The sequence below is a fragment of the Triticum aestivum genome, unplaced genomic scaffold (assembly GCF_018294505.1).
Source record: "Triticum aestivum cultivar Chinese Spring unplaced genomic scaffold, IWGSC CS RefSeq v2.1 scaffold4B_scf_1981, whole genome shotgun sequence".
Taxonomy (NCBI): domain Eukaryota; kingdom Viridiplantae; phylum Streptophyta; class Magnoliopsida; order Poales; family Poaceae; genus Triticum; species Triticum aestivum.
In genome coordinates this window covers 1,077,751-1,149,839 of record NW_025225098.1, presented here as the reverse complement: position 1 = coordinate 1,149,839, position 72,089 = coordinate 1,077,751, and the positions used below count along the sequence as shown (strand labels likewise).

At 52.6% G+C, this 72,089-nt stretch overlaps 1 pseudogene; it reads left to right on the top strand.

Moving 5' to 3' along the window:
* Positions 1-13,809: 13,809 nt before the first annotated feature.
* Positions 13,810-51,343, top strand: LOC123172054 (uncharacterized; annotated as a pseudogene).
* The last annotated feature ends 20,746 nt before the right edge of the window (positions 51,344-72,089 follow it).

Here is a 72,089-nt window from a genome sequence, read left to right as displayed (position 1 = left end):
GATGCGGGGCCTGAAACAGGGAGGACCCAACTCGTCGTCTTCTTTCAGCGCCAGGGATCAGTGGAGTCAGTCGATCCGGTGGCGGGCGTCATTTTCTCCGACTCCCTCTCGGCGGCCAAGGCAGTCGCCGAGAGTCGGATGTTCTACGGGTGGCAGGGAGACTCGCCTTTCTCTGCGAGGAGGGGGAGGCAGATAGTCGTCCCGCCGTTCCACCGCTTTGGGGCGGCCATCTTGGTCGCGCTCGATGGTGATGCGAGTCCGACTGTGGCTGACAGCCGGATCCTTGTCTTTTCTTCCGTGGACACCGCCTGTTGGTGTCCGAGACGTCGCGCCTTGATCTCAGCGGGGAGGCAAGTCATCGTTTTGTTGCTGCGGCACCTCCGTGCGGCAGCCGACTTCGTTCTGCGTGGCAGCCGCGTCAAGGAGCTGCTGAACTCGCTCCGTCATCAGGCGGCGCTCTTCACCTTCGAAGTTGTCCAGCTCATCCGCCGCCGCCTGGGCAGCGCGGATGTTCTCCGCAGGCGTGGCGTACACAGGGTGACTGGCCCCGAACAGGCTGGCGATTGCCGCGCCATGCTGCCGGACCGCGCCTAGGCGGCTAGGCCCAGTCGGAGCCGACGGGCCGCCCACAGCGCGATCCATCTCACGCTGGTAGGCTTCTGACAAGTGTCTCATGCTTGCCAGCTTCTTCGCTCCCTCGACGAGCTGGAGGCGGCGTGCCTCCAGCGTCTCGGCATCCGCATCTCCCGGAATGGGCGCTATCAGTGTCAAAACCGGTGGATCTCGGGTAGGGGGTCCCGAACTGTGCGTCTAGGCGGATGGTAACAGGAGACAAGGGACACGATGTTTTTACCCAGGTTCGGGCCCTCTCGATGGAGGTAAAACCCTACTCCTGCTTGATTAATATTGATGATATGGGTGGTACAAGAGTATATCTACCACGAGATCGGAGTGGCTAAACCCTAGAATCTAGCCTATGGTATGATTGTTTTTCGTCCTACGGACTAAAACTCTCCAGTTTATATAGACACCGGAGAGGGCTAGGGTTACACAGAGTCGGTTACAATGGGAGGAGATCTTCATATCATATCGCCAAGCTTGCCTTCCATGCCAAGGAAAGTCCCATCCGGACACGGGATGGAGTCTTCAATCTTGTATCTTCATAGTCCGGGAGTCTGGCCAAAGGTCTTAGTCCGGCCATTGGGACACCCCCTAATCCAGGACTCCCTTAGTAGCCCCTGAACCAGGCTTCAATGACGACGAGTCCAGCACGCAAGTTATCTTCGGCATTGCAAGGCGGGTTCCTCATCCGAATATTTCATAGAAGATGTTGAACACCAGGGTAGAGTCCGGCTCTGCAAAACATGTTCCACATTCCTTCGTAGAGAGAATAATATTTGTATCAATCGGATCTGCTGACGTATTCCATGGCGTGACATCATGCCACAACCAGGCTCTTTATTCATTTTATTGTTCCACCTCAGCGCGTTTAGCGAGGCAGTTTCCTTGGCACGTCTTGTCAAAGCAGAGATCGTGTCCCCTTATTCCGGGATTCTCATCAACACGGGTGTGGGTAACCCAACCATGAATCAGGTATGACTACCTAATTGAAAGCGAGTCTCAAACGGTTACGGGGAGGGCTCCTGGTATTCACCTCCTTTATAAAGGAACCAAGGCTCGGCCACCTTGTTCTTAAACCAATCAAATCCGCCCCTTGCTTCGAGTTGCAACACCCAAAGCTCTAGTTTTAGGCGCTGCGAACCTTCGAAGATGTCCGGCTCCGACCCTCAAGGCCGGTGGATGCCTTCCTCCATTATGGAAGAAGATGTGCGAAAGTTAAGAGATGTCGGGTATCTAACCGGCGAAATCTCGCATAGACTGCCTACTCAAGGGCAAGCTGTTCCCGCCCCCCAGCCGAGTGAAAGCGTGGTGTTCGCATCTTATTTCCTTCGGGGACTAGGCTTCCCGATCGATATCTTTGTGAGGGGGCTTATGTTTTACTACAGGATGGAGTTCCACGACCTAGCTCCGGAGTCCATCCTCCAGATCTCATCATTCATTGTCATGTCCGAGGCTTTCCTCCATATCACCCCCCACTTCGGATTGTGGCTAAAAACCTTCAAAGTGGAACCGAAAGTGATCGAGGGGCAGCACGCTGAGTGCGGAGGGGCTATAATAAGCAAGATGGACGACGCTCCATGGCCCGATGGCTCTTTTCAAGAGGAGCTCGGCTTATGGCAACGGGACTGGTTTTACATCACTGCCCCTAGGGGCACACATGGGTGGCACCGCCTACTTTTCGCTCGGGTCCCCCACCACGGCTGGCATCATGGGTTAATGAAGGACTTATCTAGGGGCCGCCAAAAGACATTCCCTTGCTGCAGGGCCGTATTCGAGATCTCCTAGAAAGAGATAACAATCTGACCATGGTGGTGCAAGTCATGGTGATTCGCCGCAGACTTCCCTGCAAATGTCGACCTCTCCACCGGTGGGAGTTCAATCCTGAGGGACCACGGGTCCTACAACACTTGGAATGACACCCATGGAGATGTACAAATTGTTCTTCAGATCACAAGCAAGGTGTCCGGATTTGTCCGAGGACACTGGTCTGAGCTGCAACCGCCCGGATGCTAAAGTAAGTAGCCCCGTATTTGCACACACACTCCATATTTTTATCAAATCTACCCTTTAGCAGAGTTGCCCTTTGAATAGGAGTGGATAGCAAAGGCAAAGCTTATCAGGTGTCCAGCCCCCCTGCCCGAGACCGTGTCGAATCCCATGCTGACCAGGATGCTGGAGGTCGCGCCATTGGCGGAAGGCGGAGGGGGGAACCAAGGAGCTACCGCCTCCACGAAGGAGGCCATTAGGAAGGGAAGAATCGAACATTCTCCCGACCAGGGAAAGAAAAGGACTGCCTCTGAAGACCCGGAGGTGATAACCTCAAAACGGGGAAAGAAATCTTCGTCAGAGGGTTCGGCACCGGAGAACGCTTCAGCCGAATCACCCCCTAAAGGGGACCCGCACTCCCCCGAGGCGTAAGTGAAGGGAGGGGTCACATAATGAATCACATTCATGTTTTATTCCTGAGGAAAATAACCGAAACATTATCTTGCAGTTCGGATCTTAACCCTTTTCAGCAGAGCTCATCTTCAGGGGATCTTCATCCAGAGATGATAGAGAGCGAAACGCCTCCCCTTGTTCCACCGTCTTATGAGGCTGGCGACCCCGAGGTATCGTCCCGGAGGGCTCTTTCAAGTCCGGACCCTGGGAAAGGTCATCAGACTAGTCCGACACCCTCTTGCGCGCCGGCGGAGGGGCTGAAGGATCTGTTTAGTGGTGCGTCCATCTCAGAAGAACACCGTATGTTGATGGATACGGTGATTGGAAGGATTTCATCCGCGGAAAGCAGATTGTACGAGGCTGCCAGGAGTTTACTAGCAGGCTTTGAGGTATGTAAAAAGGTGTATCTTTTGGCAGAGCCGCATATTAAATGTGCCCTGTATGAGTAGTAGCCCCTGAGATTCTGCGTGTCGTCACGAGTGACGGTGCACAGAGGATCATAACCCTAGGTATAATGTGCCGCCTATTCCATGAAGGTGGCGAGGTGTTCGGTGGCTAGCCGGACTGATGAATCTGCCGAATTGAAGCGGCAACCTGACGTAGCAGATGCCGACATCGCCCTTGTACATAAGCGGCTAGACGAGGCTCAAGGTAAGTTCAAAAGACACCCAGCAATAGGGGCTTGATGCTCAGGCCTTATATATGTTTTATGTAGATGATGCTGCTACTGTGGAGAACTTTGGACGGAAGTTGCCCGAGCAAAGGAGCAAACAAGGAAGAGTGATGCGGCTGCCGTTAAAGTGGCTGAAGAGCTAAAAGCCGAACAGGCTGCTCACTTCCAGAGCTAGAAGGAAATGGCCGAGATGGCCATAAAATTGAGGGATGCTACCGACCGCTGTACATTACTTGAACAAGAAGATAGGGCGGCTCAGAAGGATCTTGAAGAGATCACTGCCGAAGCCAAGGATACTCGCTCTGCCATGAGAGCAATGAAGGAGGAGCTGCGTCAGGCCACAGATATCACGGCTGGAAAGCCTTATATGCTGCGGATGAAGTTCGGAGACCCCAAGTATGCTCCATTAGACCGGCATTGGAGTTCGAACAAGGCTTATCTGGATTTGGCCGCAAGTGCGGCAGACGCGACCGAACACTTCCGCAGCCGAGGTGACCATGAATTGGAAGAGCTTTTTTGGTCGCAGTACCACAATCCAGAGCACCCACTGTCAGTCTCCGACCGTTTAGCCGCCTGGGCGGAGCTGTACAGATTATGTGGACTCGCCATGAAATATGTTGCGAGTCGTCTATGGCCGGAGAAGCCGGAGCCGAAGAGTTATTTTGGCTTGGTGCAGCAATTTCTTGGCTCGGTGCCGCATGCTGATGCAATGAAGAGGTCGGCGTGCATAGAGGGCGCACAGATGGCTCTTGCCCGTGTCAAGACATACTGGGCAGATATGAAGGCCAGTATTGTTGCGTCCCAAGATTCGGACAAAAGCCGAGTACCTGCCAAGCACAATTTTGAGGAAGTTCTTCCTGGCGCTCGTATAATAGTCACAGTGCTCGAAGGATGTTGTGTTCGAATAGCTTATACTATTTGTAAGACGAATTGCATTTTTATGAAAGAAGCTTTTTTTATACTTGTGCTTGCAAGAATCATGATGCCTCCTATGCGGCCGTTTAATGTATATATTTGTATATAACCTGAAAGATGGCAGTCGTTGGCTTCAGACCCCACGCATAGAATGCGGGGGTGTTCGCAAAAAGGCGCCTGTTCACACTTAATCCAATGTCTTGGTCCTATAAAGGAGGTGGTGGTGCGGCGAACTAGGCAACCGGACTATAATGCTTTATCACTTTCAATTAGCCATAGGAGTTTGACACTGGGACTACTGAATAGCCCCTAGGGGCACCGCGCTCGCCCGAATTCGGGGCGCGAGTGTGCCTGACCGGGAAGCGGCCCTTCGTTAACGCGGGGGAATCCTAAAGATTCCGAAAGTCATCGAGTGGTTGACCAGTCTCTCGTTATATCATGACAGTCAGTTTTTGGCTTTCTCTACTGAGGTGCTCACCCGGCCGAACCGGGGCACAATCGCAGTAGTTCTCCTGGTGCCGCGTTAGCCGATATAACGGTACGTAAGGCAGCAAAACACAGGAGCCAGGCAAACCCAACATTTGACCAAAGACATGATTCGGAGCTGATGCATATAGGGTCAAACTCGCGACGCCGAACACTCCCTAAGGTGTTCGGTCTTTATGAAGACGGGCCGAAATAGAGCCCTTGGTAAAAAAGCCCCTAGTGTCCAGGTATGTGCAAAAATTCTGGCATGGCCACATGCCAAGATGCCAGCCTCCTCCTCGGCTATAGAGAAAACCGGGGGATGTTATCAACAAGAGACAGTAAAAAGGTTTACGCAGGGTCTTAATCTGAAAAGTATCCTTGGAACGGGTCCCTACTGCACGTCTGCGCCTGTGTCTCCGTCGTGCCGTATCCTGGACAGGCGTAGCACAATGCTCGTCTGCGAAAGAGAGGAACTTAGTAAAAAATAAGCGTGCGAGAAATCTATATCAAAATAAACAAAATATAGCTGGACCAAGAGTTGGGCCGTATTGTCTCCGAGTGTGAGCACACGGAGCCCCTTGCACGAGGGTATGCGGTAATTCAAGCATATTGACGCCGGACTTGTCGAGGCGTGTCCGGGATAGTAGGGGTTGGATTTGTGGGCGGCTGTCTAGGCAACCGCACCCTTGCCCGTACTTTGGGGGTCAATTTATGTTCCCTTGTAATGAGATGATGCCCTTTGGACCGGGCATTTTGAGTGTAAGGGATGTGTAGTGCGGTATTGCGTTAAAGCGGGCGAAAGCTTCACGTCCTAGTAGCGCTTGATAGCGACTTACGAATGGGGCGATGTGGAATGTTAGCTTTTCGCTTCGGAAGTTGTCGGGTGATCCGAACGTGACTTCTAACGTAAGGGAACCCATACTTGGGGTATCCGAACCTGGCGTTACTCGTTGAAAGGAAGTGTTGCCGAGGTGGATTGCGACTGGGTTTACCCCGAGTTTGCGGACTGTGTCCTGATATAACAGGTTCAAGTCGCTGCCGCCTTCCATAAGGGCGTTTGCAAATTGGAGTCCGTTAATGATTGGATTTAAGACCAAGGCAGTCCAGCCTGCGTTTTGGTCTCCTCTAGAGTAATCCAGATGATCGAAGGTGATTGGTTGTAACAACCAGTGGGGTTGCTCCTCCGGGGCTGGCTATACGGCGCGTGTCATTCTATTCTTCCCATTCGTCACATGAACTAGATTTACTGTCTTGACTTCTTGTGGGAACTTCTTTTGTTCTCCAGTGATCTGCTCGTGGGGTGCATCGTCATCTTCGCTTGGTGTGTTGAGCCCCTTGTGTTCGGGGTTGAGCTTGCCGGACTGCTTAAAGACCCAACAATCTCTGTGGGTATGGTTTGCAGGTCTCCTCGGAGTGCTGTGGATTTGACATATTTTGTCCAAAATTTTGTTGAGGTTGGATAGCTCATCCCTATCGTCTTTGGGGGGCATCTTTTTCTGGTTTTGTAGAGAGCTTTTGAATCCGGCGTTTACTACCATGCTCATCAGGCTGTTGTCCTTTATCCGGCGCGATTCTTTGTTACACCGCGGCTTCCCGTTCCCATCTCTTAGTTCGGACGTATTTGGGTCGCTGGTGCTACTTCTTGCCAACCAGCTATCCTCTCCTGCACAGAAGCGGGTCATGAGGCTTGTTAACGCGGCCATTGTTCGTGGCTTTTCTTGGCCGAGGTGTCTGGTGAGCCATTCGTCTTGGATGCTATGTTTGAAAGCTGCTAGGGCCTCTATGTCCGGACAGTCGACTATCTGATTCTTTTTGATAAGGAATCTGTTCCAGAGCATCTGCGCTGACTCTCCGGGCTGCTGAGTTATATGACTCACATCATCTGCCCAGAAAGCATCCTCAAGCACTGCCCAACTTCCCATGGTGTTTTCGGGAAGGCTTTTAAGCCAATGCCGGGCTGGCCCTTTGAGCTTAAGGGGTAAGTATTTTATGGCGTGGAGTTCGTCTCCTCTGGCCATGTGTATGTGGAGGATGTAGTCCTCGATCCAGACTCCAGGGTCTGTTGTTCCGTTGTACGGTTCTATGTTCACTGGCTCGAATCCGGCTGGGAATTCATGATCTAGCACCTCATCAGTAAAACATAGTGGGTGTGCGGCGCCCCTGTATTTAGGCGTGCCGCGATTTTCGGGTATTTTTTGTGTTGCATCACTCATTGGAGCTTGCTTTCTTGGCCTATAGATGGATCTGGTAGGGCCAATTTTCTGATGCGAATTCTTGGATGGATCGCGCGCTATATTGAGTGCGGCGTCCTTTGACGCATGAGATTGATCGTAGGGTCGTCTATCCGACCTTGTGGCTTCCTTATTTTTGACTGTGGGGGCTTTATGGCCTCTTCGTCAAATTCTGGTAGTAGTTTCTGCTTCGGATAGCTCTTTGTGTGGCGACTACTGCCGTACTTGTGTGCGGTATTGAGTACTTTGCCCCATCTGATCCTGAGTGCATCCTCCACTGTCTTGAGCCTCTGCTTCTGCTTTTTCAGGCTACATGCAGTGGCGACGAGCCTTTGGTGGAGGTTCTGATGTTCCAGCAATTTGTCTGGTGTGAGGTCGTCCGGGCTATTATCCTTCCCGGGGATTGGTTGTTAGGATTGTCCGCCCTGCTTGGACGGATGCTCGACGGCATGTTCATCGTCTGTTGAGTCACCCTGCTCTATGCCTGGGTTTTTGTCGAGGTGGGGCTTGGCCTTGCGCTTACGCCGCCGCTTTGATTGTTTTTCGGGGGAGCGATCCTTGGCCGCATCCTTTTGGTCCTCGTTGTCGTTTCTGTTGTGTGTGTCCACCATGCATACATCGTATGATGAGGTGGTTTTCCGGAGCCCTATAGGTGCTGGTTCTTGATCGTCTCCTTTATCGGTGTTCATATCGTCGATATCTTCGGAGTCGAAATCGAGCATGTCGGTTATATCTCCGACAGTGGCTATCAAGTGGGTGGTGGGTGGGGTTCGAACTTCATCGTCTGCATCCCAACCACCCGACCGTAGTCCGGCCGGGGTTCTTTCGACAAAGAGAGGGACTTTAGCGAATTTAGGATATCGCCAAAGGGAGAGTGCTGAAAGATGTTCGCGGCGGTGAACTTCATGACCGGAGCCCGATCGGGTTCGATCGAAAGGGGTGCAGAATATTCAGAGTCCGAAACGGAATCTGGCACCTTGGAGTTACCGGCCTTGCAAAGGACTTGGCAGGTATTAGGCTCTATAGCCGCAGAGATTGCGGCTCCTAGGGCGGCGTCCAACCGTCCGTCCCTAGCTAGTGCAGTCGACTCCGAACTAATAGTCAGAGTGAACACCTGAGCGGCGCTATGCTCACTGTCCGGTGGCAGAGCTAGATCATGCCCATCGAGACAGTGCGGCGCGCCCGGTCGTGGCCCGAATCCGTCGAAGATCAAGTCCCCGCGGATGTCGGCCGTGTAGTTTAAGCTTTCAAACCTGACCTGATGGCCAGGGGCGTAGCATTCAATCTGCTCAAGATGGCCGAATGAGTCGGCCCACAGTGCGAAGCCGCCGAATACGAAGATCTATCCGGGGAGAAAGATCTCATCCCGGACCGCGTCGTGATTGACGAGCGAAGAAGCCATCGGGCCTAAAGGTGACGACACAAAGGAACTCTCAATGAAAGCACCAATGTCAGTGTCAAAACCGGCGGATCTCGGGTAGGGGGTCCCGAACTGTGCATCTAGGCGGATGGTAACAGGAGACAAGGGACATGATGTTTTACCCAGGTTCGGGCCCTCTCGATCGAGATAAAACCCTACTCCTGCTTGATTAATATTGATGATATGGGTAGTACAAGACTAGATCTACCATGAGATCAGAGTGGCAAAACCCTAGAATCTAGCCTATGGTATGAGTGTTTTTCGTCCTACGGACTAAAACTCTCCGGTTTATATAGACACCGGAGAGGGCTAGGGTTACACAGAGTCGGTTACAATGGGAGGTGATCTGCATATCGTATCGCCAAGCTTGCCTTCCACGCCAAGGAAAGTCCCATTCGGACACGGGACGGAGTCTTCAATCTTGTATCTTCATAGTCCGGGAGTCCGGCCAAAGGTCTTAGTCCGGCCATCCGGACACCCCCTAATCCTGGACTCCCTCAGGCGCGGTCAGGTCTTGCAGAGTCGCGTCGAGCGGGTCATGAGCTCCCTCGCCGGAATGCTCACCGTGATCGAGGACAAGGACCTCCGTGACGGTGCTTCCGCCGCTCTCCGCGCAAGGGAGTGGCTCGTCGTAGACCATTACGTTGGTGGGGAACGCGTCGAGCGACGCGGTGCCGGAGTCGACCAGCATCGGGTCGGTGGATCCTATGGACTCCAGGTCCACGGCAGGCTCGCTGGCGACGTGGAGTTGGTCGAGGAGACCTGCGAGGAGGCTCTCGGGGATGCTCGTGCGTGCGTCGGATGCAGGCTCATCGGAGAGGCGAACCTCGCCGATAAGCTCGGTGAGGCACCAGGCCGCGCATGTGATCTCAGCGCCGTGCAACGCGTCAGCGCATACTCCATCTGGCGTGCCGGGCTGGCTGTGCTCGCCAGGGAGGAAAAGGGTTCCCGTCCACAGCAGGTCTCGAGACGATGGTGCACCTCGCCCCATGGTGGGCCCCAAATGTCGGGGGTTGGGTACGACATATGCCAAAGGATGGCTTATCATGGTGGGAGCGAGTAGAATGTCGCCGGTGCCCGGAAGTGGGATGAGGCGAAGACATGCACGCCGGCGGATCTTACCCAGCTTCAGGGCTCTCCGAGGAGATAACACCCCTACTGCTACTCTGCGGGGTCTTTGCTTGGTCACTATGGCAAAGTGAATACAAGGTTGCTCCTAGAGCTGTTTCTGGAGGTAGGAGAGTGCAAGGCTAGCTCCCTCCTTCCTATATGATCGGGTCTAACACTAGAGAGGCTATCCCCCTTTGCATGGGTGCCCCGGGGGGCTTATATAGGCCTGCCCCCCCAGGGATACAATGGTAATCCGGCTGGGTGTGGGTCCCAGCCGTCTGTCTCTCAGGCCGCCGTCTTCTCCGCCGACTACCGGGGCCCACTGACTGGAGGGCCCCGCGGACACGCCTGGTATTGTAGCGGTGCTCCTGATGACGCTGGCTTGGTCATGAGGTCATGGAAACAGTGCCGCCGTCTGGCGGGCGATCACTGTCTCCATTCCCCGTCTTGTCTGATTAATGGCGTGCGGGGCCCGTGGGAGGGGCGGTCGACTCAAGGGGGCCGACTCCCACAGGTTCGGCTTCAGGGTGCTCTTGTCGTCTTCTGTTCCCCCGTTGATAGGCGGTCCCGCCGTCCTCGGGCCGTACAGGTAGGCGTCGTGGGCACAGTGCGCCGCCCACTAAGGCTGAGGTCAGGGCCGGCATGGCAACAGTGTCGTGCCGCGATGGAGATCTCCAGCGATACGGTGCACTGTAGCCATGCCAGCCCCTCGTAGGCGGGGTAGAGACGGCCACGCAATGACCGTCCCCCGCCCCGCCATCGTGGCGAAGGCAGGAGAGGGTTGGAGTCGCGGGCCGACTCCCATAGTCGTCTTATCTTGAAGTCGCCAGCCAAGAGTCGGCTTGTCTTGAAGTCACCAGCCAAGAGTCGGCTTAACTCAAAGCCGTCTCTGGGACTCGGTTGTGAGGGACAGTCGCCGCCGCCTCCCAGGAGGCGGCTCTTCATTGTGGGGTCTTGAGGGGTGCAGTCGGCCCCGATGTTTCGAAAGGCTCTGGGCTTGGGTTAGCCTACCCGTGGCCCATTACTCCGACAGCATGCATGATAGGAAAGTTATTGGTATCCACAAAGGGATGAGGAGCGTGTGTGTGTGTGTGTGTGCGTGTAAAACACTCACAGCGACGATAATCAATATAAAAGTGGATTCAAATATTTGAATAAGAGCTCATGATGTTTGTAACTCATGCATGCATGAATATAATGCAGATATGCCTCGTGTGTTATTGAATCAAATGTGCTATATACTATATTCACATCGAACAAAGGACAAATAAATTTGAATTTGCAATACCAACGGCAGGCATCATCTGACCACATTACATCCGCGCATGGACATAATTATTCAAATTTGAGATAATGTGGATGTTGTGTGTGGGTGTGAGGGGATGCATTGTTGTGTCTGTTAATCACATTTTACATATGAAAACATGGTTTAGATTATACCGAACATCTCGCTACCTAGACTATGTAATGTGATACAAATTCAACATAAAATGTATACAAATATTTGAATTGGAGATCGTATGGTACATTTAGTTTGTATTAAATATGATTACCAATATATTCATGTTTTCTGTTATCAAGATCATATTTAAATGATGGTATAACTTGACAACAATCGTTATCAAATAGGGAAAATTGATTCAAATTTAGTCCATATGGTAGACAACAATATATATGTTCATAGGGTGTAGTAAAATATTCATATAAGATGGAAGTTCAAAATCTAGGACTACATCCATTATAAACCGCAAGATCATCTAACGATATATTCGAATTCAACATAACATGGATTCAAAAATTGAAATTTGAGATCCTGGCATTTGTAATCATATAAAAAGGGACATGACTCTTTCTTGTGGTGGGAATTGATTTCTCTTTTATAGTTGTTGAGGGTACTGCAAATTGATTTGGTATTGTACATGCCAATCTTGTTCTCCCCATTTTTTAGACATTTTTCTTCTAGCTTTTCCATGGCATTTATGGCAATATAGAGAAAGGGCACATGACTCTATTGTGTCTTGTATGAATTATCTTTTTTTACACGTCAAGTTTGTTCTGCCAAACATGGAATCCGCGCCTTGTTATCCCGAAATTTTCAAGCTAGAGTATCTCTTGTCTCCTCTACTGCAAAACTCCCGCCTCTTCAACCCACGCCGTGCCTTGTTATCCCAAAATGTTAATGTGCGCGAAAACACCCTCCTCATCTGAAATCGGTCCCGCAGCCCAGACACGTGAAATCACCCTTCTACCCCTCAGCTGGAAATGCCGCCTCGACATCGCGTGGTCAAAACCGGTGGGGATACATTCATAACTTACCCCACATTTAGGACAAGTGCGTCCCTAAGCCATGGCTCCCCATACCTTCCCCGTCGTTACCCCATTGGTACACCGAAGCCGCCAAAACCCATGAAACCCCATGCTCCTCCGTCGGCATCTCGTTTGCCGCCTAGCCAGAGCTTCTTCCCCGATGACGTCGTCCACAGCAATAGCTCGACGTCCATCATCCACTGCACCGGATAAGGATCCCTTGTCGATATCATTGCCCCACCGGAACCGCATCACCGTCACCAATTCCTATGATGAAGCCGAGGCCCACTCGGTGCCACCAAGGAGGTTCTGCACTCGCTGTTGTATTTTATATTTAATTCGATCTCACGATGTCAGTATAAAAAACCCCGGGTCTATTGCCCAGAGCATGCACATGCCAAAAGGAGTAAGGTTGAACATCGAAGATAAGGCCAAGCTAAAGAGATCAACTCTTTGAGAAATCAGAGGCCACATCTAGAAGATCAAGTCAAGTCAAAGGAGCAAGACACCACTAAAGGAAAGCCTCCCTTGCCGGGCAGGCGAACCTGATGCAGTCGAGGTGACTCCAAGAGTAAGCATCAAGACCGTCCTGGTAGGCCCGCTGTCGGTGTCAAAACCGGCGGATCTCGGGTAGGGGGTCCCGAACTGTGCATCTAGGCGGATGGTAACAGGAGACAAGGGACACGGTGTTTTTACCCAGGTTCGGGCCCTCTCGATGGAGGTAAAACCCTACTCCTGCTTGATTAATATTGATGATATGGGTAGTACAAGAGTTGATCTACCACGAGATAAGAGAGGCTAAACCCTAGAAGCTAGCCTATGGTATGATTGTTGTTCGTCCTACGGACTAAAACTCTCCGGTTTATATAGACACCGGAGAGGGCTAGGGTTACATAGAGTCGGTTACAATGGGAGGAGATCTTCATATCGAATCGCCAAGCTTGCCTTCCACGCCAAGGAAAGTCCTATCCGGACACGGGATGAAGTCTTTAATCTTGTATCTTCATAGTCCGGGAGTCCGGCCAAAGGTCATAGTCCGGCCATCCGGACACCCCCTAATCCAGGACTCACTCAGTAGCCCCTGAACCAGGCTTCAATGACGACGAGTCCGGCACGCAAATTGTCTTCAGCATTGCAAGGCGGGTTCCTCCTCCGAATACTTCATAGAAGGTGTTGAACACAAGGATAGTGTCCGGCTCTGCAAAATAAGTTCCACATACCACTGTAGAGAGAATAATATCTGCACAAATCTAATCTGCTGAAGTATTTCGCAGCATGACATCACGCCACGGCCAAGCCTTTATTCGAATCGTTTTTATGTCCAACCTCAGCGTGTTTAGCGAGGCAGTTTCTTTGGTACGTCTTGTCAAAGCAGAGTTCGTGTCCCCTTATTCCGGGATCCTTATCAATACGGACGTGGGTAATCCAACCGTGCCATTGATTACGGCGCTTGGGAGATAAGCGAGTTTTATCAGGCTGGTGGGGACACATAGTTTCATCCGTCCATATAAGGGGATAAGGATCCACCTTTTTACCTACACCTTCTTCCTCCTTTGCTTATCCATTTCCACGTACTCGAACTCCAGCGCCCATGTCCACACATCCCTCCTAAACCTTCTCCAGCCATGTCCGGAGCGGGAGGCAAGTGGATGGTCTCCTCCGTAACGGAGGAACAAGTCAAAAAGCTGTGGAAGGCCGGATACTTGTCCAGCGACATCGCGCATCGGCTCCCCGACAAGGGGCAGCTTCTCCCCACCCCCAGGCCCCATGAGAGGGTGGTGTTCCTCACCCACTTCCTCCGTGGACTAGGTTTTCCACTTCACCCATTTGTCCGGGGGCTCATGTTCTACTATGGCCTAGATTTCCATGATCTGGCCCCGAACTTCATCCTCAACATCTCGGCGTTCATCATCGTGTGCGAGGCCTTCCTCTGCATCCAGCCCCACTTCGGCTTATGGTTGAAGACTTTTAATGTCAAGCCGAAGGTAGTGGCCGGACGCCAAGCAGAGTGCGGAGGTGCCATGGTGGGCCGTATGGCCAACGTCCTATGGCTCGAGGGCTCCTTTGTGGAAACAATAAAGGGGTGGCAGTCGGGGTGGTTCTACATCACTGAGCCGCGTGACCCCAAATGGGCGGCGGCCCCTGAATTCTGATCTGGTTTCCCCACACGGCTCACCTCCTGGAAAGAGACATGCCTAACATGGGGAGATTCGGAAGAGCTGACCGGACTTCAAGCCTGCGTCGAAAAGCTGGTGAACAAGAATCTCAAGCTCGTCAACATAGTCCAGGTCATGCTCATCCGCCGGATCGTCCCATGCCAACAACGGGCCTTCAAATTGTGGGAGTTTGATCCGGCACAGCACCAAACCTTCAGAAAGTTCTTCGACACTATGTACGAAGATGCCTGGAAGGTGCTGTTCAAGGGCGCCGAGGCCCCCGCATCCGCTACTGAAGACCGCGGATTCAGCTCGCGGCGTCAGGCCAGCGAGGTAAGCTTTTCTACCCTTTACGGGACTCTTGTTTTTCATAGTATGACTCTATGTGGGATCTAAACTCCCTTACCTTTGACAGGACTAGCTGAAGAAGTCCGAGCAGGTTAACTGTCCGGCTCCCTTACCAGAAGACCCAGCGGGCGCCCGATTGACGGGGCTGCTGGTTCCGGCACCTCACGTGGTGCCGGATAAGAAGGCCAAGAAGAAGGCCACGGGAACTCAAAAGAGTTCCCGGCGCCTGGTGGTGTCGGATTCCTCGCCTGACAACCCCGAAGCACCCTCCGCCTCTGAGGACGAGGAGGAAGAAGAAGCCTCTCCCCCTCCATCGGGGGGAGGAAAGAAAAGGAAGGCCGCCCCAACTGGGGAGGCCGGAGGATCCAAGAAGGGAAAGACCCTTCTACCAGACTACGCCTCCGATGCCAAAGATGGCGGGGAGGAATGGCCATCCAGGGTCAAGCCCCTAGCAAAATCATAAGTATCCGGATACCCGAATAACTTATGGCGCTCCTCTATTATTCGGTATTTTTTGACGCCAAGTTCAATCATGCAGTCCGCCCAAGGCTCACCTCGGTGATTCGTCGAGCGGCTCCCTGGATTCATCGGATGTTAATAGTGCTTCACTTCGGACGGCCTCCACCCTGCTCCCTGCGGATGACGCCGAGGTGGAGTCCCAAAAGGGACTAAACCAGGAGGAGGTGGTCCTGGAGGCGCCGCAAGGCGATCTCCCGGATTCCAGGCTCAAAGGGGGTAAAGCCCCAGAGGTGGCTAAGTCCGGCCCTGGGCCGGACACTGCTCCGGAACCTTCAGTGGTTTCCGAGTCCGGCGGGCGGCGCCTTCGTAAGAAAGGCAAGCCTACGATGCCGGCGACCTCCGTCCAACCGGAGGCACCGGACAATTTGCTGGAGGTGCTTAACGGCGCCTCCATCGACGAGGAACACCGCACTGTTATGAGTGAGGTGATTCAGAAGGTTCAGTCCGCCAAGAGCGGACTGACAGAAGCTTGTACGAGCATGTTAACAGGCTTTGAGGTATGTATTCAAAACATATAAAAATGTTACCACATAGACAGTAGCCCCTGATGCTCAGTGTGGTGTTCGGAAAGAAAAGCCGGACTAAGGATCTAAAAAAAAGATATACATAGGAGTCTAACATAAATATGTAAATATGCGAATGCAGGCTGCGCTGCTAAGCTCTGCCGCACTGACTGCAGAGGTCGACGTATTGAAGCAGAACCTCGAGCGGTCCGAGAACAAGCTCGGCCGTGCCAAGAAGCAGCTCGAGGAAAAGGAAGGTAAGTAATACCTTATTAAAGTAAGACCTTATACAAAGGATTTGGTTGCAAAAAATGACAGGAATAACGTGGGTATTGCAGGGGCCACGACCGAGCTGGCGACCCTGAAGGAAGCGGTGTCCAAGGCCGAAAACAGTGCGGCCTTGGAGCGCACCGAGCGAGAGAAGCAGGAGGCGCGGGTGGCGGAGGTGCGGCAAGAGCTCCAGGCTCTCGCGGAGAAACATGACAGTTTGGAGCGTGACTCGGAGGCTCGAGAGTCCGAGCTCGCCGTGGCTCTTGAGAGTGCCAAAACCGCTAAGGCCGAAGCCCAGAAGGCCCTCCAGGAGATCGAGGTGATAAAGAAGATAGCGGCGGGTAAGGCATTCTTTATGCAAAGCAAGCATATAAAAGTGAATTATCTGTTACTTACCCGAATCCGGAGCTCTCGAAGAGCGTTCACCGATCTGCCCCGTAGTGTGTCTGAATGCTGCCGCATTCTACCGACCTGAGGAGGGGAGCTCGATGGAACAGGTGTTCTGGTCTCAATATGCCGAGGCCGGTCATCCGGTGCCCCTGAGCGACCAGCTGAAGCAGTTGGTCGAGCTCCACAAGGCGGCAGAACAGGCCATGAAGGGCCTCATAGTTCGGCTGTGGCCTAGAGAAGCCATGCCTGGGAGCTACTTTGGTCTGGTGCGGCGGCTGGTGGACGCCTGTCCATGGATTGAACTCATCAAGCGCTCCGTCTGTATTGAAGGTGCCCGTCGGGCCCTTGCCCGTGCTAAAGTGCACTGGGGCAGGATGGACGCCGAGAAGCTTGTGACGGACGCGCCACCGCCGGGCAAGGAGTATCGCAAGCCCGAGATGTATTATGAGGGTGTCCTGAAGGGTGCCCGCCTTATAGCGGGTGAATGCTCCAAAGATGTAATTTTTGAGTAGACTCGCATCTGTTATCCTGTACGCTGAAAATGTTGTTCATATGCGCTAAGCAACGCTTTGTTAATTTAAAATATTACTTTCTGTGTGGCCGTTTATCAAATCTGAGAGATGCAAGTCGTCGGCTTCTACCCCCATGCCACGAGTGCTGGGGTGTTCGGGATAAACCTGAGCGCTCTTGTTCCCATTCTTGGGTACATCTAGGGAGGCGCTCAGCACAACGAACAAGGCCATCAGACTTATAATTCTTTATCACTCTCACTTAGCCATAGAATTCTATAATTTTAAATTTTGGCGAAGCCCCTAGTATTCGGAAGACCGAGTTCGGGGCGCTATCCACGCCTAGGCCAGATAAATCCGGCTCCTCGCTCTAAGCGGCATTAGTCTTTAGGGACTCGAAAAACCTCGTGAACAGCGACCGATCTCTCGCACTATCATGACAGTCAGTTTTAGCTTTCTCTACTGAGGTGTTAACCCAGCTCAACTGGGGCACAACCGCAGTAGTTCTCCCAGCGCTACCTTAGCCAAAATTGCGGAAAGTAAGGTACCAAAACATGGTAGCCGGGCAAACCCAACTATTGACCCAAGACATGATTCGGAGCCGATGCATATAGTGCTATAAGTTCGGGGTGCCATACTCATGAAATTGTTCGGTCTTCTCACACCGTGTTATGGGGTGCTTAAGCCCCTGGTGTATTGGCCGTACCAATGTGTACGGTTGCATAATGTCATGACTGAACATATTTGTATAAAAATAGATGAATACAATAATAGATAAGAGCTATGTATTGCTTATTAAAAAGGGCTGCTATGAAAGCAGAACGATACAAATAGTGCGATAAGCAAGGGATGGGATTATTTGACATGTCCCCCTCCAGGGGCAAGCTGCGAAACTTTAAGTAAAACAGGTATTTAGCTCGTTATGGAGACCACCTGGACATTTGACGTGGCTTGTTCTCTCCCTGGCTGTTGCGTTGTGTGTTCGGCGAGTGTATTGCAAGGCCCGTGACTCCAAGGTGCCGGACTCCGTTCTGGACTCCGAATCTTCCGCACCCCTTCCGATCGAACCCGATTGGGCTCCCATCATGGAATTCACCACCGCGGACGTCTTTCAGCACTCGCCCTTTGGTGATATCCTGAATTCACTGAAGTCTCTCTCTTTGTCAGGAGAGCCCTGGCCGGATTACTGTCAGCATGGTTGGGATGTGGACGACGAAGAAATTCGAGGCCCACCCACCACCCACCTCGTAGCCACTGTCGATGATTTAACCGACATGCTCGACTTTGACTTCGAAGACATCGACTGTATGGACGCCGATGAAGGAGATGACCAAGAACCAGCACCTATAGGGAACTGGAAAGCCACCTCGTCATATGCCATATACATGGTGGACACCCCCAAAGCAAGGGATGGCAAGGGAAAAACGGAGGATCACCCCTCCAAGAAGCAACCCAAGCGCCGATGTCAGCGGCGCCGCTCTAAGTCCCGCCAAAGCAAAAATGGCGATTCCGACACCGGAGATAACAACACGCCGGACAGTGCCGAAGATAACCCCCTCCAGCAGGATTCAGTGCAGGAGGACGAAGGAGCCAGCCCTCATGAGAGAGCGGCCGACAGAGAGGTTCAGGACGACAACTATATGCCTCCCTCCGAAGACGAGGCAAGCCTCGACGACGACGAATTCGTCGTGCTAGAGGATCCCGTCGAACAAGAGCGTTTCAAACGCAGGCTTATGGCCACGGCAAGCAGCCTCAAGAAAAAATAGCAGCATCTTAGAGCTGACCAAGACTTGCTAGCCGACAGATGGACCGAAGTCCTGGCGGCCGAAGAGTATAAACTCGAACGCCCCTCCAAGAGCTACCCAAAGCGCAGGCTGCTACCCCAACTTGAGGAGGAAGCAACTAAACCTACATCACCAGCGTACGATGCGCCCGATCAGCCACCCCGTGGCCGCGATAGAGAGGCCTTCTGGCCCTCGACCCAAGCCGCACCCCGGCACCGCTCAAAACATACCAGAGTACGGGGAGACACAATAGACCTGCGAGACATATTGGAGAATAAGGCAAGGCAAACAAGATCGATCTACGGTTCGCATGGGCGCCCCGCTTCACGTGACGCTAGCCGTCACGCTGGACATGATAAGTACAGCCAGGCCTAATACAGCAGACCAAGCTCATCCGAGCTGCGTCGTGATATAGCCCAGTACAGGGGCACCGCACACCTACTATGCTTCATAGACGAAGTAATGGATCATCAAATCCTCGAGGGATTTAAACCCGTAAACATCGAATCATACGATGGCACAACAGATCCTGCGGTATGGATCGAGGATTACCTCCTTCATATCCACATGGCCCGTGGTGATGATCTACATGCCATCAAATACCTCCCGCTCAAGCTGAAAGGACTGGCTCGACATTGGCTTAACAGCCTGCCAGTAGAGTCAATTAGTTGTTGGGAGGACCTGGAATCCGTATTCCTTGAAAACTTCCAGGGCACTTATGTGCGACCACCAAACGCCGATGACCTAAGACACATAATCCAGCAGCCAGAGGAATCGGCGAGACAATTCTGGACACGGTTCCTAACCAAGAAAAATCAAATAGTCGACTGTCCGGACGCCGAGGCCCTTGCAGCCTTCAGGCACAACATCTGAGACGAATGGCTTGGCCGGCACCTAGGACAGGAAAAGCCGAAATCTATGGCATCCCTCACGACACTCATGACCCGCTTTTGTGCGGGAGAAGACAGCTGGCTAGCTCGTAGCAATAACATAACCAAGAGCCCTGGCAATTCGGATACCAAGGACAACAACGACAGGTCATGTCGCAACAAGCATAAGCGCCACATTAACGGCGACAATACTGAAGATACAACAGTCAATGCCGGATTCAGAGGATCTAAACCCGGTCAGCGGAAGAAGCCATTCAAAAGAAACCCTCCGGGCCCATCCAGCTTAGACCGGATACTCGATCGCTCGTGCCAGATACACGGCACCCCCGAACAGCCAGCCAACCACACCAACAGGGATTGTTGGATGTTCAAGCAGGCAGGCAAGGTAAGTGCCGAAACCAGAGACAAGGGGCTGCATAGCGATGATGAGGAGGATCCCCGACCGCCGAACAACAGAGGACAGAAGGGATTCCCCCCGCAAGTTCAGACGGTGAACATGATATACGCAACCCACATCCCCAAAAGGGAGCGGAAGCGTGCTCTCAAGGACGTCTATGCGTTGGAGCCAGTCGCCCCAAAGTTCAACCCATGGTCCTCCTGCCCGATCACTTTTGATCGAAGGGACCACCACACTAGCATCTGTCATGGCGGATTCGCCACATTGGTCCTAGACCCAATTATCGATGGATTTCACCACACCAGAGTCCTAATGGAAGGCAGCAGCAGCCTAAACCTGCTTTATCAGGATACAGTACAAAAAATGGGCATCGATCCTTCAGGGATTAAACCCACAAAGACAACCTTCAAAGGCGTCATACCAGGTGTAGAAGCCATCTGTACAGGCTCGGTTACACTTGAAGTCGTCTTCGGATCCCCGGATAATTTCCGAAGCAAAGAGTTAATCTTCGACATAGTCCCATTCTGCAGTGGCTATCACGCCCTGTTCGGACGAACCGCATTTGCAAAATTCAATGCGGTGCCGCACTACGCATCTCTCAAGCTCAAGATGCCATTACCTCGCGGAGTCATCACGGTAAATGGAAACACCGAACGCTCTCTCCGAACGGAGGACCACACGGCAGCCCTGGCGGCAGAAGTACAGAGTAGCCTCTCAAGGCAATTCTCCAATCCAGGTGTCAAACGTCTGGACAACATCAAGCAAGCTCGAAGTAACCTACAAGAAATCGGGCTGGCACGTTCCGAGCAAGCATAGCAGTGCGGCCCCAACCCTAGCCCTCGTCAAATGGTGATATCGGTACCACGCGTACATAATTACGCCTTAGAGATACCATGGTCATAAGGTGAGGGGCCCAACTACGGCACGCCCAGAATGCGGCTCAACCGCACTAAGGGGCTCCCTATTCCGTCGTCTCCTTATTACACACTTTCAGGACCCAACTATTCGGAAGGCCTGTCCGGCAATACACTCGCCGAACACACGATGCAACAGCCAGGGAGAGAACTAGCCGCGTCAAATGTCCAGGTGGTCTCTATAATGAGCTTAATACCTGTTTTACTTAAAATCCCGCAGCTTGCCCCTGGAGGGGAACATGTCAAATAATCCCATCTCTTGCTTATCGCACTACTTGTATCGTTCTGCTTTCGTAGCAGCCCTTTTTTAATAAACAATACATAGCTCTTATCTATTATTGTACTCATTTATTTTTTATATATAAAAATATGTTCAGTCATGACATTCTGCAACCATACACTTTGGTACAGCCAATACACCAGGGGCTTAAGCACCCATAACATGGTGTGAGAAGACAGAATACTCTCATGAGTGCGGCACCCCGAACTTATAGCACTATATGCATCGGCTGCGAATCATATCTTTGGTCAATAGTTGGGTTTGCCCAGCTCCCATGTTTTGGTATCTTACGTTCCGCAATGTTGGCTAAGGTAGCGCTGGGAGAACTATTGCGATTGTGCCCCAGTTGAGCCGGGTTAACACCTCAGTAGAGAAAGCTAAAACTGACCGTCATGATAGTGCGAGTGACCGATCGCTGTTCGCGAGGTTTTTCGAGTACTTAAAGACTTATGCCATTTAGAGCGAGGAACCGGACTTATCCGACCTAGGTGTGGAGAGCGCCCCGAACTCGGTCGTCCGAATACTAGGGGCTTCCCCGAAATTTAAAATTATAGAATTGTATGGCTAAGTGAGAGTGATAAAGCATTATAAGTCCGATGGCCTAGTTCGTTGTGCTGAGCGCCTCCCTAGATGGACCCAAGAATGGAACAAGAGCGCTCAGGTTTATCCCGAACACCCCAGCACTCGTGGCATGGGGGCGAAGCCGACGACTTGCATCTCTCAGATTTGATAAACGGCTGCACAGAAGGAAATATTTTAAATTAACAAGCGTTGCTTAACGCACATGAACAAAGTTTTCAGCGTACAGGATAACAAATGCGAGTCTACTCAAAAATTACAACTTTGGAGCATTCGTTCGCTATACGGCGAGCACCCTTCAGGACGCCCTTATAATACATCTCGGGCTTGCGATACTCCTTGCCCGGCGGTGGCGCGTCCGTCAAAAGCTTCTCAGCGTCCAACTTGCCCTAGTGCACTTTAGCACGGGCAAGGGCCCGACGGGCACCTTCGGTACAGACAGAGCGCTTGACGACCTCAATCCACGGACACGCATCCACCAGCCGCTGCACCAGACCGAAGTAGCTCCCAGGCATGGCTTCTCCAGGCCACAGCCGAGCTATGAGGCCCTTCATGGCCTGTTCGGCCACCTTGTGGAGCTCGACCAGCTGCTTCAGCTGGTCGCTCAGGGGCACCGGATGTTCGGCCTCAGCATACTGAGACCAAAACACCTTTTCTGTCGAGCTCCCCTCTTCGGCTCGGTAGTATGCGGCGGCATCAGACACACTACGGGGCAGATCGGCAAACGCTCCTGGAGAGCTCCGGATTCGGGTAAGTAGCAGATAATTAACTTTTATATTCCTGCTTTGCATAAAGAATGCCTTACCTGCTGCTATATTCTTCATTGCCTCGATCTCCTGGAGGGCCTTCTGGGCTTTGGCCTTAGCGGTCTTGGCACTCTGAAGAGCCAAGGCGAGCTCGGACTCTCGAGTTTTCGATTCATGCTCCAAACCCTCGTGTTTTTCCACGAGAGCCTGGAGCTCTTGCCGCACCTCCGCCACCTGCGCCTCCTGCTTCTCTCGCTCGGTTCTCTCCAAGGCCACACTATTTTCAGCCTTGGAGACCGCCTCCTTCAGGGTCGCCACCTCGGCTGTGGCCCCTGTAGCATCTACATTGGTCCTGTCATTATTTGCAACCAAGTATTTCTATATACATTTACATGTGGTATTACCTACCCTCCTTGTCCTCGAGCTGCTTCTTGGCACGGCCGAGCTCATTCTCAGACCGCTCGAGGTTCTCCTTCAAGGCATTGACCTCCGCAGTCAGTGCGGCAGAGGTCAGCAGCACAGTCTGCATTCCCATATTGACATATTTTTATTAGACTCCTGCGTATATATTTTTAGATCCTCAGCTCGGCTTTTCTTTCCGAACACCGAACTGAGCATCAGGGGCTACTGTCTATGCGGTAATTTTTTTTGTATGTTTTTAACACATACCTCAAAACCTGTTAACAGGCTTGTACAGGCTTCTGTCAGCCCGCTCTTGGCAGACTGAACCTTCTGAATCACAACACTCATAACAGTGTGGTGTCCCTCGTCGATGGAGGTGCCGTTAAGCACCTCCAGCAAATTGTCTGGCGCCTCCGGATGGACGGAGGTCGCCGACGTCGTAGGATTGCCCTTCTTATGAAGGCACCGCATGTCGGACTCTGGAACCATTGATGGTTCCGGAGAAGTGTCCGACCCGGGGCCGGACTTGGATCCCTCCAGGGCTTTACCCCCTTTGGGCCTGGAGTCCGGGAGGTCACCTGGCGGCGCCTCCAGGACCACCTCCTCCTGGTTTACTCCCTTTCAGGACTCCACCTCGGCGTCGTTCGTAGGGAGAGGGGAGGAGGCCGTCAGAAGTGAAGCGCTATTCACATCTGACGAATCCAAGGAGGCGCTCGTCAAATCGTCAAGCTGAGCCTTGGGCGGACTGCATGATCAAATACGGCGTCAGAAAATGCCAAATAATGGAGGGCCGTCATAAGTTATTCAGATAGCTGGACACTTACGATCTTGCCAGGGGCTTGACCCTGGACGGCCATTCCTCCCCACCGCCTTCGGCACCGGAGGCGTAGTCCGGCAGAAGGGTTTTCCCGTTCTTGGACCCTCCGGCCTCCCCAATTGGGGCGGCCTTTCTTTTCTTTCCTCCCCCCGTCAGAAGGGGAGAGGCTTATTCTTCTTCCTCCTCCTCATCTTCAGAGGCGGAGGGTGCTTCGGGGTTGTTGCGCGATGAACCCGACACCCCCAGGCGCCGGGAGCTCTTGCGAGTCTCCTTGGCCTTCTTCTTGGCCTTCTTCTCCGGCACCACGTGAGGTGTCGGAACCAGCAGCCCTGTCAAATGGGCGTCCGCTGGGTATTCTGGCAAGGGATCCGAACAGATCATCTGCCCGGACGTCTTCAGCCAGTCCTGTTAAAGGAAAGGGAGGTTAGACCCCACATAGAATCAGACTATGAAAGATAAAGGTCCCGTAAAGGGTAGAGTAGCTTACCTTGCTGGCCTGGCACCGCAAGCTGAATCCGCGATCTTCAGTAGCGGATGCGGGTGCCTCAGCGCCCTTAAACAGCACCTTCCAGGCATCTTCGTACAAAGTGTCGAAAAGCTTGCTCAAGGTTTGGTGCTGTGCCGGATCAAACTCCCACAAGTTGAAGGCCCGTTGTTGGCATGGGAGGATCCGGCGGATGAGCATGACCTGGACTACGTTGACAAGCTTGAGATTCTTGTTCACCAGCTTTTTGACGCAGGTTTGAAGTCCGGTCAGCTCCTCCGAATCCCCCCACGTTAAGCCCGTATCTTTCTAGGAAGTGAGCCGTGTGGGGAAGCCAGATCGAAATTCGGGGGCCTCCGCCCATTTGGGATCGCACGGCTCGGTGATGTAGAACCACCCCGATTTCCATCCCTTTATTGTCTCCACGAAGGAGCTCTCGAGCCATAGGATGTTGGCCATCCGGCCCACCATGGCACCTCCGCACTCCACTTGGTGCCCACCCACTACCTTCGGCTTGACATTAAAAGTCTTCAGCCATAAGCCGAAGTGGGGCTGGATACAGAGGAAGGCCTCGCACACGATGATAAATGCCGAGATGTTGAGGATGAAGTTCGGGGCCAGATCATGGAAGTCCAGGCCGCAGTAGAACATGAGCCCCCGGACGAATGGGTGAAGAGGAAAACCCAGTCCGCGGAGGAAATGTGGGAGAAATACAACCCTCTCATGGGTCCTAGGGGTGGGGATGAGTTGCCCCTCATCTCGAAGCCGGTGCGCGATGTCGTCAGACAAGTATCCGGCCTTCCTCAGCTTTTTGATTTGACCCTCCGTAATGGAGGAAGCCATCCATCTACCTCCCGCTCCGGACATGATTGGAGAAGGTTGAGGTGGGAAGTGCGGGCTTGGGCATTGGAGCTCGAGCGCGCAGGGACGAATAAGCAAAGGAGGGAGAAGGCGTGAATGGAAAGGGCGGATTCTTATCCCCTTATATGGGCGGCCGAAAACTACGAGCCCCCACCAGCCTAATAAAACTCGCTTATCTCCCAAGCGCCGCGGTTAATGGCGTGGTTGGGTTACCCACGCCCGTATTGATGAGAATCCCAGAATAAGGGGACACGATCTCCACTTTGACAAGACGTGTCAAGGAAACCGCCTTGCTAAACGCGCTGAGGTGGAACGATATAATGAATAATAGCCTAGCTGTGGCGTGATGTCACGTTGCGTAATACGTCAGCAGATCTGATTGGTGCAAATATTATTCTCTCTACGGTGGAATGTGGAACTTATTTTGCAGAGCCAGACACTATCCTGGTGTTCAACATCTTCTATGAAGTATTCATCGGAGGAACCCGCCTTGCAATGCCGAAGACAACTTGCGCGCCGGACTCATCGTCATTGAAGCCTGGTTCAGGGGCTAGTGAGGGAGTCCTGGATTAGGGGGTATCCGGATGGCCGGACTATGACCTTCGGCCGGACTCCCGGACTATGAAGATACAAGATTGAAGACTCTGTCCCGTGTCCGGATGGTTCTTTCCTTGGCGTGGAAGGCAATCTTGACGATACGATATGAAGATCTCCTCCCATTGTAACCGACTCTATGTAACCCTAGCCCTCTCCGGTGTCTATATAAACCGGAGAGTTTTAGTCCGTAGGACGAACAACAATCATACCATAGGCTAGCTTCTAGGGTTTAGCCTCTCTGATCTCGTGGTAGATCCACTCTTATACTACCCATATCATCAATATTAATCAAGCAGGAGTAGGGTTTTACCTCCATCGAGAGGGCCCGAACCTGGGTAAAAACAATGTGTCCCTTGTCTCCTGTTACCATCCGCCTAGACGCACAGTTCGGGACCCCCTACCTGAGATCCACTGGTTTTGACACCGACAGCCACCCTCAGAAGGAGGTGACCAAGGCGTCCCGGCAGGACCTGCCGGGACTCTCGGAGACCAAATTACTTCACCAACTACACCAGTTCGACCCACGTCGGTGATCAGTGCGGTGTCAAACCGCAGAGTGATTGAGTGGAAACCATTCGCCATATGGCGGCCACTTCCTACCAAGGAAACCCACAAATGACACCCGTCAAATGACGTGTCAAGCAAGCATGTGTGGAACTGGTGAATTAGCCCAGCAAGCCTTGCCGGGCAACCAACAAAGTGACACTAAGCGGTGATTAAATGCCCACTATCAGCCTACAGAGTTAGGTATGATAGCAGTGTCTAATGACTAAATTGCAACTGTGGTGACCCCTTAACCTATAAAAGGAGGCCCATGGCAACCATAGAAGGGGTTGGCGAGGTTGGAAAGCTAGACCACTCGCTCCCCCGTACGCGCGTAGTCGCCATTGCCCCGTGGCGACACTTGCCGGGCAAGTGTACTACGCACCACCACCACCTTTCCACCATCAATCCACCAAAGCAGGATTAGGGTTTTATACCTCACGGTGGCCCAAACCTGGGTAAAACTGCCCGTGCGATCTCTGCCGCCCTGCCCCGCGTTGGTATGCTCTTTGTGCAACGCAACCCCCCCCCCCATGCTGAACCAGCAAGGGGCCGTCCAGGTCCGATAGGTAGCCATGTTTTCCCGCAACATCTTTGGCGCGTCAGGTAGGGGGATCGCTTGCGCGAACCTGAAGATGTAAGCAGCGTGTCATCTTCATCGCCATCCGCATCTTCGATGGCGCCATCGACCATGGCGCCCAAGAAGAAATCAGCTTCTTCGTCTCATCCATCAACCTTGAAGGCTCCGCTACTCGCGGTCCCCAATGCTGCGGGGAGCACGGAGACGCGCGAGGCCGCGGACACTGTTGTATGTGGTCGGAGAAGGTGGTACCACCACCATTCTCCCTGCGGCCAAAGCAAGAGCAGGAGATACCAAATGAGGACAACATCAACAACACCTTGATGGTCGCACTCCGCCCGCCGACAGGCACATCCACAACGATAGCGCTTAGTCTGGGATGAGCCACCGCCTCTGACCCTCCCTGCCGCGGGCGTGACCACTGTGCATGCGCTTTCCCCAGGGTGGGTTGTACAAGCTAATGCACCCAACAGAGCTGATGGCCCTCGAGCGCCTCCGCCTCCCTACCCAGCTACCCAGGTGGTTGCACCTCAACGGAGGGGGCGCAGTGCTAACGCCGCTGTCTCCATCAGGTGCCGAGCGACGGCGCGATTGACTTCATCATCATCTATGCCGAGCATGGCCTCGGAGGCCATGGCGCGGGCTCAGCTACTGCTGACGTTTCCACTAGCAACCGAGTAGATGGACGAATAGCGTGCCACCATCCAAAGTATGCTCGGTTTCGCCAAAGCTGAGGGCTCATGACGAGCCACCCCGCTGCAGCCTTCCCAAGCAATGGCAACGGCCCATGCTACTGCCGACACGGGTACGACGAAATCAAGACCCAATGACGTTTGGATGGCCTCTTCTAACCCTCGAGCGCGTCCAGGCCGACGGCAAACCCCGGAAGATAGGTGATGGGAAGATTTGTGCGTCATCGAGCAACGCCACGACAACCTCCTCCGAACCGATGAGCGCGACGGCCCTCACATCGACGAGCCCACTCTCAGTGTTGTCGGGCCCCTGCCCTTCAAGGTTGGCTGCCCTGCCTTCACCCATGAGCTGCGGCAAGTCTATTGGTCGTCCGTTCGCACAACCAGAGATACCTGAGAAGTACGATGGGAGGCTGAACCCGGCAGAGTTCCTGAGCATCTACACCATCGCTGTTCAGGCTGCCAGGGGAAGAGATGATAAGGTGTTCGCTAACTACTTCCCGTTGTCCCTCAAGTCCAATGTGAGGTATTGGCTAATGCACCTGCTGGCGAACTCTATTTTGTCATAGGCAGACATGTGCCACGAGTTCATCAGCGGTTTCACCGGTGGCCACCAGGAGCTGGGCCATCCAAGTGATCTGTAGCTTCTACAACAGAAGGAAGGAGAAACCCTCCGTAAGAATTTACAGAGAATCAGCAAAGTTCATAGAAATATTCCAAATATCCATCCGGCAGCCGTGATAGCTGCCCTCCAGTCCTATGTGTGCAACCGCCAGATCCGTTCTAAGATGAACGTGCGGTTGCACAAGACTATGAAGCAGCTGTACACCCTAGTGTATAAGTGTTCTTGGATGGAGGAAGGGAGGAAGATTGCATTGAAGTTGATTCGGAGGATGACGATGAATCCACCAGTCAGAAGAATGCTAAGAAGCATAGTAAGAAGCGGAGGGATAATGCAGTGTTGACTGTTGAAGGGTCACGCACCCAAAGTAGATGCAAGATCGCCAAGATGAGGCCCCTCTCAAAGAGGTCGTCATGTGTGCTGATTGCCGGGAAGCTGCAGCTGCAGAGAAGGCTGGGAAGGGCGATGGGCCATACTGAAAGATCCATTGGACCAAAGGCCATGACCTCCAGGAGTGCTATCAGGTTGAGCAGTTGGTCAAGACACAGAGAGCAGAATATGAGAAGCGTGATAAAGAGAAGGGTCAGAATGTCGCTGGTGGTAAGGGCCTAGGTGAAGGAGCAAATCGCCCCATCAAGCCCTTTCAAAATAAAGGAAACCTGCCAGAGACCAGGAGAAGGAAGTTTGTGGTGATTAGAGTGATAAGGGGATGAAGAAGCAACTAGTGAGCAGGAGTTTCAGAAGCCCACGGACGCCCTGTGTGTTGATGGGGGTGCATCTTTTCACGCCTGCCATTGCGAACTCAAGCGGTGGGAATGAGAAGTCAATGCCGTGGAGCCAGCGCCAGAGGCCCGGAAGCCACTCAAATGGTTCCGTACACCCATCATCTTTGACGAAGAGGACTATCCTAGCCGTACCACTGTGGTAGGTTGCTTGCCTTTGTTGGTTTCTCCAACAATTCGCAACCTCAAGGTCACAAAGATGTTGGTGGATGGTGGGGCCGGACTGAATCTGATTTCTCCAGCAGTAATTAGTAAGCTTCAGATAGCAGAGGAAGAACTAGAGGTTACATGCATGTTTCAAGGAGTCAACCCTAGCAGGGGTCATCCTAAAGGGAAGATTACGTTGCCAGTAACATTTGGGGGAGAGCTTAATTACCGGACTGAGAAGATTATGTTTGACGTAGTTGATCTCCCCCTACCGTACAAAGGGATCCTTGGACGCCTAGCCTTGGCTATATTCATGGCGGCATCCCACTATGCCTACAACACCCTGAAGATGCCTGGACCACTGGGAGTCCACACCATCCCATCAGATGAGAAAGATGCTATCATTTGTGTGGACAAGATGTACCGGGACACGGTCGCATCAGAGGTAGCGATGACTGCAGTTCCCTCCCATGAAAACAAAGGAAAGAAACATGATTGTAGGACCTCCAGCAAAGAGTCCGGGAAGAGTGCCCCCTCCGAGTGCACGACATCCGTTGATGACGTGCCGGAGTGTTCCAACAGTAAGAGATCCAAGGTTGCTGCTCCACAAGTGAAAAAGGTCTCAGCAGGGCTGGCTGGCGTTGATGGTACTTTCACCATCAGTGCCACCCTGGATGAAAAATAGGAATGCACGCTTGTTTTCTTCCTGCGAGCAAATATCGATGTGTTTGCTTGGAAACCATCTGATATCCCCGGTGTTCCCAGTGAGGTAATAGAGCACCACCTTTATGTTTGCCCACATGCCAGACCTGTTAAGCAAAAAGTTCGGAAGCAGGCCTTGGAGGGGTAGCAGTTTATTGCAGAAGAGATCAAGAAGCTTGAGGCAACTGGTTTGGTTAGGGGAGTGCTACATCCCACTTGGCTGGCAAACCCAGTGGTGGTCCGTAAGGCAAATGGGAAGTGGAGGTTGTGCATTGACTTCACAGATCTCAACAAGGATTGCCCGAAGGACCCGTTTCCCTTGTCACGTATTGATTAGATAGTGGATTCCATTTCAGGTTGTGATTTGCTCTCATTTCTGGATGCCTATTCTAGATACCACAAGATCTTCATGTCCAAAGAAGACAAAGAGAAGATGTCATTCATCTCACCATGTGGTACGTACTGCTTTGTCATCGTGCCATTCAGATGAAAGAGTGTCGGATCCACCTTTGCAAGGGCAGTACATATTGGTTTTGAACCTCAGGTGCACAGAAACATTGAGGCTTATATGGATGACATTTTGGTCAAAACTAATACAGAGCAACTCTCATTCAGGATTTGGAGGAGACGTTTGCAAATCTACTCAAGATCAACTTGAAGCTAAACCCAGAGAAGTGTGTGTTTGGCGTCCCCTCTAGAAAGTTGCATGGATACTTTCTATCCCATAGGGGGATCGAAGCAAATAACGACAAGATCAAGGCCATTGACCAGATCCAAGTGCCAAGGACAGTCAAAGATGTGAGTCGCCTGACGTGATGTGTTTTTGCGCTCAACAGATTCATCTCCAAGTCTATCGAGCGTGCCCTGCCATTCTTCATGATTTTGAAGAAGGCAAGTCCCATGAAGTGGACCCCTGAAGCAGACGCAGCTTTGCAAGAATTGAAAACCTACATGTCCTCTGTGCCTACCTTGGTTGCACCCAAACCCAAGGAGTCATTGTTGCTATACTTTGCGGCAACCAACCAAGTGGTTAGTGCAGCCTTGGTAGCGTAGCGAGAAGTGCATGAAAAAGAGAGTGAGCAAGGGCCGGCAGGGCCAGATAAGGATCAGAATAGCTTCAAGCACAACAATGATGACAACCCCAAGGACGTGTCAAGGAAGAAAGTGGTGCAATGCCCACTGTACTTCGTCAGCTCCCTGTTACAGGGGGCTAGGTCGAGAAACTCAGGCGTGCAAAAGGTGATCTTTGACCTCATCATGGCCTCAAGGAAACTGCGCCACTACTTCCAAGCCCATGAGATCATGGTTGTTACTCGTTTCCCGTTGCAACGGATACTCCGAAACCTAGAGGCTACCGGCAGAACAGTGGAGTGGACTTTGGAGCTATCCAGCTTTTGTCTGAGGTTTGAGAGCACATCAACTGTCCAGAGAAAGATGTTGGCAGAGTTTATTGCAGAATGGATGCCAACCCCTGATGACGAAATGACGGAGACAATTATCCCCGGCAAGGAATCCCCCCAGGAATGGATTATGTATTTTGATGGTGCCTTTTCCCTGCAAGGTGCAGGGGCTGGCGTGCTTCTCGTTGCCACCTCCGGGGAGCACTTGAAGTACATCGTCCAGATGCATTTTGCACGGGAAGAAGCAACCAACAATACAGCAGAATACGAAGGGCTCCTTGTCAGACTCAGAATTGCAGCAGAATTGGGAATTAAGAAGCTGATCATTCGAGGAGATTCACAACTGGTGGTGAGGCAAGTTAACAAGGATTGTCAAAGTCCATTGATGGAAGCATATGTCGAGGAAGTGAGAAGATTGGAGGAGCACTTTGACAGATAACAAACAGAGCACGTACCCCCGTGCGAAAAACAGCATAGTTGATCATATGTTAAAGTGTGCTGCACAGAAGCTTCTTGTGGAACCATGGACTTTTGTTCTCCGTCTTACTCAGCCCTCCGTATCCCCAGCGACAATGGCCAGGAAGAGGAGAAAGTTGGACACCGGAAAGCCTCTCCTGGTAGAGCCGTCCGCTCTCGGCAGAGACCTGCCGGAAACAACTCCTCGCAGCCTGTCGGACTGCCCCCTCTAGCCGGGTCCATGAACCCCCCTGTATGAGGCTGGTGCTCCCGCAGCAGAGGAGGTTCTGTGAGTCCTTGTTGCCGAGCCACAGGATCCAACTTGGGAAAGGCCCATTATCCACTTTCTCCAAACCAAAGAGCTTCCTGGCGATCAAGACGAAGCTGAAAGAGTAGCCCGGAGGGCCAGTATGTATCAGTTTGTCGATGACACTCTATACAGAAGGAGTCCCAATGGTGTGAAATTGAAGTGTGTTTGTCGGGAAGAAGGAAAGGAACTGCTGGCTGAGATACACAAAGCATTAGTTGGGAAAGCATTCTGGCAAGGATTCTATTGGCCCACAGACCTCCAAGATGTGGTCGAGATAGTCACTATGTGTGAAGTCTGTTAGTTCCATTCCAAGAAAACCCACCTTCCTGCCCAAGCGCTTCAGACAATCCCTCTATCATAGCCATTTTCAGTTTGGGGGCTCGATATCCTCGGCCCTTCCCCCAAGAAATCGGGGTCTTTGAATTCTGGTTCGTTGCCATTGACATGTTTACAAAGTGGCCGGAAGTGAGTGCCGTGAGAAAGGTGATTGCTCAGTCAGCTATCAAGTTCTTGAAAGATCTGGTTTGTTGTTTTGGAGTTCCGACAAGGATCATCACCAACAACGGCACCCAATTCATGAGCCGCGCCTTCATGCAATATGTTCATGCCCTCGGATGCAAGATCTCATTCGCCTCTGTGGCACATCCCCGGAGCAATGCACAAGTTGAGAGCGTGAATGCTGAAGTGCTACATGGACTCAAGACAAGAACCTTTGATACGAAGCCCGGCAGGCAGTGGATCGAGGAGCTGCCGGTGGTTCTCTGGTCCCTCAAAACGACACAAAACCGAGCTAACGGGCATACTCCCTTCTCCCTGGTCTATGGGGCAGAAGCAGTTGTCCCCACATAACTCATTTATGGGTCGCCTTGAGTACTTGCTTACGATGAAATCATGCAAGATCACCACCGACGTGACGACGTTGTGCTACTCGAGGAGAACCGTCTTCGGGCTTCTACGCGTGCTGCACGCTATCAGCAAGCCCTGTGTCGCTATCATAGCCGCATGGTTCATTTCCGGTGTTTTGGGGTAGGTGACCTTGTCCTTAGGTGTGTCCAGTCCGCCAAGGGTACACACAAGTTGTCACCGAAGTGGGAAGGCCCTTACCGGGTAGTACGAGTCATCAGACCCAGCGCAGTCCATTTGGAGATCAGAGATGGAACTCTGTTGCAAAACTCATGGAATATTGAGCATCTCTGCAAAATTCTACTCGTAAGGCACGAGGCTACCGGGCCCTGCCCAGTAACCACCCATTTGTACAGGCCTTGCCTCAGTTGCATGTAACCCCTTGTATAAAGCTGGGGCGATGACTCCGTGCAAGAGAAAATAAAGAAGCGCTGTATGAGGGCCCCCAACCTAGATTGCATGCATGCATGAGCATTCCAGATCACTGCGTAAGCATTTTTCATGAGCATATGCATATAGATATGATCACATCCTACATTCATTCTCATCTGCATGAAGCTATAGGTTCTTGCTATGGACTTGGCTTCGATAAGGAGTTGAGAAGATTGCACGACAATGCGATCCCGACAAGCCAAATAGATAGGTTCTACCTCTTGTCCATTCATGTTCTATAAGTTGTAACTTGTGCATTTAGGAAACATCGCCAATCCTTCTATACTTAGGTGCTCCCGTTCCTAACATGAACGCTGCTTCGGTCAGGGTGGTCATAGTTGCCTTTGATAAAAGGAAGTTAGCGGGGCGCTGGCTCCTCAGTCTCTAACCCGGTAGATGAGGTTCTCCGGCAGACAAAAAGGGGACCGGCAGGATATCCTGCCGGGACAAACTTGTTTATTTACACTAAAGAGGTACCTCACCTCTACATGGACATATACATGCGCGAGTCCTCGGCAAGGTTCATCTTTTTCATTAACATGCTGATACAAGTACTAGAATTGTAGAACACAAGCATGGACATGAGAGATTACATTATTTGAATTAAAATTTAGCAAGTGCCTACAAGTTTAAGATTGAAAAAAGATAAGTGCTCTGTAAACCCCTCTTCCTGTCTCTCTTGTCCCAGGTAGTGCGGCGGGAAGAGAAGAATACGGGCGACGCACCGGCGCAACGCCTCCCCATCCTCGTCAGGAGATGAGGGGCACAGCTTGACAAGACCGGGAGTGGCAAGGTTGCGAAGAAGGAAGGTTTGCGGAGCACCTCGATGGCCCCTGGTCACTGCTCCTGGGATCCGAAAGGGGAGCTCTAGCATAGGCACCGACAGAGGAAGACACCGGGGCCCAGCCAGAAGCCCCCTGGGGGAAATCGAAGCGCCAAGAGGACAAGCCCTTTCCTAGCAACCGCAAGAAACGGTGATGACGGCACCGGGAAAAGGGGAAAAGCCAGACAGACGGGCAGCAGGTTGCAAGTATCAGACAAACGCGTCGATGCGGACGTGCTCCTACTAGATGGCCTGCCTCCCGTCTTCTCCTTCTCCCCTGGCTTCGCTTTCGTCAACGCCATTCCAAGGGAGGACCAAGGCTCCGATCTGGCACCCCCTCCGGAGAGACAAAGAACAGCCAAGGGGCGAGAGGCACGCCGCTCCCCTCCTTGGCGGGCAGGAAGGCGCGCTCCTCTTCAACATCACCTCCAGCTCCAAGGAGAGGGGTTGTACTGGGATTTCCAATGATCCCGAGCCCCTACTTTGGACTTGGACCAAGCTCAGTCTCCGAGCGCTAACACCTTTGCTCGGCATCATCAACCCAAAGCTAGATCCTGGAGGCCAGCCCCAAGCTCCACCTTCCGGCATATTCAAGATGGAGCAAGACAGAAGAGGAGGAGGATGCAATTGGATGCCTCCGCTCCTCCCCCGCTCTTCCTTTTATAGGCGAATGGGATACTGGGGGGTGGATCCGCAACGGGCAACCACTGCCCTCCTCCACCAGTTCAACGACGTCGGGCCCTCGCCATTATGCTCTCCTGCGCCGCGCACCTCTGTTACCTACCCCGCGTGATGCATGCGGCATACGTGGCTAAGGATAAGGGCGTGGCGGGAAGAGTGAATTGGCAGTTTCTACCCCGTTCGTTAAATTCATTAACGGGCCATTACTGGATTGGCCCCACCACTATTGGCTTTGCACGACGCACGGGGAAACCGGAAACTGGCCCGAAATCAAGACTAATGAAGAAGCAAAGAAGATCTCGAGGGGACCAGCCTCTTCAGCAACACTGCCTGTGCACTTGTTAGGCCCTACTCCGATGATGCTCAACAGTGTGTTCAGGGCGGGCCCAGGGGCTTCTGTCGGTGCAACAGACCCAGGGCCTATTGACCTGACTGTGCACAGGTACAAGATCAGGATTGAAGCAATAGAATAGATGAACAAGAGACCAAGAGATTCAGAACACCAACCAGCAGATCAGAAGGATCCAAGACCAAGACAGAGGAGCCAGATATCATGAAGAGGGAAGCCTCCCTTGCCTGCCAGGAGAGCCCTAAAAGGGGCGAGGCCACCCCCAGAAGGAGGTGACCAAGGCGTCCCGATAGGGCCTGCTGGGACTCCACCTTGACCCACGACGGCGATCAGTGCAGTGTCAAACCGCAGAGTGATTAAGTGGCAACCATTCGCCACATGGCGGCTACTTCCTACCAAGGAAACCCACAGATGACACCTGTCAAATGATGTGTCAAGCAAGCAGGCATGGAGCTGGCGAATTAGCCTGACAAGCTTTGCTGGGCAACCAACAACGTGACACTAAGCAGCGCATTCAATGCGCACTATCAGCCTGCAGGGTTAGGTATGATAACACTGTTTGCTATCATATCAGTGTCTAATGACTAACTGCCACTGTGGTGACCGCTTAACCTATAAAAGGAGGCCCATGGCAACCATACAAGGGGTTGGCGAGGTTGGAAAGTTGGACCACTCGCTCCCCTGTACATGCGTAGTCCTTGTTGCCCCGTGGCAACCCTTCCCCGGCAAGTGTACTACGCACCACCACCACCTTTCCACCATCAATCCACCGAAGCAGGAGTAGGGTTTTACGCCTCACGGCGGCCCGAACCTGGGTAAAACTGCCTATGTGATCTCTGTTGTGCTGCCCCGCATTGGTCTGCTCTTTGTGCAACACGACTCCCCCTGCCGAAATAGCAAGGGGCCGTCCAGGTCCCATAGGTGGTCATGTTTCACGACGCCCAAGAAGAAGCCCGGTGCCGCAGCCCATCCAGCCACCTCAAAGGCTCAATCGCACGCAGCTGCCAACGTCGCGGGGGCTACAAGAATGCACGGGGATGTGGACGCCGCGGGGGACATGGTTGACGCAGGAGGCGCTGTCAGCACCACCCCTACGGCTGAAATGGGAGCCAGAGACACTAGACAAGGACAACAACAATAGCACCCCAATAGTATGCTCCACGAGGTACGGGTGGAGAGACAATTCCGTCTGCACCCCTTCGCCTAGCCAATGGGCACAGCCACAACAATGACACTCGCTCTACGGTGAATCACAACTCTTCGGTCGCTCCCGCCGCAGGCATGACGGCATGGCATGCACATCCCTTAGAGCAAGCTGGACTAGCCGCTGTGACCAACAAAGCCGCTGGTTCTCAAGCACCTCCACCTCGTCACCTTGCTATCCTGGTGACTGTCTCATAGCAATGAGAACATGGCATAGCCACTACCGGCACCATCTCGAGTCGGGTGATGTTACGATCTACATCATCATCCATGCCAAGCACAGCTTCGGAGGCCATGGAGCGGGATCAGCTATTGTTGAGGTTTAAACCGGCAGCCGATCAGATGGATGAGTGGAGAGCCACCATTCAAAATCTGGTTGGTTTCACTGAGGCGGGAGAATCACAGTGAGCTGGCCCGCCACGGCCTCCCCAGGTGACAACAACAACCCGTGCAGTTGGCCTCACCGAAGGGGCCACCTCCACGGTGCATTTCCCTCCGTAGTAGCCTGCGCAGGGGCCACGACCGGAGCCACAAAATCAAGAACACGACGATGTCTCGACGGCTTCGTCTGACTGTCGAGCGTCAAGGCGAACAACAAGGCCTGAAGAGCAGGCAACGGGAAGGCGCGGTGTCGCCATCGCGACACCACGATACCCACCACCAGTCCGATAGGCGCGACGGGCCCAACATCGACGAGCCCGCATGCGGCAAAGGTGGGTGCCTGCCTTTCGAGGCTGGGTGCCTGCCTTCACACGTGAGTTGCGGTAGGTCCGTTGGCCGTCCTCTTGCATGTTTAAGCCAGAAATACCAGGGAAGTGTGATGGGAGACTAAACCCGGCAGAGTTCTTGAGCATCTACACCATCGTTGTTCAAGCTGCCGGGGGAAGAGACAAGAAGGTGTCCGCCAATTACTTCCCTTTGGCACTCGAGCCAAATGTGAGGTCTTGGTTAATGCACCTGTCGGAGAACTCCATTTCGACTTGGGCTGATCTACGCCACGAGTTCATTGACACCTCCACGAGTGGCCATCAAGAACCAGGGTGGCCCAGTGACTTGCAGCCCCTCTCACAGAAGGAAGGAGAGACTCTGCAGAAGTACATGCAAAGGTTTAACAGAGTATACAGAAACATCCCAGACATCCACCCGTCGGTTGTGGTAGTTGTGTTCCAGTCCAACATGCGTAATCATCGGATACATGCCAAGATGAACGTTCGATTGCCCAAGGCTGTGAAGGTGCTTTACACTCTAGTGGATAAGTGTGCTCAAGTAGAGGAGGGGAGGAGACTCCCCGGAGAAGAGGATGGCGTCGACATCGACCCAGATGATGATGACGAGGCCACAAGTCAGAAGAAGAAGAACAAGAAGCGCAATGAGAGGCGCAAGGATAAGGTAGTGATGACCGTTGAAGGATCAGGCACAGCTAGTACTGGCAAGAAGGCCAAGACCTAGGTTCCCGACAAGGAAGTTGCCACATGCGCTGATTGCCGAGAAGCCGCGATTGCCGAGAAGGCTGGGAAAGGTGATGGGCCGTACAACAAGATCCATCGGACCAAGGGCCACGATCTCCAGGAGTGTCATCAGGTTGAGGAGCTCGTCAAGAAGCAGAGGGCTGAATATGAGAAGCGTGATAAGGAAAAAGGTCAAGGAGGCACTGGCAGGAAGGGCCGAGGCAGCGGAGCAAGCTGCCCCAACAAGGTTCCTCAGGATCAAGGGAACCCCGCCAGAGGCCATAAGAAGGAGGATTGCAATGATGAGAGTGATGGAGGGGATGAGGAGGAAACCAGCAAGCAGCAGGTCCAGAAAGCCACTAACGCCCTGTGCATTGACGGGGGCGCATCTTTGCACTCCTCTCACCGCCAAGTTAAACAGTGGGTGCATGCACTCAATGCCGTGGAGCCAGCTGCAGATTCTCGAAAGACTCTCCAGTGGCCCCGCACGCCCATCATCTTTGACGAAGTGGATCACCCTGACCGCACCACTGCGATAGGGTGCTTGCCGTTGTTTGTCTCACCAACGATCCACAACCTCAAGGCCACGAAGTTGTTGGTTGAGGGCGGGGCCAGTTGAATCTGATCTCCCCAAAGGTCATCAACAAACTCCAGATTGCGGAGGAAGAGCTCAAAGTTACCGACACGTTTCAAGGGATCAACCCTGGCAGAAGTAGTCCAAAGGGGAAGATCACGCTATCGGTGACATTCAGGGGGGGGGATTGAACTACCGGACTGAGAAGGTCGTATTCGATGTTGTCGGCATTCTGGGAACCAGGGTACCCAGACTTTCCTGCCTACAACCCAAGGCGTGGCTCCATCGATGCCCTGGTACACGGCTCATCTTCAACATCGACAAGACAAGACCTTCGCGAGGGACCAAGCCTCGCGAGGCGGAGAATGCTAAGACCTCCGGAGGGAGTGGACTCCTCAGGCTGGCTCCTGAGGAGCGGAGATTCCTTTGCAAGCGCCCATCTCATGAGGTTCGGGTGACGCAAACCATGACGACCAAGGCCAGGCGGGCACCAGTGGGCGCGGAGCAGCAGGTTTCCACTTTGGGTCTAAGGAGGCAAGCACAGGCGTGGAGTCCCAAGGAATTAGGCAAAGGTTTCCATTCCCGTGCAACAAGACAAAGACCGCCAGGATGGCAAGACGGTTGCCATTGCCGAGCCCACCACGGCGTCACGACCACAAGCTTCGCAAGTGAAGACTACCTTTCGTTAGGACAAGATGTAGTACTTGTCCCCATTCAAAATTGGCCACTGTGGGATCCCTTCCCGCCTTCGTTCAGAGAAAGAGGACTAAGGCCACAATAAATATAGCTTAGCCACCACCATAGGAGGGGAAGGAAATGATCGACCCCCCTCATCTCACACCCACACAAGAACAGACCTCCTCAGGTTGCTCTTCCCCCTATACTAGTTAATCCTCAGCCCCTTGCAAGTCTAATCCACCACAAAGTAGGAGAACTGTTGTTTCTCTTTCCTTTCCCGTTCATCGAGCTAGGCCATGAGAGCAACGAGTTGGTTGGTTAGAGAGGTTGAGTTCTTCGCACATGGCCTAGAGTTCGAACCTTTCTCTTCTTCACCACAGGCTTCGGCCTGGCTATCAGGAGGGAAGCATCATGGGCACTGCATCATGAATGGCGAACAAATACAAGGTAAAATACTTACTCGTCGGTGGCAATGTATGCCCTTTTTCTGGCCAAGACTGCACCACCCCCGATCTTCCTGAGCACGAGCTTTGCTGCGCCCGAAGGATCAACTGGGCGCACGGCAGCTGTCTCCAGAGCAACTGCGATGGGCGACAAGGCAGGGGTGTCGCCCCGAGGAAGCGATACCGCCTCGCCCTTCTTCGGAGTCCCTCGACTCAGCCTCTGCAAGAGAGTGCCCCCGGACCTCGTAGCGACCTCGGTGGAGCGTGGGGGTCCCTAGACCAAGTACTCTGCGGCATCATCATCAACGGAGAGATCGCGGAGAAGCTCGCTCTACGACAGAGGAAGTCTCCCCCGCATCGTCCATGGTCTCCACCGAGTCCTCCACCCCCTCCTCCTTGGAGCCCTCTCCAGAGGACACTGGCACCGGGGAATTGGGGAGCTTGTGCGGCATGAGCCCCAGCTCGTTGAAGATGGGCATGCTGGTGGCAAGCTCCGGCCCATCGCCGCGGCGGTACAACGGGAGGTTGGCTCTCGGGAGGCTGCCCGGATCTTTCTCAAGCAAGGTATGCATGGACTTGCCCAACCCCTCGCTTGTCAGGCTCCCTTGGCGCAGCCGAAGGTCGTCCTCCGCGCCCTTGAAATCCCACATGCGGCGTGAGTGCGCCTAGAGCAGAGCCAAGAACTGCGTGAAGAACTCCCTGACAATCATGGCCCCCCGTCAGTGTCCCGAACTCCAGGTCCGGCTGCATCAGCCTTAGGACCGGCGTCGCAAGGGGGTCGGTGAGCTTCTCATGAGCCCACTGGTCCAGCTTGTCCGACATCTTGGTCGGCAGCTCTAGCCGAGCGTGGAGGCCCTTGGCGTCCATATAAATCCATTTACGCCGGAAGTCCTCCACCTTCTTCCCGGATCTCATGAGTGTGTTGCTGCAGTGGGGCGCGACAAAGGAGACGCATCCAGAGCGCTTGGTCGAGTCGTGTATCCCGAGGGAGAAGAAGTGGCGGAGCAGTGCAATGGAGGGTGTCATGCCCATGAACGCCTCGCAGTAGAAGGCAAAGATCGATAGGAGAAGGATGGAGTGTAACACCCTGGAATGTGCCCTTTTCTTTTTGTGATGATTTTCTTGGATTTCTTGATTTGAGTTACTTTCCTGTAGCTACATGGTTCTGAAACTTGGCAAGACCATGTCTTCCTAGGTTTTATAGTGGCTTGTCATCCCCAAAACCATCCCTAGCTCATGACATTTTCATCCTAGCCCAAATCCCAATATTCTTTTATTGGGAATATTCCTTTTCCATTAAAGGAATTGTCCTATTTGCCCTAGGTTGTGAGGCAACCAATCTTTCTGTCACTCCATAAATTCCCAAATAATTCTCATAAATTGTTTGGGTCCTATCTTGCCCAAATATGGCAAAATATTTCATTGCCATGTTAAAAAATAATCCTCCAATAATTCTTTACCTATTTCTGCCCTAAATGGCACTTTGTGAAGCAAGTGCTATTTATCTTTGCTTGATTGCCTCCAAACTTTTTGGACACCTTTTCCTGTGCATAGCATGCCTCCTGCCAAAATTCAACTCAATTGGCCTAGTAGATATTCCTGAGCAACTTTTCAAAGTTCCTGTCTGAGGGAAACCATTGTGAAGGAAGTACTAGCTAGGGTAATCCAAATGAGTTGAAATTTTGCAAGATCGTTCATATGATCAAATCCTAAAGCTTTGATCTCATTTCATCACTCTTTATGAGCCCAGATTCAAATCTTGGTTTCTGGTCAGAATTTTAGTTTGTGAAGCAACTATATTTTATATTGCTTCAATTCAGCTGAAAATTTACCAGGACATTCTACTGTCTATATCAACTCCCTCTAGCAAGTTTTGGCCCAATTCATCTAGCCATTTTCCCTATGCTATTTTTCGAAGTTCTGATTATAATGAAGCTCTGTGAAGCAAGTACCATTTTGGTATTTCCAAATGGAATGGAACTTTTACAAGAGCTTCATATGATCAGATAACTCACCTCCCCCAAATTTCTACTCATGACAATCATGTATGTGAGTGAAACTTCATAATCCCCAAATCTGACCAGTAGAGCCCTTTCTACAGCAACTACCCTCTAAACTCCTGCTCTTAACTCATTTTTGGTAATCAACATCATCTTAGTGCTTGATCAAGTTGTGCCAAAGATCTGAGTCCAACTCCAGACACGTGAGCCACAACATGTATCAAACACGTTGTTGTTGAAATGTTTTGGAGCCTCCTGCCAATCTCTTCTTTGCCCTTGGACCAATTTATTTCTTCACTTGAATTGAGGGTAGCAAGGTCCATCTACTAGACATGGTCGGCCCGGCCAGAACGCGCCGCTTGCACTAGTTCACGTGGTGACCATGGGTCGTGCCAGCGAAAACTCGTGCTCTAGCATGTTGTCATCCTTGTTCTTGTTCGCTCCCTCCTCTTCTCGACCTCAAACCTTGTCCAGGAGCTAGCCCGTGCTCAACTGCATTGCCCTGCACTGCTCCCTCATCGTGGTTCGCCATAAATGCACCATTGTCACCGTGCCCATGCCGACTCCGGCCACTGACCTCCATGAGAGCCATGTCCAAGCTCGATCATGAGCTCTAGAGTCTTCCCCGCGGCTATATAAGGGTGCCGCGAGGTGTTCCACAGCTCACTCATCCCTCCCCCACCTCTCTAGTCAACCAGAGCGAGCACATCTCGCAGGAGTTTGCCATTCGTCCTTGGTGTTCGCCGGAGTCCGAGCTATCCTAGTTGCCTTGACCCTCCTCTCTTCCTCCCGAGCACTCCACTGCCTTTCCCCACTCCATAGCGAGCCGCCCCACCCTCTCCCCTCGCCTAAGACCCTCTAGGGCTGTGCCCCCGAATACCACTGTCGCCTCTATCCTCCTCCGTCGCTGCAGCCTCCCCTCCTCTCCACTCCTTCCCGGCGGTCATTTCCCCCCTGAACAGAGGTGCTATGTGCTCCTGTGCCTGCCGGTGTGCTCGCCGTGGCCAGAGGCACCTGAGCCGGCCTGACCCCTCACTGCTTCTCTTCCTTCCTCCTCCTTTGTTCACGCGAGGATCAGAGGGAGGAGGAGGAAGACGCGCCCTGATCAACCCCCCTCATACCCCTAGGCCCGCAGGTCAGCCTCCGGGCGTTTGACTTGGCCCCGGGCCCGCGTGGATTTAAGTGGAAACGTATTTAGGTAAGTATGTTTTCTTTTAACGAAAGCGTACTCTTGTTCTTCTTCAGGGAAAAATACGTTGTCTGTGCTCTGAAAGCATATTCTCATCTACTATGGCTCTAAATATGTTTTCCTTTTTAGAAAACCTATTCGGCCCAAAGGCGCTTTTAGTTTTTCCTCTAGGGGCCTATTTGCTGAAAAAGTTTCACCGATAGGTCCCTAATCTTCATCACCTCATAACTCCACGACTGTAACTCCGATCGGGGTGAAACCAATGCCCACTTCTTCGTTTCGTCAATCTCTATCTTTTGGTAACATTTTCACTAGGTGGTCCCGTAGTGAAAATGACAATTTGCCCTTGCTTCTAAACAACACTCTTTAAGAGATAAGAATGTTCTCCGTTTTGTTCCGCGGCTTCACCGCACTTCTCCCCGGAGTCTCCATCACCCCAGGCAAGCCACAACAACTACTTGCATGATAGTTATGCAGTAGCCTTGGTTTTCTACTTGAATATTTAATAGCAATTTTCTCGTTATCTGCCTGCTTGTTTGCTACTATTGTCATTGTTTCGGTTATGCTCGTGGATTAATGTTCACCTTCATGCTATGTTCCGGTGCATCTTGTCACCTTGTACTACTTGCTAGTATCATGTTCATATGCCATGCTTGGTAGTAGTAGTGCATGCTAGAAGTAGTGATGTTCATCCTGATGCATGCTTACCGTCTATTATCTAGTACCGTTGCTATGCATGTTCCGTTGCATCCAATTGGTCACATGTTTACTTGACAGTATTCTTGTTATTATCTTGCATGGTATTTATTTCTAATGCTAGTGGTCATGCTATTCTCATGCATCATGTCATGCTTATGCTCGTCAGTATGCCTTGCTCATTTGGATATATGCTGCATTGTTGTTATGCTCGATGATTATGTTGAACCTGTGTGCTTATGTTATCATGTTCATGCATTGTAGTTGCATCATGTTACTTTAATATTGCTCAAATTTTTGCATTCAAGTTTAACCAGATAATAATGAACTTGAACAACTGTTGGCTGAGTCATGGTGCCATCAAATCAAGCTGACCAGTGCAGCTGCACTTGCCTTATGGGGGATCCTAACTGGGTCTATTGTCATGCCTCCCGCCAGTGCTTCCAACGAGGGAAGGTTATGGGCGCACGCTACCCTGATCAGGTAGGTGGACATAAGCCTTGTGTGCCCGTTGTTGTGATTGGTATACCATTGTCCCCGTTTGGGACCGTTCATAGTTTTGCCACGACGGTGGCCGTTGGATGTCGTTGGTTGACATCGGGGACACCCAGGATCTAGGCAAGAGGTGAGTTGGTCGGAGTGGCCAGGAGAGTATCATGGGCAATAGATCGGTTTTGTCAGAATGTCGTTGGTCCACCCTAATCGGAGTGCGAGGGCGTGGATTTCGTGGTGTGGGTACATTGTGCTAACCTCCACAGAGTGTGTGTTTAAATCTATCGATAGCCACGCCTGCGGATATGGGCCCAGTTCATAGTCGGTCACACTATGAGCCAATGGTAATAATCATAACCTGATTAATAATAAACCCGGTTCGAAGATGAGAAAGAGGTTGGTTGTGATCAAGAAAGGATCACGGAGGTATCGTGGATAACGAAGTTTGTTGATTTTTATGTGATTGCAAGAGGATCACGGTCGTATCATGGATACCGAAGTTGGTTGATATTTATGTGATTGCGAGATGATCACGGTGGTATTGTGGATACCGATGTTGGTAAGATGATGCATGTGTTGGTTACGAGGTAACCCGAGCAAAGTAAGTTGGTGCATGATCATGTTAACCTGTTGCATTTAGTATCATCATGTTCATATACTCATGATATGCTTGTTCTAGCCATATCATGTTCAGTTGGTGCATGCCATGTTAGTATCATTCTCATGATTGATTTAACCTGCTAATGCCAGACTGTTGTTTGTCTTGTCTGTTTTTGGTTATTGTGAGCTTGCAAGTACATTCTATGTACTAACCTGGCATGTCATGCCAGTTTACAGGTCGTGCTTGGATTGCTTGCTTGTTTGGTGTGGTTGCCGTGTTCATGAGCTAGGATAAACGTTCCAACCAGAGTCCCTACAGATTGGAGTCCATCATCACCGTTCGCGGTTCTGCTACCAGTAGTTGTTCCACTGCCTCGAGTTGTTATGCTGCTGGCATAGAGCAACTGTGGTTTGAGTAGTGTCACGGTGCCAATGTTATTCATTGTAATATCGAAGACCTTGTATTCCTATTCGTGCTATAATAGAGAGCTGGTTTGTTCTATGCTAAGGAGTGTTGTATTCGAGAAGACTTCACCTCGATCTCTAGGTTGGAATACAGGGCGTTCCGGTTTCTTTGAGCTGGGGTGCCACATGGAGTTGGGCTGGTGGTGCAGAGCGTGAACCTGGTAATAGTCGAGGACGGCAAGGAAGAACTTGGAGGAAGGCGGGACGAGCCCCGCGAAGACACTGTGGAGGAAGAAGGGATAGAATGTCCCTGCCAAGGCCTCCCGCTTAGTGGAGCCGACCCAAAGCGCCGTCTCCCTCCCCTCGTTGTCGTTTCTCACCGTCAGCGGGAGCACAGCAGCAAGGTGCCCCGCCTCGGTGATGGAGGACACACTAAGGGCCGGCGCGGGTGCAGAGGAGGAGTGTGCGGTTGGAGTGGCTGGCTTCACTTTCTTGGACGTCATCGGCGAAGAGCTCTAGGAAGAAATCCGACGGATCTGGAGGTGCTCTCGGCAGGGAGAAAAGAGGATCTGAAGCAAGATGGATAGAAGGCAATGAAGGCTGTACCGCAGGCGCATGTCTTTTTGTCAAGTCGGACAATTGCCGAGGCAGCATGGGGAAGTGGAGTTGCCCACGTCCCATCAAGCGCCACGTGTCGACTCAGTCCGCAGGTGATTTGGGTCCATGGTGCTTCACCCTTTTCCTTTGGCTTTGCCCCAAAGCCAAGTACGAGCGCGCCTTGGGCCGGGGTGCTACTGTCAGCGTCTTGGCAACCAGGGTAACCAGACTTGCCTGCCAGCAACCCATGGCATGGCTCCATCAACGGCCTGGTATAACCCATCTTCGGCATCGACAAGACAAGACCCTCGCGAGGGACCAAGCCTCGCAAGGCAAACAACGCCAAGACCTCTGGAGGGAGCGGCCTCCTCAGGCTGGCTCCAAAGGAGGGGAGATTCCTATGGAAGCACCCATCTCATGAGGTTCAGGCGATGCAATCCATGGCGACCAAGGCCAGGTGGGCACCAGCTGGTGCAAAGCAGCATGTTTCCTCTTCGGTGCTAAGGAGGCCAGCGCGGGTGCGGAGTCCCAAGGAATCAGCCAAAGGTTTCCATTCCCGTGCAACAAGACCCAAACTACCAGGACGACAAGACGAATACCTTTACTATCAGTGCCACCCTTGATGAGAAATAGGAAAGCGCGCTCGTTGCCTCCCCGTGGGCGAATGTCGATGTGTTTGCATGGCAACCATTTGACATCCCCAGTGTTCCTAGGGACGTAATCGAGCACCACCTTGTCGTCTGCCCACAAGCTTGACCCGTGTCAAGCAAAAGGTCCGAAAGCAAGCTTTAGAGCGGCAACAGTTCGTTGGCGAGGAGATTTAGAAACTTGAGGCAGCTGGTCTGGTTAAAGGAGTACTTCTAGCTATTTGGCTTCTTTTTGTCCCATCGGGGGATAGAGGCCTACCCTGACAAGATCAAGGCTATTGAGCAGATTCAAGCACCCAAGAAAGTTAAGGATGTGAGGCGCTTGACTGGATGTGTAGCTGCGCTTAGCAGATTCATTTCCAAGTCTGCCGAGTACGCCCAGCCTTTCTTCAAAATCTTGAAGACGGAAGGACATGTGGAGTGTACCCTGGAGGCACACACTGCACTACAAGATTTGAAGACCTAACTTTCCTATGTGTCGACTCTCGTTGCCCCCAAACCACATGAACCATTGCTGTTATACTTAGCGACAACTATCAAGTGGTTAGCGCAGCACCAGTGGTGCAACGGGAAGTAGATGAAACGCCAACCACATCCATTGTCCCCTCAGGAGAGGAAAGTGAACATGTCCCAGCAAGGTCGGATGCATTTCAAGACAAGGGAGAGAAAGGCGGTGGGGATAGTCCTAAGGTTACGCCAAGGAAGAAAGTGTTGCAGCACCCAGTGTACTTCATCAGCTCCCTGTTGCAGGGGGCTTGATCGAGGTACTCTGATGTGCAATAGTTGATTTTTGTCCTCATCATGGCCACAAGGAAACTACACTACTACTTCCAAGCCCACCAGATCACGGTTGTCACCTGCATCCCTCTGCAATGGACACTCCGAAACCCTAAGGCCACTAGCAGGATAGTGAAGTGGGCCTTGGAGTTATCCAATTTTGGTTTGAAGTTTTAGAGTGAGGGAGTCCTGGATTAGGGGGTGTCCGGATGGCCGGACTAAGACCTTTCGCCGGACTCCCGGACTATGAAGATACAAGACTGAAGACTCTGTCATGTGTCCGGATGGGACTTTCCTTGTCGTGGAAGGGAAGCTTGGCGATACGATATGAAGATCTCCTCCCATTGTAACCGACTCTGTGTAACCCTAGCCATCTCCGATGTCTATATAAACCAGAGAGTTTTAGACCGTAGGACGAACAACAATCATACCATAGGCTAGATTCTAGGGTTTAGCCACTCCGATCTCGTGGTAGATCTACTCTTGTACTACCCATATCATCAATATTAATCAAGCAGGAGTAGAGTTTTACCTCCATCGAGAGGGCCCGAACCTGGGTAAAAACATCGTGTCCCTTGTCTCCTGTTACCATCCGCCTAGACACACAGTTCGGGACCCCCTACCCGAGATCCGCCGGTTTTGACACCGACATTGGTGCTTTCATTGAGAGTTCCGTTGTGTCGTCACCATCAGGAATGATGCCGCATCCCGTCTTTAAAGACGGCGTCCTTGCTAAAGGAGCTTAGGCTGTCGGCCAAACTCTCTGGCTAGGCAGGTTTTTGATGACCACCAGTCCGGCCACCGCACCGATGATGACCTCTCGGGCCATCGAAAGCAATCTTCACATCAGCTCGGAGCTCGCCGAGCAGTTAGATCCTATGGAGCTCTTCTCGCAGAATGAACTCTTGGATCGCATCGCGGCCCTAGGAGTCGCTACTGATTACGACCAGATTGGGCTTAAACCTGATTAGAGAGAGATTGACTCTCCCCAGATTACCCACCACATCGAAGTGGTGGAAGAACAATGCGGCGAGTCTTCGCCCGCCCTATGGACCAGACGCGTCCGCATTCCCGATCCCTCCAAGCCGGATACCCGCGGAGGGGAGGATGTCGCCCAAACCCTGAACCTAAAGTCAGGCGGCAAGCCCAATTCATTGAATAATATCCGAGAAAGCAAGCTTCCGAATTCGGAAACCGCTCGACCCCTGAATCTTACATCGGGCAGGGTTCCGGATTTATTTCCACCCGCCCACCCAACTATACGGGATTTATCCCTAATACAGAAAGAGTCCGGAGAAACAGTACACCACTACTAGGCCAGATTCCTCTTGGTTATGAACAGGATAAAGGACTGCCGTGAGAAAGAAGCAATTTCACTCTTCTTTAACAACTGCACGGACATCGGAATCTTGAACGCCATAAGTCGCCACGAAATTACACGATTTGCCGACTTGACATCCATAGTACGAAAGTACTGTGCGACTGAAAGCGTTCGGAAAACCGAAGATAAATTCTGGGACAATCTGGCCCCGAATATAACACGAGTCCGAAACAAAAGGGCGCATTATCGCCAGGCATCTGAGCCAAACATCAAAAAACAAAAACCCTCTACAGGGTACAGGACCGTATTGGAAGGATGGCTCAATGGACCCTGTAAAATTCATAATTCAGGGAAAGCCACACCAACGCACAGCCTCAGAGCATGTTGGATACTACGGCAGGTGGCCAGAAGTGGCGAGGAGCTTTTAACTCTAGCACCCGAAGAATACCTCCCCGGTACAGTGTCGACAGTCTTCGAGACCTTCACATCAAACAATGCAAGGAAACGAACGCTCTGCAACCTCGCCGAAGTCTACCAAGTAGCAACAATAAACCCATGGAGTGTCACGGCTATCACCTTTAATGCTAGTGAAGAACCTAAATTCGGGACAGCCCGAGCACCAGCCGCATTGGTCCTCAGTCCGATAGTGGACGGCTTCTGACTTACAAAGGTACTCATGGATGGCGGCAGCGGACTCAACCTCATCTATGAGGAAACCCTGCGAAAAATGGAAATTGACTGGAGCCGCATTGAGCGAAGCAACACAACTTTTAGGGGAATAATCCCAAGCCGGGAAGCATGCTGTTCAGGAAAAATCACACTGGATGTGGTGTTCGGCACGCCGAACAATTACAGATCCGAGGAGGTCACGTTTCAAGTGGCCCCGTTCAGCAGCGGCTACCACGCTCTGCTAGGGCGAGAAGCATTTACAATTTTCCAAGCCATACCCCATTACGGGTACATGAAGCTCAAAATGCCCGGGCCCAACGGAATCATCACTCTCGCAAGTTATCCGGACATAGCGCTTCGCGCTGAAAACAAGACAGCCGCACTGGCCCTGGAGGCATTATCTGAGGCCCTAGCGACCGAGGAATTAGCAGCGTTCCGCTGTATGGTGGACAGGGACGATGTGATACTAGACGAGAGATCCAAGTCCACCTCTTTTAAACGAGCGGACGAAATAGTCAAATTCCAAGTCCATCCAACGGACCCTACAAAAACGGCCTCCATCGGGGCACAATTAAAACCCGATGTAGACGCCGCACTCAGAGACTTTCTGCGAGAAAATTGGGACATTTTCGCCTGGCACCGCTCGGATATGCCAGGAATCCCACGCAGGCTGGCCGAGCACAGCCTGAACATCATAAAAGGGTTTAAACCCGTCAAGCAGACCCTACGGCGTTTTTCCAAACCCAAGAGACAAGCCATGGGAGAGGAGCTAGCAAAACTGCTGGAAGCCGGATTCATCAGAGACATAAAACATACAGACTGGCTAGCAAACCTGTTGATGGTACCAAAGAAGGACAAATCTTGGCGCCTATGTGTCGATTTCAAAGACCTAAACAAGGCCTGTCCAAAGGACCCTTTCCCACTCCCCCGAATTGATCAAATCATCGACGCCACCGCAGGACACGACTCATTGTGTTTCCTCGATGCATACTCTGGCTACCATCAAATCAAGATGGCAGAGTCAGACCAGGCCGCAACGGCATTCATCACCCCATACGGCCCATTCTGCTTCAACACGATGCCCTTCGGGCTCAAAAACATCGGCGCAACATATCAGCGCATGATTCAGACATGTCTGGCCAACCAGATCAGCAAAACAGTCGAAGCATATGTAGATGACGTGGTCATCAAAATAAAACATGTCGATACTCTAGTAGACGACTTGAGGCTCACGTTCGACAATCTCCGAACATATGACATTAAGCTCAACCTGGAAAAATGCATTTTCGGTGTACCAGCCGGAAAGCTCCTGGGCTTCATCGTATCCGGTAGAGGAATTGAAGCAAACCCAGCCAAGATCCAAGCTCTGTCACAATTAGATACCCCAAAGGACCTCAAACAAATACAAAAACTGACAGGATGTGTGGCGGCTCTAAGCCGCTTTATCTCCCACTTAGGAGAAAAGACATTACCCCTTTATCGCCTCCTGCGGCGCACCGACCACTTCGAGTGGACGGATGCCGCCATGGCCGGACTCGAAGAAATAAAAGCCATACTGGCAACAAATCCGGTCCTGGCCGCGCCCAACACGGGCGAACCAATGCTATTATACATCGTGGCAACCCATCAAGTTGTAAGCGCGGTGCTTGTCGTCGAACAAGAAGCGGACGGACACAAGTTCCCCCTCCAAAAACTAGTGTACTACGTGTCCACTGTGCTAACTCCATGCAAGTCATGGTACCCGCATTATCAAAAGAGAGTGTACATGGTGTTCATGGCATCCCGGAAGCTGCGACACTACTTTCAAGAGTGCTCCATAATAGTGGCATCCGAAGTACCACTTAATGACATTATAAACAACCGCTACGCAACGGGCCGGATTGCCAAATGGGCCATCGAGCTCCTCCCGTTCGACATAACCTACAAGCCAAGGCGAGCTATTAAGTCGCAGGTTTTGGCCGACTTCATCGCCGAATGGACTGAAGTCGAACTCCCTAAAGAATACGATGCATACTCCAACTGGATCATGCACTTTGACGGCTCCAAAATGTTGGCTAGCCTGGGGGCTGGCATCGTTCTGACGTCCCCAACTGGGGACACAGTCCAATACGTACTTCAGATAATGTACACGGGTTCGAACAACGCAGCCGAATACGAGGCCCTTTTACATGGCCTCCGAATGGCAGTCTCCATGGGCATTCAGCGCCTAGAGGTCCGCGGGGATTCAAATCTCGCAATATCCCAAATAAATGGAGACTTCGACGCCAAGGACCCGAAAATGGCAGCTTACCGCAATGCCATCTTAAAGATGTCAGCTCGGTTTGAGGGGCTCGAATTTCATCACATTGCCCGGGAAAATAACCAAGTAGCAGACGTGCTGGCACGCATTGGCGCCAAGCGCAAGGCCGTCCCTCCCAACATCTTCCTAGAAAGGCTGTTCAAGCCATCTGTATCATGGGAAGGTGTGGGTGCTGCAGTCCCCGGGCCGCCTACAAAAGACCCTGGGCCATCTGCTGAAGTCTGCGAGCCGGATCCGGCTGCTCCAGGGTTAGCCCACATGAAGATGGATTCTAATTCCGGTGAAGGCTTGATAGAAGGCTTACACAATCACTCGAGGGATACGCAGGCTAGAATAGCCTGCTGGGTGGAGCCAATGCGCGCCAGGGCATCGGCTGCTTCGTTGTAGGCACGTGGCACCTGGATAAACTCGCACCCGTCAAAGTATCTGCTCATCTGCTGGACGAGGAAGCGGTAGCTCGCCATGTTGGCGTCCTTGGCGTCCCAGTCGCTAGAGGACTGCTAGACCACAAGGTCCGAGTCGCTGTAGCACAAGATACGGCGGATGCCGATCTCCTTGGCTAGCCGAAGCCCGTGGATGAGCGCCTCATACTCGGTCACATTGTTGGTGGCAACGAAATGGATCTGCAGCATGTACTTTAGCTTGTCACCTTTGGGAGAGGTGAGGACGATGCCAGCTCCAAGACCGGTGTGCATCTTTGAGCCATTGAAGTGCATCTGTCAATGTGCGGATTCCGGCGCTGCGAAAGGTACTGGGTCTTAGCCTAGTCGACTAGGAAGTTGGCCAGCGCTTGGGACTTGATGGCGGTGCGGGGCTGGTAAACGGTGATGTGGAGAGCCAGCTCGATGGCCCACTTGGCCTCCCGGCCTAAGGCATCTCTATTGCCCATGATCTCGGCAAGGGGGACGGTGCAAACGACCATGATTGAGAGCTCCTAGAAGTACTGCTTTAGCTTCTTGGCGGCAAAGCACATGTCGTAGCACATCTTCTGGTAGTCGGGGTAGTTTTGCTTAGAGGACAACACCTCGCTCAAATAGTAGACCAGCCTCTAGGACGGCTGCGCCTTGTTGGCTTCTGCGTGCTCAACTACGATCACCGTGCTGACAACTCGGTTGGTGGCGGCGATAGGAGCATTGGTTCCTTAGCAGCCAGAGCCGCCAGGATAGGCGGCCTAGACATCACCCGCTTGAGCTGGAGAAAAACTTTGTATGCCTGGCCAATCCACTCGAAGCACGTAGTGTCCTTCGTTAGCTGGTACAGAGGGAGGGCCTTCTTGCCTCGCCGGCTGATGAACCGGCTGAGGGATGCTAGGCACCCGGTGAGCTTCTGGACGTCCCGCAACTTGGTGGGTTTCTTCATGCACTTGATGCCCTGGATCTTCACGGGGTTGCACTCCATCCCATGCTCAGAAAAAAGGAAGCCAAAGAGCTGGTCGGCTGGCACTCTGAAGACACACTTCTTTGGGTTGAGCTTGATCTGAAACTGGCACAAGTTGGCGAAGGTCTCCTTTAGATCCTCCAAAAGGGTATCGTGCTTCTCCGTCTTCACCACTATGTCATTCACATAGATGTGGGCATTCCGACCGAGTTGTGGCAAGAGGGACTTCGGCATGCAGCGCCGAAAGGTGGCACCGACATTCTTGGCGATGTAGCAGAAGGCACCGAAAGGGGTGATGAAGGCGGTCTTCAGTCGGTCAGCCAAGTCCAACTTGATTTGTTGGTATCCGGAGTAGGCGTCCAGAAAGGACTGCAGCTCACAATCAGCCGTAGAGTCAATTACTTGATCGATCTGGGGGCAAGGCAAATAGATCCTTGGGGCAGGCCTTGTTGAGGCTCGTGTAGTCGATACACATGCGCCACTTGTTGTTTTTCTTCAAAACAAGGACTGGGTTGGCAAGCTAGTCTGGGTAGAACACTTCTGTGATGAAGGCGGCTGCCAGAAGTCGGGCGATTTCTTCACCATTGATCCTTCTCTTCTCTTCTAATAGGCGCTGGAGGGGTTGCTTCACCAGCTTAGCATCTGGTTGCACATGTATCTTGTGCTCGGCGTACTTCCTCGGAATACCTAACATGTCTTTGGGGGACCATGCGAAGATTTCCCGATTCTCACGGAGGAAGTCGACGAGCTCGTTTTCCTATTTGTTGTCAAGGTTGGATCCTGTGACAGCAAACTTGTCCAGGTGCTCCAGGTCAAAGATGATCCTCTTGGTTTCCTTGGCCGGCTGGAAGGATGCCTCGTCTTCATCATCCTTGAGGTCGGTGGGCATGTCCGGCTGCTTGCTGGCAATGGCCACCACCCGGTCAAGGAGGCGCTTCTCTTCGGTGATGACGAGGGACTCGGCCAGCCGGGAGCTGGCGGCGGCGCACACGAGCGACTTCTTGTAGTCGCCGACAATGGTGATGATGCCCTTGGGACCTGGCATATTGGCCTTTAGGTACACATAGTGTGGAAACATCGTGAACTTGGCTAGTGCGGGCCGCCCAAGAGCACGTGGTAGGGGCTGTCCAGGTCGACCACCTCGAACCAGATGGGCTCGTATCGGAAGTGGGTCTTGTCGCCGAATAGGATGTTGATCCAGATCTTGCCGATTGGTGAGCAGGAAAGCCCTGGGACAATGCCATGGAACACGGTCCGGCTGGGCTGGAGTTGCTTCTCCTTGATGCCCAGCTTCTCCATGGTGTCGCGCTAGAGGATGTAGACGCTACTGCCGCCGTCTATCAGGACTCGGGAGAAGCAGCAAGCCCGCCTCTCCATTGAGAAGGTGGAGTCCAGCACCATTGCATTTGCACCCAGCGAAGGCATCTCGGATGGATGGTCATCACGGTTCCAGGTGATGGGCCTCTCGGACCAGTGCATATATAGGGAGACCTCTGGAATAACAGCATTCACCTTGCGGTGCTACTGACGTTGACTATGCTTGTCGTCGGTTTCACTGGTGAAGATGATGTAGGTGGCGTTATCGTTGGGGAACTCATCTTGGAGCATGCCGACATGACGGGCTGACTGCTGGGGAGCCGGAGCCGCCGGGCTGGCTGCTGGAGGCGGCGGCAAGTCCTCACCCTTAGAGATTCGGGTGAGCCAGCTATACTGACGGTTGTGTGGTTGGATCGCTTCGCGCCACTGTGGAACTTGCACGAGGCATCGAGGGCTTGCTTGAAGGAGAAGGCAGGCTCCCAGGCACCCTTGCCGCCCCGCTGACACTTGGGGCCGGGCTGCCCGGCTGACTGCTGATCCTTGACAGTGGCCACTTGCCAGTTGTTGGAGGCCGTCTGTTGGGCCTTGCACTTGTTGTCCTTTGGCTGCTGGCGCCGGTTGGTGTTGCCAGCCGACGCTTGAGTAGCCGGCTAGATCACCTTGCCGGGCGCGTCAACCCGGATATCTGACTTCATGGAGGAGTTGGCCGTGGCATACTTGTTTGCCACAACCAAGAGCTCATCCAAGGTAGCCGACTCATCACACAGAAGCTTGTGCTTGAGCAGGGTGCCCTCTCGGCACCTAGCGGTGAAATACTCGATGGCCTGCACCTCGTGTACCCCCTCGCAGGAGTTGTGTAACTCGGCCCAGCGCCTGAGGTACTCATGAGTGGATTCAGTCAGACCCTGAATGGACATGGAGAGCTTGCGGGGCTTCGGGGGCCGCTTGTAGGTGCTCGTGACGTTGCGGATGAAGACGTCACTGAAGTCCAACCAGCTGTTGATGATGTTGGGCTTGAGGTTGTTCAGCCATGTGCGGGTCGTGCCCTGGAGCATGAACGGAACATTCTTCACGGCAACACGCTTGTTGCCGTTTGCTATGCTAACTATCATGGCTTACTCGGTCAGCCAGTCCTCTGGCTTCACGGAGCCGGTGTACTTAGGAGTGTCGGGAGGGAGCATGAATCCTTTGGTAAGGGCTCATCGCGGATGGGGGGCCGAAGCAGGCCGGGGCGACTGTGTCCTCCACCTCCATTGCCAAAGACCGAGCCAGCTACTCGATTCGGCGACGAGCGTCGTTCTCGCCGACTACATCACGGGGGCCTAGCCGGTCGCCCAGAGTCGGGTGATCAGTTAGCGCCGGAGATGCCACCCTCTTCCTGCAAGGAGGCAGCCATTCATCCTGCTGGCGCTGATCCTCTGGGTTCGGATGGACTTGCCAGCTAGCCACAACTTTCCCACGAGAATGCCGGCTACAGCTAGCTGCCGACTCCGGGTTCCATCAGCCGCGGCCGCCCCCGCTAGGGGACCGGGAGCATGATGGCAACATCAAGGAGCTCCTGAAGGCGGTTCATCAAGCTGTGCAGTTTCTTGCCCTCCAGGTCCAACTACAAAATACAAATCGATGAAGCTCAATATGGCATGATGCATGGCATGGCAAAGTGCAACAACAAAATACTACACATTAATTGAAGCTCAATATGCAATGAGCTGCATATTGACGAAACTCGAAATTTGATCATTTGGTTCACTCTCGTTTAAGTACTCATCAATATTAAATGTTGGCTAACATGGCAAGATGTGAAGCATACATGAACTACCTAGCTAGGCAAGTTTAAATTAGGCCGGAAACAACAATAACAATTCCGGATAATCCCCATGTGCATATTTCGAATTTGGTACTGTCTTGCCTAAAACCACATGTTAGAGTTGTTAAACATGCAAAATTAGTGCACCATGTTAATCTACTGTTGGTCGAAAACGACACCTATGGGATCACTGGAATCCCCACCACGGTCGGCAGGCGCGAGGTTGTGGAAAGAGTGGGTCTAGGAGTCAGCACAAAGATCGTTTACCCAGGTTCGGGCCGCAAGGATGCGTAATGCCCTAGTCCTGTTTGTTGTATATTTGAGTGTTCTTGAATTCTTGAACTAGCTACGGCACATGGATTTTTCCAAAGATCTGAATCCCTTCCCAGTATGCCTCGGGGCTCCTTTTATAGTTCAAAGGGGACGCCACAGTGGCACACAGGAGGTGGAAAGTGTATATAGTGTACAAGCTTATCACCTGACATCACAGGACAAAAAGCATTACATGCGCTACTTAGGTGTCCTCTTATTTTATCAGGGATGGCAACGAAGCCCGTCCCATCCGTCGCCGCTTCGCATTACTTCGACACACGTCCAGGCCAACGAGGCGTGCAGTGCCATGTAAGCTGGCAGGCTGCTGAGCTGGTGTGGTGGCAGGGTCTTCATGAAGATCTGCATGCCACCACGCAGGTGCTTGACTGGTTGGCTTAGGAGCCACGTATTGCCACGTGGGTACTTGCTTAGTTGGGGGCCTGTCGTTGAGCTGGGAAGGTGACAGGGCGGCACAGCCTTGCCACGGTATTGCTAATATTCCCTTCAAGGGTCTTGTCGGAGCCTTGCGAGCGCCCCTGCAAGAGTCTCGCCGGGGCCTCATGGGTATCTTCGGCAGGAGCCTTGCCGGGGCCTCGTGGGTATCTTCGGCAAGGAGCCTCGCCGTTGTTTTGTCTTCACAAAGATCTGCATGCCACTATGCAGGGCCCCCTTCCCGAGCTTTGGTCCTAATGTTGTCGATGGTGTCGGAACTCTCAGGCTCAAGGGTGGTAGCCTTGCTGGCATTGGGTAAGTTGCCCAGGCAAGGCTCTTGCCAGGGATGTGTAGGCCGCCCCGGCAAGGGTCTTGCCGGGGGAAGCCCATCTTGTCGCTTTCCCTTTTGCGCCCCTGGTTTGAGCGCCGCTTCAGTAGTCTTGTACTTTTTCTTCCTTCCACTGCCCTGCTAAGCATGGCCACAAGTGTGGCTCTGACTGCCCGTGCACAAGTAAAGGGGTAGAAAGAGGGGCCCTACTTTTGTGCAGTGACAGGAGCCCCCGGGCCTAGCCCACACATAAGCACGATGCGTTGCTGGGCTAGGCCCAGAACGGTGCGCGGGCATGCGTGGCAGAGTTCTACCGCAGAATTCCATCGCCAGTTGTGATTCCCCACGACCCGCGTCGAATGCGTGATGTGGGGGTCGTGCGTGGGGTGACCTCAACATGCTTACGTCACCCCGCGGTTAATAGTAAAGAGGTGGACCGTGCCCTCCCCATAAAAACAGAGGAAGCCGTAGGGGCGCAGCTCTTTTACTAAGTGGACTCGGGTTGTGGCCATTATGGCACCCGCACCCCGAGACCACGGGGCGTAAAACGGCCGTTCCACTTGCCATCTGAATCCTGGCTCGCCCGCCACGTGTCCTTGATGCCTCGGGGAGGGCAGGCGGTGGACACAGAGGGTACGAGCTTTAATGCCGGGGTGGGGGGCTAGGCCCCGCCGATTGGAGCAGCGGGTCGGTCCAGTCTCCTTACGCCCCCAGCGGCTGGATTGGTTGATTGGGGCGGTCGCCTTCAGGCTTGCTCGGCCCCGTATCCTTATAAAAAGGGGAGAGGGACAGTGTCTTCCCGCATCCGTCTTCTCCCAGTCTGGTCTCTTTCCTTCCCTTGTCATGGCGAGAGGGCGCGGTCGTGGCTGTCCCTCTATGGAGGCAACTAGGTCTTCCTCTCGCCAGAGAGCCGTGGTGGTTAAGGAAGAGCTAGACGCTCAAGGTGAAGGCCACGTTCGAGGCGGAGGCGCCGAATGGGGCCGCGGTCGGCAAGGCGGTCGAGGTAGAGGTGGGCATAGAAGGGGGATACCTGCGTCGCCACCGTCTTCGTCACCATCTCCACCACCATCTCCTCCTGCTTCATCGAGCGGCCATGTCAAGGACACGGTGCCGGAGTTCATCGTCAAGTTGCGCGAGCCACTGCGCAGCCGCCTTCATCATCCCAAGGCGTTTGCGAGGATGCTGGAGATTGACCTGCCACCGAGGTTGAGGCTTCACATGCAGGGGTATTGCAATGGAGACATGTGGGAGAACACAAGGTTCCCCGTCCCTCACTTGATGAAGGGGTTGGAAAACCTTCGCACGCGCCCACTACTTGATGAAGGGGCACGTTCTCCACTTCAAATTAGTGGAGAGCAATTTGCTCTTCGTCAAGGTCTTTGGGCACTCGGGAATCAGGTTAGGGTGCTGCACGGAGAGCTCGACCGACGATGAAAGATCCTCCTCCAGCGATGGTGATGAGGAGGACATCGGTGGGGAAGATGACAAGGACGGGTCCAACTAGGCGTCGGACACACCGTCATCGGGCGACGCCGGCAGCACCATCATCTGCACCTGGTCCCCCGGCAAAGTGATTTCCCAGGTGCGGAGCCAGCTCCATGAACTTCTCGGGGTCACCTCCTTGGGCGGCTGACATGGGAAGGCCAGAGAAGACGAAGAAGGCGGGTGGCGGGCCATCAAGTCGGAGTACCATGGCACCGATGTCTTCGTCTCGTATTGCGGCCCATTGCCTCATCTATTGGCTCTTCTCCTGGCACCATCCTCACTAGCCCTCTTTCGGACGGCCACCAGGATGTTCTCTTGGTGTCTTCTGCTGCTCGTACCTCGGCTAGGCACTTATTTTGGCTTCCTGCCATCTTGTTCCATTTCCTGGGGAGAGGGACAAGAAAGGGATTACGGGCATCTTATCTCTTTTTAGTTTTTAAGCCTACGGGCAATTGTCAGATTTAAACCTTGTAATCCCCTTGCTCATGTTTACATTTCGTATGAACTATACCTGTAAGGGACATATTAATGAAAAAAGGGTGCTTGCCGGGTTCTTTGTGCGTGAGCGAAGCCCATGCCAAGGAATGAATCCTTGTTCTTTTTAAGATAAACATTGTCTCCTGGCAACAGGCCTTGCCGTCCCCTTACTTCATTTGACCATACTCACGCTTTTGGCGGAGGCAGGGGTGAAGTAGGGTTAGGCCCTTCATTTGCTTCGTTGTCACCACGACTACCACCAAGTTCCGACCCAGGGAATAGTTCTTGGGTACAGGAAAAGGGGAGCACGGTGGCCTGGGAATAAAACGAGGTTTCATACGTCCCAATTTAATACAGAAATTCACAACAGGGTGTAAATGACTTATCTGAATCTGTAGCCCCCCGACAACCTTGGCTTGTCGTGGTTGGACCCTTGTGTCTGCGGCCCCCGGTAGCCTTGGCTTGCCGGGACCGGAGCGCCGGCTTGTTCCCTTTCTTCCAAATAGCTCAGCAAAAATTTCCATCTACCCTGCGAACCAAAGAGGACGGAAAGGAACAGAGATACACACACTCGATATCTACGCTAGGGGTTAGTCGCCGGTAAGCACTATCAACCCTAATCGAGGGAGAGACTCAACCTAGCATGCATGTTATAATTTAGGGCGCCATCTCCTTGGGGAAGTGCATCTGGATTACATACTTGAGGTGCTCTCCGGTGGGTGCAACGAGCAGCACACCAGCACCAGCGCAGCGAGAATGCCCCGTCAAAGTACATAACCCAGTTGCGACTTGTTTCCTTGCCGGGAAGAGTGGTCTCCTGGATCTCTTTGTCGGGCGTCGAGGTCCACTCTGCAATGAACTCTGCCAAGACTCTGCTCTCGATCGTTGAAGTACTTTCAATCTTCAAACCAAATCTCGACAGCTCCAAGGCCCATTCCATAATCCTCCTGGCTGCATCCGGGTTATGCAGTATCCATTACAACGGGAGGCGGGTGACGACGGTGATCTCGTGCGCTTGGAAGTAATGACGCAGCTTCCTCGAGGCCATAAGGAGGACGAAAAGCAATTTCTGCACACCGGAGTACATTGACCTAGCCCCCTGCAAGAGGGAGCTGACAAAGTAAACCGGGTGCTACATCATCTTCTTCTTATGCACCACTTCATTTGGTTGCATAGGCCGTGTTCCACCGGCGTCATACCCTGCCAGGGGCCTCGCCTTGCCGATACCAGGCCTTGCCGTTGCCACTGCCCCTTCGTCGACCTCCGTCCGCGCCACTAGCGCGACGCTGAACACTTGATTCGTTGCCACTAGATATAGCAGCAGCGGCTCTTGTATTTTAGGCGCAACCAGTATCGGTGTGGAGGAGAGGTATTTATTCAAATCCTGCATCGCTTCTTCGGCCTCTGGGGTCCATTCCATTGGGCCCGCCTTTTTGAAGATTTTGAAAACGGGAAGGGCACGCTCAGCAGACTTGGAGATGAATCTGCTCATGGCGGCAACGCAGCTAGTGAGCCAATGCACATCCTTGATCAGCCTAGGCGCCTCAATCTGCTCAATGGCCTTGATCTTGTCTGGATTTGCCTCGATCCCACACTGTGACACAAAGAACCCGAGAAGTTTGCCGGACAGAACACGGAAGACACACTTCTCAGGGTTCAGCTTGAGGTTGATCTTGCGCAAATTTGCAAATGTCTCTTCCAAATCTTGTACAAGTGTTGCCTTGCCCTTGGTTTTGACCACGATGTCATCCATATAAGCTTCCATATTTCTATGTAGCTGGGGCTCAAAACCAATTTTGACTGCTCTTGCAAAGATTGAGCCATCACTCTTCAACCTGAAAGGCATCCGTAAAAAGCAATGCGTACCACACGGGGTGATGAATGTTGTCTTCTCTTCATATTCTCTCGTCATGAAAATCTGGTGGTATCCTAAGTAGGTGTCAAACAATGATAACAAGTCACACCTGGCCGTGGAGTCAACAATCTGGTCAATGTGTGGCAATGGGAAAAGGTCTTTTGGACAGGCCTTATTGGTATCAATGTAATCAATACACAGCCTCCACTTCCCATTTGCCTTGCGCACCACCACCGGATTGGCCACAGACGTTGGATGGAGTACTCCTCTCACTAAGTCTGCCGCCTCCAGCTTCCGGGTATCCTCTGTGATGAACTCCTGCCTTTCCAAAGCTTGCTTCCTGACCTTCTACTTGACGGGTAGTGCATGAGGAAAGACAACAAGATGGTGCTCAATCACCTCCCTGGGAACGCCGGGGATGTTGGATGCTTGCCATGCAAACACATCGACATTCGCCTGCAGGAAAGTGACAAGCGTGCCTTCCTATTTGCTATCAAGGGTGGAGCTTATGGTGAAAGCCCCTCACGTGCCATCCTCCTTGACGGACACCTTCTTTGTCTCTGGTGGTGCAGCTCTGGATTTCTTGCACTTGCCAGTGGAGCTCTCTGGCACGTCCTCGACGGGAGCACAGCACTCCGAAGAGGTGCACTTGCCGGAGTGGGTGCGAGAGGTCTTAACGGTCTTCTTCCCTCCCGGGGCTTTGGAGGGAGGAGCATGTGCCTTGGCGGTAGTCGCCGCAACTGCTTCCTGGTAGAGTCGGTCAATGTAGATTAGCACATCCTTCTTGTCGGAGGGGACGGTGATGATGGTCATCGGCCCAGGCATCTTCAGCGTGTTATAGGCATAGTGTGACGCCGCCATGAACTTGGCTACTGCCGGGTGGCCGAGGATCCCGTTGTAGGGCAAGGGGATCTCGGCTACATCGAAGACAATCCTCTCTGTCCTGTAGTTCAACTCGCCTCCAAACATCACGGGCAGCGTGACCTTACCCTTCGGCTGACTCCTTCCTGGGTTGACCCCTTGAAACGTGCCCATCTCTTCAAGGTCTCCATCAGGAATCTGCAGCCTTTTGATCACAACAGGCGAGATAAAGTTCAGACTGGCCCCGCTGTCATCTAGCATCTTCGTCACCTTGAGGTTGCGTATCGTTGGTGAAACCAACAACAGCAGACACCCGACCCCAGTTGTGCGATTAGGGTGGTCCTCGGTGTCAAAAATGATAGGCGTGCTGGACCACTTTAGTGGCTTCTGAGCATCAAATGATGGCTCCACCACCGCGATCTCACGCGCCCACTACTTGAGTTGGTAGTGAGAGGTGTGCAGCAAGGCGCCACCATCGACGCACATGGCCTCGGTAGCTTTCTGAAACTCATGGTCGTCGGACTCGTCGTCCCCGTCATGAACATTGTCTTCCTGCTTCTTGTCGCGGCCCCAGGCGGGCCTCTCTTGCTGGTTATACTTGCCGCGGCGGCCTCCTTGGCCACCATGCTTCTTGCCGGATCCTTCGGCACCGTCCTGGCCCTTCTCCTTGTCCCGCCTCTCATACTTGGCTTTCTCAGCAAGTAGCTCAACTTGTCGGCAGTTCTAGAGGTCGTGGCCCTTGGTGCGGTGGATCTTGCATTACTGCTTGTCGGAGCTTCCTAGCTTGTCGGCAGCCGCAAAGGCCCGGCAAGCGGTGCACCCGGCAATTTCCTTGCCTGGGTCGTTTGCATTGGCCATCTTGGCAGCGCCGGTGTCGTCGCATCCCTCGAAGGCAACCATGGCCTTGCCCTTGCACTTTCTGTTGCGGCGCCGACCCTTCTTCCTCGGGGCGGTGGAGTCTTCGTCTGTGCAGTTGGTTTCCGCACCAGCGTCCTCACCGGGGTATTTTCTCCCCTCTTCAGCTCGAGCGCACCTATCGGCCAGAACATAAAGTTCGGCCACATCTTTGACCTTGTTCATCGCTAGCTCTTCACGCATCTTGCGGTTGCGCACATTCTGATGGAATGCGCTGATCACAGCGACGGGATAAACATCTGGGATGTTGTACTGCACCCGGCTGAACCTCTCTATGTACTTGCGTAGATTTCACCTTCCTTATGTGGGATGATATGCAAATCGCTTGCCTGTCCATGATCTTAATGTCCCCCAGTGAAGGCACCGACAAACTCATCACACAAATCCGATGAAGAAGAAATGGAATCCGCCAGCAAGTGCATCAACCATGACATGACATTGGGCTTAAGTGCCAACCGGAAGTAATTGGCAAGAACCTTGTCATCACGGGCCCCATCATCTTGCATCGCGATGGTGTAGATGCTGAGGAACTCCGACGGGTGAGTCTTGCCGCTGTACTTCTCGCCAACATCGGCTTGAACATGCGGTGGGAGGGCCACTGGAAGTGCCGCAACTCACGGGTAAAGGCTGGGCAAACCGCCTCGTAGGGTAGGCCACCATAGCCTCCCGGTGCCAGGTGGTCCGTAGTGGGCCCTATCTGCCTATCTGACTGGTGGCACGCTTCATGCCGGTGTTCGATGGTGGTTCGAGCGTCTTCAAGGGCTCGCTCCCGAAGAAATTGGCGCTGATCGTGGTGGGTCCGTGGGTCGGACGATGCTATCGAATTTTATCACAAGCATCATCACGACGGACCGATTGAGGGAGTCCTGGATTAGGGGTTATTCGGATAGCCGGACTATATACTTTGGCCGGACTGTTGGACCGTGAAGATACAAGACTCAAGACTTCGTCCCGTGTCCGGATGGGACTCTCCTTTGCGTGGAAGAGAAGCTTGGCGATCCGTATATTATATTTCCTTCTTTGTAACCGACTCCATGTGAACCCTAGCTCTGTCCGGTGTCTATATAAACTGGAGGGTTTAGTCCTTAGAGACAGAATCATAATCATCATAGGCTAGCTTCTAGGGTTTAGCCTCTATGATCTCGTGGTAGATCAACTCTTGTAACACTCATATCATCAATATCAATCAAGCAGGAAGTAGGGTTTTACCTCCATCAAGAGGGCCCGAACCTGGGTAAAACACCATGTCCCTTGCCTCGGGTTACCATTAGCCTTAGTCGCACAGATCGGGACCCCCTACCCGAGATCCGCCAGTTTTGACACCGACATTGGTGCTTTCATTGAGTGTTCCTCTGTGTCGTCGCTGCAAGGCTTGATGGCTCCTTCAATCATCAACAACAACACGGTCCAGGGTGAGACTTTTCTCCCCGGACAGACCTTCGTGTTCAGTAGCTTCGCACTACAAGCCAATTCTCTTGGCCATCGGGAGCAGATTGACAGCTACGCCCCTGGCCATCAAGTCAGATTCGGAAACTTGAACTACACGGCCGATATCCGCAGAGACCTGATCTTCGACGAATTCGGGCCTATGCCAGAAGCACCGAACAGTCACGACGAGCACGGCTTAGACCTGCTGTCTGACAATACTCGGGATATTGCACCTGCAGGAGCTCTGGGCCTAAATCCAGGGCAAGTCGCATTGTCCGAGGACGGGTGGATGGAACCTGACCCGGAGGCCGCACGCTCACCGGCGGTAGAGCCGAACACAGACTTCATCCCCAAGGAAGCCTATGACACCGGACCACCGGACTCGTGTCCGGCTATAGGTTCCAGTCCGTGCACCCCGAGCCCACCGAATCTGGTTGGGCTCCGGTAATGGAGTTCACCGCTGCAGATATCTTCGAGCACTCGCCCTTTGGCAACATGCTGAACTCATTAAAGTCTCTCTCTTTGTCAGGAGACTCTTGGCCGAACTATGTCCGTCTCAAGGGGAATAAAGCGATGAAGAAATTTGTTGCCCACCCACCACCCACTTTATAGCCACTGTCGAAGATGTATCAAACATGCTTGACTTCGACTCCGACGATACCGACGGTATGAACGTCGGCGCAGGAGACGATTCAGAACCACCACCAACGGGGCGCTGGACTGCCACCTCGTCATACAATATATACATGGTGGATACGCCTAAGGAGGATGACAGCGACAAACCGGAGGATAAAACCCCCGGATAAAAGCCAAAACTACGGCGTAGACGCCGCTCCAAGTCCAGCAACAGTAAAAATAGCGATAATAGCGCTAGAAAGATCGACACCGCAGTCAACTCTAAGGGAAACAATGACCATATGGACCTAGCAATGGAGCAGGATGAGCCAGGTCATGCCGAACACAGCCCGGAGCAGACGCCCGATCACAGTGATCCCGACGGACGAACTCATCAAACTGCCCCGGGACAAGAACACAGTCCGGACGACGATGCATTCATCTTCCCGGAAACACGTTTGGAACGAGATAACCTCCACAGAAGGCTTATGGCCACCGCAAGAAGTCTAAAGAAGAAGAAGCAAAGGCTTAAGGCCGCACAAGAAACGCTCAATCGCAAATGGAATAAAGTGCTAGACACTGAAGAAAAGTACGGCGACGATCGCCAAACAAAGAGTTATCCAAAGTGCAAGCCGCTATCAGAATTCGACGACGAGGCCGTTCCACCGAAGAACAATATGGCCAGTAGGCTGAACCAACCACTCCGTAACCGCAATAGAGCAGCTACTGACACCGCACATGATTTACGTGAGCTCCTGGATAAAAAGGTCGGCACGACCAGGTCCATCTATGGATCTAGAGGACACGCCTCGGCGTAGGACTATGGTCACCAAAACGATCAAACTGATCGGATACCAGTTCAGAATCACCACCGGAGACAACAACAGCCGACGGCATGCCACAACATGTCCAGATACAGAGGGGCTGCTCACCCTCTGTGCTTCACCGAAGAGGTACTGGAGAATGAATTTCCACAGGGTTTTAAACCTATGAACATAGAGGCATATGACGGAACAACAGACCCCGGGGTCTGGATTGAGGATTTCATCCTGCATATCCACATGGCTCGAGGGGACGACCTCCACGCCATCAAATATCTTCCCCTCAAGTTGAAGGGACCAGCTCGACACTGGTTGAAAAGGTTCCCCGAAAATTCAATCGGAAATTGGGAGGAACTCGAGGATGCTTTCAAGGTCAATTTTCAAGGGACCTATGTCCGACCTCCGGATGCGGACGATTTAAGTCACATAATTCAACAGCCCGGAGAGTCCGCCCACAAGCTTTGGAACAGATTCCTCACTAAGAAGAATCAATTTGTCGACTGTCCAGAGGCCGAAGCCCTGGCGGCCTTACAGCACAGTATCTGGGATGAGTGGCTCGCCAGACACCTCGGCCAAGAAAAGCCGAGGACAATGGCTGCCCTAACAAGCCGTATGACCTGCTTTTGCGCGGGTGAAGACTGCTGGTTGGCCCGTAGAGGCACTAGCGACCCAAGTACATCCGAAATCAGGGATGGCAACGGGAAGCCACGGCGCAATAAAAACAAATGTTGAAACAAGGAAGAAAGTCCGGACAACACTACAGTCAATGCCGGATTCAGGGGCTCTTGACCCGGTCAACAAAAGAAGTCATTTAAAAGCGACAAAGAAGGACCGTCCGGCCTGAACAAAGTCCTGGCCAGACTGTGCCAAATCCATGGCACCCCCGAAAAACCTGCGAACCACACTCATAGAGAATGCTGGGTCTTTAAGCAGGCCGGCAAATTAAATGTCGCACACAAGGAAAGGGAAACACCAAGTGAAGATGAGGATGAGCCTCGCCAACCGAACACTGGGGGACTAAAAAATTCCCACCAAAGGTAAAAATAGTAAACATGATCCACGCGACTCACATACCCACGAGAAGGCGAGAACGCGCGCTCAAAGACGCATACGCCATGGAGCCGTCGCACCCAAACTTAACCGCTGGTCGGCCTGCCCGATCACTTTCGATCACAGGGACTACCCGACTAGTATTCGGCACGGAGGATCAGCTGCCTTGGTGCTCGACCCAATAATCGACGGATACCATCTCACTTACGTCCTCATGGACGACGGCAGTAGTCTTAATCTAATATACCAGGACACTATCCGTAGGATGGGGATAGACCCATCCAGAATCAGCCAAAGTAACACCACCTTTGAAGGGGTGATACCAGGCGTCGAAGCCCACTGCAAGGGCTCCCTCGTACTGGAGGTAACATTCGGTTCCCCAGGAAACTCCAGAAGCGAAGAACTACTCTTCACCATCGCCCCCTCCAAAGCGGCTATCATGCATTGCTTGGGAGAACGGCCTTCGCCCGCTTCAACGCAGTACCGCATTACGCCTACCATAAACTCAAGATGTCCGGTCCACGTGGCATCATCACCTTTAACGGAAACACAGAGCGTTCCTTACGCACGGAAGAATATGCGACGGCTCCAGCAGCCGGACTTTAAGTTCCCTCTAATACCAGAAAGCATGATTGGTCCTTAAGACCATGGACACGGTTAGACGAGTCCGGCAGCCCAGATAAACCTTGTCTTGGCGCCACACATGTAATCCCATAGAGGACACCAGGGGCTATAGATAATTAATAAAGCCCAATTCTCGGCCTGAACTTATTAACAGGCCAATGTCTTACACTTTTACTATCCATTACTGATAGACAACTTTTCGCACGCTTACGTCATACTCTTCTACATGAGTTTTTCTTTTTACAAACACCATTCGTGCGACACCCTCCTAGGACACAGAACAACGGGGACAAAGGCGTAGACGTGCAGCAGGGCCCCGCTCAAAGGTTTCTCTTTAGATTAAGCCCCTGTGTAAACCTTCTTTATTGTCTCTTGTTGCTTACACATCCCATGGGTACTACACCCACAGAGGATACTATCGTTATTGGCATTTCGCCACGACAGACTAATGCACGTACCTGGGAATACATGATTCATAATAAAGGGCATTACTCAGCCCAGTATATGTTATAAAGTCCGAATACCTTCGGGAGTGTTCGGCGTCGCGAGTTTGGCCTTATATGCATCAGCTCCAAATTATGTCTTTGGTCAAATGTTGGGTTTGCCCGGCTCCTGGGTTCACCGCCTTATGTTCCGTTCTTATCGGCTAAGGTGGCCAAAGGAGAACTACTGCGATTAGGCCCTGGTTATTCCGGATGAGCACCTCAGTAGAGAAAGCCGAAAACTGACTGTCATGATATAGCGAGAGACTGTTCAACCACTCGAAGACTCATCAAAACCTTTAGGGTTCCTCCGCATTAATGAAGGGCCGCTTACCGGTCATGTACACACGCGCCCGGATTTGGATGCACGCAAAGGTACGAGGGGCTACATAGTAGCCCCACCGTCAAACTCCTATGGCTAAGTGAAAGTGTTAAACCTATATAGTCCGGTTGCCTAGTTCGACGTGCGATCACCTCCTTAATGGACCAAGATGTTGGACCAAGTGTGATTACACATATTTTCGCGAACACCCCCGCATTATATGCGTGGGGCCGAAGCCAACAACTGCTAACTTTCAGAATTGCATATATATATATATATGTATATATATATATATATGTATATATATATATATATATATCGGCCCCACAGGAGGCACAATAACACTCTCGGGCGAGAAGTATAAATATAGCCTCCATAATCAAAATAACATTATTTTTACAATGACATGATTTGTCACTCGAACATGACATTCTTTGGGCACTGAGCCTCTATTAAGCGAGCACCTTCTGCTACCTCCTCCAAGATGTGCTCTGCCGGATCCTGGCCCCCCGCCAGATTCTGGGTCGCAACGATGGTGGCCTCCATATCTGTCCAATATGCTTTAACACGGGCAAGAGCCATCCGTGCATCCTCTATGCACGTCGGCCTCTTCATGGCATCGATCCATGATACGGCACCAAGGAATTGTTACACTAAACAAAAATAATTGTCCGGCTTAGGCCCTTCGGCCATAGATGGTCTATTATAGACCGCATTGCAAGACCAGACAGCCTATGGAGCTCGGCCACAAAAGACATCCTCTCACTCAAAGGCAATGTGTGCATTGGAGCGCTGAATTGCGACCAGAACAACTTTTCCACTTCATCACCTTTTTTATCCTCAAAAAACTTGGCCGCATAAGCCGTACTCTTCACCAAATCCGCATAGGCGTCTGCAGGACTCCAGTGTCGATCCAGAGGAGCGTACTTCGGATCTAAAAACATCGTCTCCAACAAATAAGGGTTTCCAGCCGCGATTTCTCCGGCCTGTCGAAGCTCCTCCCGCGCATCCTAATCTCGGAACGCGTCTCCTTGGCCGCATCAATGGCCTTTTTCAGGTCAGCCGAATTAGCCTTATTGTCGGTGTCAAAACCGGCGGATCTCGGGTAGGCGGTCCCGAACTATGCGTCTAGGCGGATGGTAATAGGATACAAGGGACACGATGTTTTACCCAAGTTCGGGCCCTCTTGATGGAGGTAAAACCCTATGTCCTGCTTGATTAATATTGATGATGTGTGTTACAAGAGTGGATCTACCACGAGATCAAGGAGGCTAAACCCTAGAAGCTAGCCTATGGTATGATTGTTGTTCGTCCTACGGACTAAAGCCATCCGATTTATATAGACACCGGAGAGGGCTAGGGTTACACAGAGTCGGTTACAATGGTAGGAGATCTACATATCCGTATCGCCAAGCTTGCCTTCCACTCCAAGGAAAGTTCCATCCGGACACGGGACGAAGTCTTCAATCTTGTATCTTCATAGTCTTGGAGTCTGGCCGATGATGATAGTTCGGCTATCCGGACACCCCCTAGTCCAGGACTCCCTTAGTAGCCCCTGAACCAGGCTTCAATGACGATGAGTCCGGCGCGCATGTTGTCTTCGGCATTGCAAGGCGGGTTCCTTCTCCAAATGATTTATAGAAGATCGTGAACACCAGGATAGTGTCCGGCTCTACAAAATAAATTCCACATACCACCGTAGAGAGAATAATATTTACACAAGTTCAATCTGCTGACGTTTTTGGTGGCGTGACGTCACACCACTACCAAGCCTTCACTAGAATTGTTTTTATTGTACCACCTCAGTGTGTTTAGCGAAGCGGTTTCCTTGGCACGTCTTGTCGAAGCAGAGATCGTGTTCCCCTTATTCCGGGATTCCCATAAATTCGGACGTGGGTAACCCAACCACACCCGTTGCCACGCCCCCTCCATCGAAGGTGGGTTCCAAACGGTCACGGGGACGTCTCTTGGTATTCTTCCTCTTTATAATGAGACCAAGGCCCATCCTTTTTCTTCAATCTTCAATCGAATCCGCCCCTCACCCCAAGTTCCAACACCCAGGGCTCCAGACTCGGGTACCTTCGACCTTCGACAATGCCCGGCTCCGACCTACGAGGCCGGTGGATGCCCTCCTCCTTCACGGAAGAGGACGTGCTAAAGCTGAGAGACGCCAGGTACTTAACCTACAAGATTTCGCATAGGTTGCCTGCCCGAGGGCAAGTTATTCCTACTCCCGAGCTTGGCGAGAGCGTCATGTTCGTGTCTCACCTCCGTCGGGGTTTAGGCTTCCCGATGGACCCCTTCGTGAGGCGGCTCATGTTTTACTATGGGCTGGAATTCCATGACCTGGCTCCGGAGTCCATCCTCCACATCTCATCATTCATTGTTGTCTGCGAAGCCTTCCTCCGCACTACCCCTCACTTCGGCTTGTGGCTCAAAACCTTCAACGTGGAGCCGAAGATGATTGAGGGGCGTCAGGCAGAGTGCGGCGGGGCGGTTATAAGCAAGAGGACCGATCCTCCATGGCCCGAGGGCTCTTTTCAGGAGGAGCTCGGCTTATGGCAATAGGAGTGGTTCTATATCACCGCTCCCAGGGGAAGCAGGCAGAGCCCGCCGCCCGTCTTCCACTCGGGCCCTCCACAACAGATGACGTCATGGGTCAACAAGGGGCTTAACTGGGGGCCGTCCAAAGACGTACCCCTGTTGCAGGACCGGATTCGAGGCCTCCAAGAAAGGGAGATTAATCTGGTCGTAGTGGCACAGGTTATGTTGATTCGGCGCCTTCTGCCCTGCAAATGTCGCCCCCTCCTCCTGTGGGAATTTAATCCGGAGGGGCCACGAGTTCTTCGGATCGCAAGAGATGCGTCCGGACTTGACCGAGGACGCTGGTCTAAGCTGCAATCGCCCGGATACTCAAGTAAGTAGCCCTGTGTCCGGATATATTGTCCATTTATTTATCATGGGTTTGCCTTTTAACCAGCTATCCCTCGGACAGGAGTGGATAGCGCAACAAAACTGATACGGTGTCCGGCCCCCGTCCCTGAGATCACGCCGGATCCCGTGTTAGTCAAGATGTTGGAGGTTGCGCCTTCGGAGGAGAGCGAAGGGGGGCACAGGAAAACTACCACATCTACCAAGGAGGCTTTCAATAAGGGGGGAATCGAGAATCCCTCCTTCCAGGGGGGAGAAGAGGACCGCTTCCGAAGACCTGGAGGCCAAGGCCTCAAAGCGGGGAAGGAAATCTGCGCCGGAAGGTCCTGCGCCGGGAAGAGCCCTGGCCGCACAGTCTCCCCAGAGGAATCAGCCCTCCAGTGAGCCGTAAGTAAAAAGGGGGAATTTTGTAATAGGGAACGCCCCTGTATTATCTCCAAAGGTAACCGAAGTTTTCACCTTGTAGTTCGGATGTCAGCCCATCTCAGCAGAGCTCCTCTTCGGGGGACCTTCGTCCGGAGATGATGGAGAGCGAGACGCCTCCATCTGCCGCCCCGTCGGGCGGGGCGGACGAACCTGAGGTGTCTTCATGGAGGGTCTCCCCGAGTCCGGCGGGGCCGGAGAGTCCAGCACCCATTGGAGTACGGCCGGTGGAGCTGCAGGATTTGCTCAAGAGGGCATCTATCTCGGAAGATCACCGCACATTAATGAGTATGGTAATTGAGAGGATCTCATCCGCCGAAAGCGGGTTGTATGAGGCCGTCGGATGTTTGCTGACGGGGTTTGAGGTACGTAAAAAAATGACATACCTTTTGACAGTTTTGCACATGGAGTGTGTCCTGTATAGATAGTAGCGCCTGAGACTTGGTATGCTGTCGAAAGCGATAGCGTGCCAAGGATCATAATCTCAGTTATAGAATGTCGCCTTTCCTATGCAGGTGGCGGAACGTTCGGTGGCCAGCCGGACTGATGGAGTTGCCGAACTGAAGAGGCAACTCGATGTTGCGGATGCGGACATCGCGCTGGTCAATAAGCGACTTAATGAGTAGCAAGGTAGGTGGTTGCTCCGCGGTTGCCAGGTAAGGGAGATGATGCCCGTTCCTTACAATTTGTATGCTTGATGCAGATGGTGCCGCTCCTATGGAAGACCTTCGAGCAGAGCTTGCTTGAGCCAAGGAGCAAGCCAGGAAGAGTGATGCGGCTGCCTCAAAGGCAGCGGAAGAGCTAAAAGCCAAAAAGGCTGCTCACTGCCGAAGCGGAGGAGACGGCCAGAATGGCCGCGAAATTAAAAGATGTTGCCGACCGCTATGAGGTTCTTGAAAGAGAACGCCAAGCGGAGCAAGAGGACCTGAAGAAGGCCGCCGCCGAAGCCAAGGATGCCCGTGGTGTGATGCGGGCTATGAAGGAGGAACTGCGTCAGGACGGAGACATTGCGGCTGGAAAGCCCTTTCTACTGCGTAGGAAGTTTACGGATCCGAAGTATGCTCAGTTGGGCCAATTGTGTGGTTCAAAGGATCCTTATCTGGATTTGGCGGCGAGTGCGGCGGACACAGTCGTGCA